The 53097-nt window shown below is 45.4% G+C and overlaps 1 protein-coding gene across 1 annotated transcript; it reads left to right on the forward strand.

Moving 5' to 3' along the window:
- The first annotated feature begins 14191 nt into the window (after window positions 1-14191).
- TMEM35A (transmembrane protein 35A) lies at window positions 14192-27885 on the forward strand. The gene is made up of 2 exons (XM_069986151.1): window positions 14192-14391; window positions 27070-27885. The coding sequence occupies exons 1-2, from the start codon at window positions 14272-14274 to the stop codon at window positions 27436-27438; spliced, it is 489 nt and encodes a 162-aa protein (XP_069842252.1). The 5' UTR covers window positions 14192-14271; the 3' UTR covers window positions 27439-27885.
- Window positions 27886-53097: the final 25212 nt, after the last annotated feature.

Raw genomic sequence — 53097 nt, forward strand, 5'->3', positions numbered from 1 at the left:
AGGCTCCCATAGTAACTGCACTGTTTGGTGTAATGTGCAGTAAAGCGAGTAGGAATGTGGGATGCCCCCTGTATGTAGGATTCCCTGCTGTGCCCCCTGTATGTAGGATTCCCTTCTGTGCCCCCATGAGCTAATAATGCCCCTAGAGGTGGCCCCCATGAACTAATAATGCCCCCAGAGGTGCCCCCATGAGCTAATAATGCCCCCAGAGGTGCCCCCATGAACTAATAATGCCCCCAGAGATGCCCCCATGAGTTAATAATGCCCCCAGAGGTGCCCCCATGAACTAATAATGCCCCCAGAGGTGCCCCCATGAACTAATAATGCCCCCAGAGGTGCCCCCATGAGCTAATAATGCCCCCAGAGGTGCCCCCATATATTAATAATGCCCCCAGAGGTGCCCCCATATACTAATAATGCCCCCAGTGGTACCCCATATACTAATAATGCCCCCAGAGGTGCCCCCATACACTAATAATGCCCCCAGAGGTGCCCCCATACACTAATAATGCCCCCAGAGGTGCCCCCAATGAGATAATAATGCCCCCAGAGGTGCCCCCATGAGCTAATAATGCCCCCAGAGGTGCCCCCATGAGCTAATAATGCCCCCAGAGGTGCCCCCATATACTAATAATGCCCCCAGAGGTGCCCCCATATACTAATAATGCCCCCAGAGGTGCCCCCATATACTAATAATGCCCCCAGAGGTGCCCCCATACACTAATAATGCCCCCAGAGGTGCCCCCATATACTAATAATGCCCCCAGAGGTGCCCCCATTTACTAATAATGCCCCCAGAGGTGCCCCCCATGAACTAATAATGCCCCCAGAGGTGCCCCCATATACTAATAATGCCCCCAGAGGTGCCCCCATATACTAATAATGCCCCCAGAGGTGCCCCCATATACTAATAATGCCCCCAGAGGTGCCCCCATATACTAATAATGCCCCCAGAGGTGCCCCCCATGAACTAATAATGCCCCCAGAGGTGCCCCCATATACTAATAATGCCCCCAGAGGTGCCCCCATACACCAATAATGCCCCCAGAGGTGCCCCCATACACCAATAATGCCCCCAGAGGTGCCCCCATACACCAATAATGCCCCCAGAGGTGCCCCCATACACCAATAATGCCCCCAGAGGTGCCCCCATACACTAATAATGCCCCCAGAGGTGCCCCCATACACCAATAATGCCCCCAGAGGTGCCCCCATACACTAATAATGCCCCCAGAGGTGCCCCCATGAGCTAATAATGCCCCCAGAGGTGCCCCCATATACTAATAATGCCCCCAGAGGTGCCCCCATACACTAATAATGCCCCCAGAGGTGCCCCCATACACTAATAATGCCCCCAAAGGTGCCCCCATGAGCTAATAATGCCCCGAGGTGCCCCCATATACTAATAATGCCCCCAGAGGTGCCCCCATGAGCTAATAATGCCCCCAGAGGTGCCCCCATATACTAATATTGCCCCCAGAGGTGCCCCCATATACTAATAATGCCCCCAGAGGTGCCCCCATACACTAATAATGCCCCCAGAGGTGCCCCCATATACTAATAACGCCCCCAGAGGTGCCCCCATATACTAATAATGCCCCCAGAGGTGCCCCCATACACTAATAATGCCCCCAGAGGTGCCCCATACACTAATAATGCCCCCAGAGGTGCCCCCATGAGCTAATAATGCCCCCAGAGGTGCCCCCATATACTAATAATGCCCCCAGAGGTGCCCCCATACACTAATAATGCCCCCAGAGGTGCCCCCATACACTAATAATGCCCCCAAAGGTGCCCCCATGAGCTAATAATGCCCCGAGGTGTCCCCATATACTAATAATGTCCCCAGAGGTGCCCCCATGAGCTAATAATGCCCCCAGAGGTGCCCCCATATACTAATATTGCCCCCAGAGGTGCCCCCCATGAACTAATAATGCCCCCAGAGGTGCCCCCATACACTAATATTGCCCCCAGAGGTGCCCCCATATACTAATAATGCCCCCAGAGGTGCCCCCATACACTAATAATGCCCCCAGAGGTGCCCCCATGAGCTAATAATGCCCCCAGAGGTGCCCCATTATACTAATATTGCCCCCAGAGGTGCCCCCATACACTAATAATGCCCCCAGAGGTGCCCCCATACACTAATAACGCCCCCAGAGGTGCCTCTAAAAAAAAAAAACATCCTACTCACCTAATCCGCGCTGTGCAGGCAGCAGCTCTTCCTCCTCCTCTTCGGGCTCCATCTTGCGAGCCGCAGGGACGGGACTTCCGGCAGACGTGATGACGTCACATCATCACGCCTGCCGGAGGGGCACATGATCACGGCCCGGCCTCCCATAGGCTGCTGGTATGAAGTGCCGGCAGCCTATGGGAGAGAATACAGGAGGAGGACGCTGACAGGTCCTTCTCCTGTATTCTGATCGCTTTAATGTTCCGCCCGCTGTGCGGGCGGAACATTAAAGCGATCAGTGCATCCCGAGAAGCTGCGTGGCCGCAGCTTCTCGGGATGCTCAAAAACAGGTGGCAAGGGGGGCCGTGCGGGCCCCCCTAGCGTAGCGGTCGGGGGGCGGCGGCCGGCGGGCCCGCCGGGCCCCCCCCCCCCCCGTGTCTATTAGGGTCCGGGCCCCATACGGCAGTACCAGTTGTACTGCCCTATCGGCGGCCCTGTATGTATGTATGTATGTGTGTGAGTGAGGGTGCATGTATGTGTGTGTGAGGATGCATGTATGTATGTATGTGTGTGTGTGTGTGTGAGTGAGGGTGCATGTATGTATGTAATTTTTTTTTTTTTTTTTGGGGGGGGGGGACTTGCCTTCTTTGCCTAGGGCACCAGAGCTCCTTGTCCCAGCTCTCCTGGCTGAAGGAGTATACGCTGCCCAGACAAAAAGACCTGGTGGGGTCTTGGTAGATTTATCACACAGTGTCCTTGTTTCCAGATAATAACAAATCACAGCTTAGCTTTCACATATTATTTGCTCTTTTATGTGTGATTATGTATGCTGCATACATGGTGTGTGTGTTATATGTATACTGTATCTTATATACATGGTGTATGTGTGATTATGTATGCTGTGTGTTATATACATGGTGTATGTGTGATATTTGTATACTGTATGTTATATACATGGTGTATGTGTAATATATGTATACTGTATACATGGTGTATGTATGATGTATGCTGTATGCTATATACATGGTGTATGTGTGATAATGTATGCTGTACACATGGTGTATGTGTGATAATGAATGCTGTATGTAATATACATGGTGTATGTGTGATAATGTATGCTGTATACATGGTGTATGTGTGATAATGAATGCTGTATGTAATATACATGGTGTATGTGTGATAATGTATGCTTTATACATGGTGTATGTGTGATAATGTATGCTGTATGTAATATACCTGGTGTATGCATAATAATGTATGCCAGGGCCAAACTGGGACTTGAAATCAGCCCTGGCGCTCAAACCCCAGCAGCCCACATCACATATCCTCCCCGATATACTGTATCATGGATTGCAGTGTATTACATGCTGTAGCAAATTCTGCCTTAATTGGCCAAGTTCCTCCCTTACGCCCTTAAATATGTGATCCACACCATTAACACATAAAAATAAAGATACAACATAATCTGCTGCGGATTTTATGTTTTATCTATGTATTTCAGCAGCATCAAATCTGCAATGAATTTGGTATGAATGTGCCCTTAAAGGGAATCTGTGAGGTCCATACCAGGTACAGAGCTGTAGACTTTTAAAATCCTTTTTTTTTTATTAGCAGCTGAAGTGTCACAGAGGCAGAGTCGAGACACAGCAGCACCTCCTGTTGTGACTGATTGACATACAGTGCAGCACTGCAGCTGTCATCATAACACTTCAGCTGGTAATTAAAAGGATACATTTAAAAGTTTACACTGCACTAAAGGTCCTGTCACTTATATCTCCCCACCTGCCACATATGTTGCACCTGTTTGCCAGGACCTATAACTCCATACCTGGTACTGACCTTATAGATTCCCTTTAAATGAAGAAAAACATGGTTTCCAGAAATAGCACCACTCTCCTTAAAGAGGATTTACCACCTGGTACATCCTCTTTAACCTAAACCCACTGATCGAACGGCGCCGGCATGGGGAAGCCAGTGCCGCGGTCCGTTTTTCGGACCGAGGCCCCGTTCCCGTGCACGGCGCCGGTCTATGCACCGGAACCGGCCGGTGCTCAAGCACTGGAGGCGGGCCGGGCCGCCCCGAGTGGAAGGGGATTCCCTCCCCTGCATGACGCGGCTCCATTCATTCTAAGGGAGCCGCGTCATACAGGGGAGGGAATTTCCTCCCCCTGGGGGTGGCCCGGCCCACCTCCAGTGCTTGAGCACTGGCCGGTTCCGGTGCATAAAACGGAGCCGTGCAAAACAAAAAACGGACCGCAGCACCGGCTTCCCCATGCCGGCGCCGTTCGATCAGTGGGTTTAGGTTAAAGAGGATGTACCTGGTGGTACATCCTCTTTAACCCCTTAAGGTCAAAGCCAATTTTCGTTTTTGCACTTTTGCTTTTTCCATTTTATGTTTAAAAGTCCATAGCGCTTGCATTTTTTCACCTAGAGACATATATGAGCGCTTATTTTTTGCGAAACCAATTGTACTTTGTAATGACAGGCATTATTTTTCCATAAAATATGCTGCGAAACCGGAAAAAAATCATTTGCGCTGTCAAATTGAAAAAAAAAAGAATTTGTTTTGATTTCGGGGAGTTCTGCATTTACGCCGTTCGCCCTATGGTAAAACTGACTTGTTATGCATGTCCCTCAAGTCGTTACGATTATAACAATATATAACATGTATAACTTTTATATTATCTGATGGCTTGTAAAAAATTCAAACCATTGTTAACAAATATACGTTCCTTAAAATCACTCTATTCCCAGGCTTATAGCGCTTTTATCCTTTGGTCAATGGGGCTGTGTGAGGTGTCATTTTTTGCGCCATGATGTGTTCTTTCTATCGGTAACTTGATTGCGCACATACGACTTTTTGGTCACTTTTTATTACATTTTTTCTGGATTTGATGCGACCTAAATTGCGCAATTTTGCACTTTGGAATTTTTTGGCGCTTACGCCATTTACCGTGCGAGATCAGGAATGTGATTAATAGTTCAGGCGATTACGTGCGCAGCGATAGCAAACATGTTTATTTGTTTATTTATTAATTTATATTTATAAAATGGGAAAGGGGGGTGATTTGGACTTTTATTAGGGGAGGGGATATTTTATTAATAAAAAACACTTTTTTACTTTTATTTTTACATAAACTAGAATCCCCCCTGGGGGACTTGTATATAGACAGCACTGATCTCTCATAGAGGTCATTGCTGTGTATATACACAGCAATGATCCATCATATCGGTGATAGATTGCTATGGCCTGCTGCAGGCCATAGCAATCTATTGCCGAGTCGGGATCAGCGTCATTCCGACGCTGAGGCCCGGGCCGGCCAGAAGAACGGAGATCCGTCCCACTAGATACCAGGGATGTGCAATACAAAGCACTTCAATGCAGCTGTCAGGTTTGACAGCTGCATTGAAGTGCTTAATTAGCCGGCGCGGCAACGGGACCCGCGCCGGCTAATAGAGGCACTGCCCGGCTGCAGATTGCAGCCGGGATCGGTGCCGTTCAGAGCAGGGTCCCGGCGGGACCCCGCTCTGAACACCCCCCGCGGCACCATGACGTACCAGGTACGTCATGGGTCGCTAAGGGGTTAATTTGTGTGCAGTATTGCAGCTCAATTCAATTGAAGTGAATGGAGCCAAGTTGTAATACCAAACACAACCTAAGGGCAGGTGCTGTTTTTTGTAGAGTTGTGTTGTCATGTTAGAATTGTACATGTATGAGCAATCCAAGATATCAAAGAGCTGCTAGATATCATTCTGGATATATCTTTCTATCTACCTGCCTATCTCATCTATCTATCCACCTGTGGCATAACTATCTATCTCCAATCTCTCTCTCTCTCTCTCTCTCTCTCATATCTATCTATCTGTCTATCTATCTATCTATCTATCTATCCATGCGGCTACAGCAGTGATCAGACGCATAAATAGGGCCCCAGCGCAAATTTTAGGATACACAAAAAACAAACACATATATAATGCTAACATAGGTAAGACAATTTCCTCTGCAAGTAACACTGTATAGTTCAAAATAACAGTCAAAGCTATCAAATACTATCCCTACATAGTATTAGACCTCACTCTGTGCCTGCATAAAGCATAGGGCCCCACTGTACCCCATACAGTATATACCGTGTTTCCCCGAAAGTAAGACCCTGTCTTACATTAATTTTACTCCCAAAAGTCCCACCCTGCCTTACTTTCGGGGGAGGCCTTACATTGGGAAATTCCTCTACTGTTTTTCCTCCTAGTCATTCCCCTTCCTTTTTTCTGTCATTCCTCCTCATTCCCCCTGTACTTCTCATGCTTCCTCTCGCTCCTCCATATTCCTCTCCTGTATACATCCCCATTCATTTCCCCCTTATTCCTCTTTGATCCTTTGGATTTCTCATGCTTCCTCCCACTCCTCCTTATTCCTTTCCTATCCTTCTTCTTATTCATTCCCCTCCATTTCCCCTGTTCCTTCTCATTCCACAGACACTCATACACACCTTACCTTTCTTCTGTCTCAACGCGATTCCTCTGCGGTACCGGGCTGACGAGGTGACGTTCGGCCAATCAGCTGCGAGCCGGCTGACTGGCCAATCGCAGCTCGAGCTGACTGGCCAATCGCAGCTCGAGCAGCAGGATGCGCCGCAGGCCATTTACTGAAGGCGGAATACGGGCGGCTCCTGGATGGAGCGAGGTACCGTAGCAGTTCCTGTACTTTCCCCAGGGACCCCACCCATATGCGGCCTTACATTCCCCCCTCCCAGCTACCCTGCTCTACAATCGGGGGGTGCCCTACATTGGCGGACCCCCCCGAAACCCTCACCCTGCCTTACTTTCGGGGGGGTCCTACTTTCGGGGAAACACGGTAGGAGTCTTTATATAGTATAGGTCCCTTGTATAGTATGTGCCCCTGTATAGTATGTGCCTCCAGTGTAACAGACCCACATAGTGAAGGGCCCCTGTGCTGCACTCCCTACATAATATTGGCCCCTCTGCTGTAGTCCCGTGCTGCAGTATAATATAGCCCCCCTGTGGCACACACAAAATAGGCCCCCCTTTGTACCATCCCTATATAACATAGGCAGCCCCCATGTGAAAAAAAAAAGGTATGCTTACCTCTTTCTCAGGTCTCTAGCTGCATCTACGTTCTTCTGCCTCTGGTCCCCAGTTGCATCTTCATCCTCCCGACTCCGGTCCCCAGCTGCGTCCTCTTCTGCCTGGCTTCGATCCCCAGCAGCTAGACTCTGCAGCGCGTCCGGCAGGTGACGTCAGCCGGCAGAAGTAGGGTGCAGCAGACATGCCTACGCGCAGCACGTCTGCTTTGCTAAGGAATATTTTAAAGCGGCAGAGCAGCCTTTCAATAGCAGATCGGCTTTAAAGTAGCAGAGAGGCGGCTGGAGCCCTTAGGTGTTCTTGGGTAGGGGGGGATTGTGGGTGGTGGTGAGGGGAACCGGACCATATGGCAGCCCAGCCCAACTCTGGCAGAGGCTGAATGAATAGCGCAGTGCCTTGCTGTGCTGTTTTTTCAACCACTGCAGAGGGCCGCTGCAAATGTAAAGAGGGACAGGCAGCCCACTGATCGGCAATCTGGACGGCCCAGCGGGCATTTGCCAATCCGGGCCTGATGTATGCTGTATGTAATATACATGGTGTATGCAGGGCCGTCTTTCCCATTGGGCAGGGTAGGCGGCTGCCGGGGGGCCCTATGACTCATGGGGGGCCCCAGTGGCAGTCGCCTACCCTGCAGAAAGGGAAAGACCAGGGGCGGGCTGGGCCGGGGGGCATGTGCCGCCCAGTCCGGTCTTCCTCACCACCGAGTGGTGCAGTAGTTGAGACTGAGAGAATAGCGCGGCCGCCCGCCGCGCTATTCCCTCAGTCTCTTCCGGGCCTCAGTGATCCCTCAGGAGCCGCAGACGTGCCGCGCGCAGGCACGTCTGCAGGCACCTACATCAGGTCCCCAGCGGTGACGTCACTTCCCTGACGCGCCGCTGAGGACCTGAGTGGAGAGAGGAGCAGTCGCGCTGCAGCAGCAGGGAGAAGTTCCTGCCAACTGAAGATCCGGCCCGAGGAGAGGTGAGTTGTATTTTTTTTTATTTTCTTTTAAAACCCCTTCACATGTGGCCACACGGGGGGGCTATTCTATAAGGGGGGATGCACAGGGGGGGCTGTTCTATAAGGGGGGGGATGCACAGGGGGGCTATTCTATAAGGGGGGATGCACAGGGGGGCTATTCTATAAGGGGAGGATGCACAGAAGGGGCTGTTTTATAAGGGGAGGATGCACAGGGGGCTGTTCTATAAGGGGAGGATGCACAGGGGGGACTATTCTATAAGAGGAGATATACAGGGGGCTATTCTACAAACGGGGGTGCATGGGGGCTATTCTATAAGGGGGGTATTCTATATGGGGGGATGCACAGGGGGGGGCTATTCTATAAGGGGAGGATGCACAGGGGGCTATTCTATATGGGGAGATGCACAGGGGGGCTATTCTATATGGGGGGATGCAAAGGGGGGCTATTCTATATTGGGGGGATGCACAGGGGTCTATTCTATATGGGGGGATGCACAGGGGGGCTATTCTATATGGGGAGATGCACAGGGGGGGCTATTCTATAAGGGGAGGATGCACAGGGGGGCTATTCTATATGGGGGAATGTATGGGGGGGCTATTCTATATGGGGGGATGCACAGGGGGGGCTATTCTATATGGGGGGATGCACAGGGGGGCTATTCTATATGGGGGGGGGATGCACAGGGGGGCTATTCTATATGGGGGAATGCACAGGGGGGCTATTCTATATGGGGAGATGCACAGGGGGGGGCTATTCTATATGGGGGAATGCACAGGGGGGCTATTCTATATGGGGAGATGCACAGGGGGGGCTATTCTATATGGGGGATGCATGGGGGCTATTCTATATGGGGGGGTGTAGGGGGGTATTCTATATGAGGGTACACAGGGGGGCTATTCTATATGGGGGATGCAGGGGGGTATTCTATTTCTTTTTCTCCACATGGGGCTGCACAGCAACACTGTGAGGGGGATGCGGGGACTTGATCTTGTGTTGGGGGGGCCCAGTCCGCAGCTGTGCCCAGGGGCCCATAGTTTTGTTAAGACGGCCCTGGGTGTATGTGTGATAATGTATGCTGGATACATGGTGCATGTGTGATAAATGTATACTGTATACATGGTGTATGTGTGATATATGTATACTGTATGCTATATGCTTGGTGTATGTACACACATGTGTAATGCTAAGTTTACATTTCCATCAAGGCTCTCTGTCGGAGAGTCCATTCACTACAGAAAGGAGCTGGACAATCTGTTGAAGAATGATACATTTCCACCACCTTATGTCCCTAATCCAAATCCACTCTTAAACCAAAGCAAATTTTCCCATAGGAAATCATTGAAATGCAGACAATTGGTTCCACAACCCAAAAGTAATGATTTAATATTCTGAATAACATGTAAACAAATAAACAAACAATGAAAAACAGCTGAATATGTGATATTATAAGTTACTGTACAGTATAGCAATCAGCATGTGGAGTATAATGTATAGTAACTGCATAACCCTGAAAAACAGCAGCAGTTTGTAAATACAGGATGAAACTGCAGATCCCTATGATGCAGTAGCATAGTACAACAGGCTAGAATAGAGAAGCAGGGCTGCTGTCAGAGGTCTGTGTGAGCAATGGGGAAGGGGTGTGTGTTCAGCATGGACCAATCAGGACTGACAGACTGCAGGGAGCATGAAGGAATGAGCAGGGCAGATGTGGGCACAGTATAGCAGCATTCTCTGTCCGGTGAGAGAGGGGTTACAGCTATGGAGTGATTACCCCCACAGTCCTGTCCCCTGATGCAAGCCCCAGCCTGAAGTGGATCTGCTATGATTTGGAAGGTGAGGGAGGCTTCCTGGTAGGTGGAGGGAGACTTCCTGGTAGGTGGAGGGAGACTTCCTGGGTCAGAGTACAGGGCTGTAGACCCCGCTATGCAGGCTTTGCCCCTCCCCCACTCGCGCCCCCACCCAGTACAGGGAGCTCTTAAACCAAAGCAATGCTCTTAAACCAAGTCACAATTTTGAAAAAATGTGAGCTCATAAACCAAAACGCTCTTAAACCAAGTTACTCTTAAACCAAGGTACCACTGTATACAGTAGTTTAACCCTTAGAGGACCGGGCCAATTTCAATTTTTGCGTTTCCGTTTTTGCGCCACTAATTGTACTTTGCAATGACAGGCTGAATTTTTTCATAAAGTACACTGCAAAAGCAGAAAAAAATTAAATGTGTGGTGAAAATGGGAAAAAAATCTATTTTTTTTTTATTTGGGGGTTTTTTGTTTTTATGCCGTTCGCTCTGGGGTAAAACTATCTTGTTATATATGTTCCTCGTGATGGCTTGTAAAAAATTCAAACCATTGTTAACAAATATATTGTCCTTAAAATTGCTCTATTCCCATGCTCGTAGCGCTTTTATCCTTTGGTCTATGGGGCTGTGTGAGGTGTCTTTTTTTGCACCATGATATGTACTTTCTATCGGTACCTTCATTGCGCATACGTGACTTTTTGATTGCTTTTTATTACAATTTTACTGGATTTGATTTTTTTGCGCTTACACCGTTTACGAGATCAGGAATGTGATAAATTAATATTTTGGGCGATTATGCACGCGGCGATACCAAACATGTTTATTTATTTATTTATTTTTATTTATAACATGGGAAAAGGGGGGTGACTCAAACTTTTATTAGGGGAGGGGGTTTTCACTAATAACAACACTTTTTTTTTTTTACACTTATACTAGAAGCCCCGATGGGGGACTTCTAGTATATGCACACTGATCTCTTATTGAGATCTATGCAGTATAGTTATACTGCATAGATCAATGAGATCGGCACTCGATTGCTTTCGGCTGCTGCAGCCGAAAACAGTCGAGGGCCGAGCCGGAATCAGCGCCATTATGGCACAGACCCAGGCCGGGTAAGGACACGGGGATCGATCCTCCGCAAGGGCAATCCCTCCACTAGACACCAGGGAAAAGGCTGCAAAAGGGAATTAGATGCAGCTGTTAACTTTGACAGCTGCATCTGAAAACTTAGCAGGCATGGCGATTGGACTGTGCCTGCTAATAGCCGCGCAAGGCTACAGCACCAGAGACCACGGCGGTCCAGAGTGGGGCAGCCGCGTAGCACCGCTCTGAAGTCCCCTAGGCAGCCCAGGACGTATGGGTAAGCCCAGGGTCGTCTAGGGATTGAGTAACTTGGTTTAAGAGCGTTTTGGTTTAAGAGCTCACAGTTTTTCAAAATTGTGACTTGGTTTAAGAGCTCCCGGTACTGGATGGGAGCCCAAGTGGAGGAGAGGCATGGTCTGCATAGCGTGGTCTACAGCACTATACTCTTAACCCAGGAAGTCTCCCTCACCTTCCAAATCATAGAAGATCAACTTCAGGCTGGGGCTCACATCAGGGGACAGGACTGTGGAGGTAATCTCTCCATAGCTGTAACACCTCTCTCCCTGGACAGAGAGTGCTGCATGTATGTACCCACATCTGCCCTGCTCCTTCCTTCATGCACCCTGCAGTCTCTGTCAGCCCTTGTGTTTCCCATCTTCTCCATTACTGTACAGTAACTTATAAAATTACATATTTTGCTGTTTCTTAATGTTTGTTTAATCTATTTTACATGTTATTCAGAATAATAAATAATTATTTTTGGGATGTGGAACCAATTGTCTGCATTTCTATGATTTATGGGATAATTTGCTTTGGATTTGGATTACAAGCACGGTCCCGGAACAAATTGCGCTCATAATCCAAGGCACCACTGTATATATATATATATATATATATATATATATTGGCCTTAAAAATCTTCCAGAATCTTTAGAGCTCCCTGAACTGAAGTGTGAACCCTGGCGTACACCAGCAAAAACGAACAGATTTTGCACAAAGTGGTTTACTCAAAAATGTGTTCTTTTTGCCAATGTACATCCTGCTCACCTGGTGGACTGGCAGGGCTGGCGCAGCGAGGTGGGGAGAGGCGCAATGTTCTACCACACCAATTTATTATGGTTTTTGCATATGTCCACCTTTAAAATATGGTCTTCCACCTTTGTGCATTCTGCTACCTGTCTGAGGCATTGCTACTGTGTGATGGCAGAATGGGGGATAGTATTTGTATTTTGCTTAGTGGTTTTTATTCAGTAACAGTATGGTGACCCTATCGTTCAGCTGTTTGGCGCCTGCACTACAGAGAGCACAGAACCAAAACCACTTGCATTTACTGCAGTAACCAATGTCACCGCTACACAGAGAGCAGAGCCAAATGGTTCTGGTTTCGTTCTCACTGTGCTGCGGGTGCTGAACAGCTGATGGATATGGTATCTAGGGTCAGCACCCCACCAATCAATAATTGATAGCCTATCCTATGGACTGCCTATCAATTGTTTTATCCTGAACAACCCCTTTAACTATGACTATGTTGTGGTACAATAGTTGAGCAATTGGGGCCCCACTTTAAAATTTTGATCAGGGCCACACTTAGGCTGCATTCACACGTTCCGGGAAGTTGTCCGTGCTCACGGATCCGTGGGCACGGACAATTTTACAGCCCATTGCTTTCTATTGGGCTATTCAGATGTTCCGTGATGTCACGGATCCGTGATCCGTTCCATTAAAAAATAGGACATGTCATTACTCGGAACGGATGCAAGGAAAGGATTCCCCATAGAAATCAATGAGATCCGTGTTTTTCACGGATGTACACGGATGTGACATCCGTGAAAAACACGGATGTGATGTAATCAATGTAATTTAAAATGCTTTAACACAGATCCATGAAAAAAACGGACACGGATACAAAACGGATGCAAAACGGATGAAAAATGGACTGTTTTGCATGGATCACGGAGGTTGCTGCCGGACCACAATCACGGACCGGGAAAAACACTTAAAGTGTGAATGCAGCCTAAGGCCCTGAGCAAAATTTTAAAGTGGGGCCCCAAGTGCTCAACTATTGTACCACAACATAGTCACTTAGTTAAAGGGGTTGTTCAGGATAAAACAATTGATAGGCAGTCTATAGGATAGGCTATCAATTATTGATTGGTGGGGTGCTGACCCCAGATACCATATCCATCAGCTGTTCAGCACCCGCAGCACAGTGAGAACGAAACCAGAACCATTTGGCTCTGCTCTCTGTGTAGCGGTGACATTGGTTACTGCAGTAGATGCAAGTGGTTTTGGTTCTGTGCTCTCTGTAGTGCAGGCGCCAAACAGCTGAACGATAGGGGCACCATACTGTTACTGAATAAAAACCACTAAGCAAAATACAAATACTATCCCCCATTCTGCCATCACACAGTAGCAATGCCTCAGACAGGTAGCAGAATGCACAAAGGTGGAAGACCATATTTTACAGGTGGACATATGCAAAAACCATAATAAATTGGTGTGGTAGAACATTGCGCCTCACTTCAGTTCAGGGAGCTCTAAAGATTCTGGAAGATTTTTAAGGCCAATATATATATATATATATATATATATATATATATATGTGTGTCACATCCGTGTACATCCGTGAAAAACACGGATCTCATTGATTTCTATGGGGCATCCCTTCCGAGTAATGACATGTCCTATTTTTTAACGGAACGGATCACGGATCCGTGAAATCACGGAACATCTGAATAGCCCAATAGAAAGCAATGGGCTGTAAAATTGGCCGTGCGCACGGACAACTTCCTGGAACGTGTGAATGCAGCCTTAGTCTAAAACCGGCCCTGCTTGTTCCCTATCCAGCGAATAGGAGACAAGTTCATTTTCCCTGGTCAACCTCTTTAACTATAAGCGCTGCTTCGAAAAATTTTGCCAGGACTGTCTCCTTAAAATCTACACAGTCCCCTCTCCCCCCTCATCTTTCCCATCTCTAGGGGCAATGACGTAAAGCACACTGCAGCTATAGCCAGACAGCAGGAGGGGAAAAGAAGGCTTTAGGACCCCGCGGATCCCAAGCTTTTAACACGGAGCGCAGGCGCAAGCTTCGCTGTGCTAAAGAGCCGTCTCTTATATCGGGGTGCTTTCACCGTGAGGGGATCGGCGGCTGTGAGATGGCGTCTCCGCGGACCGTCACTATTGTCGCCCTGTCTGTGGCTCTCGGCCTTTTCTTCGTTTTTATGGGAACAATAAAGCTGACGCCAAGACTGAGCAAGGACGCGTACAGCGAGATGGTAAGAAGGGAGGCGGGAGGTGTGAGGCGGCAGGGTACCAGCCGTATGGATGCAGCTGCCGGCGCCACGGCCCGGCCCGGCTATACGGGGTCCTGTCCTTGGGTTACATCAGGGTCGTGCCCGGCTATACGGGGTCCTGTCCTTGGGTTACATCAGGGTCGTGCCCGGCTATACGGGGTCCCCTCCTTGTGTTGCATACGGGGTCCCCTCCTTTGGTTACATCAGGGTCGTGCTATACGGGGTCCTCTCCTTGCACGGAAGCCCCTCAAGCTGCCGCAGAAGGTGCCATCGGTGTCCGGCTCATCTCCCGCTGTGACAGGGATGACGCTGCGGCTGCCCTGTCCCCGGGAGACACGACGCACATAGTGATGTAAGATAGAGGGCTCCATGATTATCAGCCTCCTCTATGGTGATGTAAGATGGCTGGAATAGATGTTACATGCAGGGTATAAGGGGCTACCTGTATGGTGAAATAGATGTTACATGCAGGGTATAAGGGGCTACCTGTATGGTGGAATAGATGTTACATGCAGGGTATAAGGGGCTACCTGTATGGTGGAATAGATGTTACATGCAGGGTATAAGGGGCTACCTGTATGGTGGAATACATGTTACATGCAGGGTATAAGGGGCTACCTGTATGGTGGAATAGATGTTACATGCAGGGTATAAGGGGCTACCTGTATGGTGGAATAGATGTTACATGCAGGTTATAAGGGGCTACCTGTATGGTGGAATAGATGTTACATGCAGGGTATAAGGGGCTACCTGTATGGTGGAATAGATGTTACATGCAGGGTATAAGGGGCTACCTGTATGGTGGAATACATGTTACATGCAGGGTATAAGGGGCTACCTGTATGGTGGAATACATGTTACATGCAGGGTATAAGGGGCTACCTGTATGGTGGAATACATGTTACATGCAGGGTATAAGGGGCTACCTGTATGGTGGAATAGATGTTACATGCAGGGTATAAGGGGCTACCTGTATGGTGGAATAGATGTTACATGCAGGGTATAAGGGGCTACCTGTATGGTGGAATAGATGTTACATGCAGGGTATAAGGGGCTACCTGTATGGTGGAATAGATGTTACATGCAGGGTATAAGGGGCTACCTGTATGGTGGAATAGATGTTACATGCAGGGTATAAGGGGCTACCTGTATGGTGGAATAGATGTTACATGCAGGGTATAAGGGGCTACCTGTATGGTGGAATAGATGTTACATGCAGGGTATAAGGGGCTACCTGTATGGTGGAATAGATGTTACATGCAGGGTATAAGGGGCTACCTGTATGGTGGAATAGATGTTACATGCAGGGTATAAGGGGCTACCTGTATGGTGGAATAGATGTTACATGCAGGGTATAAGGGGCTATCTATCTGCATAATGATAGAGGGCAGGAGGCAGGGCTGTTGTGCCATATGGATCAGGTCCCCGAGGATGGCCACACATCCCCCACTGTCATTGTCCTTCTGCACCACTCATTTAACCCTGGCAGATGGTGTTAACTCTTTACTTGCCAGGTCTGTTCCTTTTACATTTTGGCAGCCATAAGGTCGTTAAAGGGGTCATATGGACAATGGGGGAAAAAGAGTACTTACTTTACTTGCTGTCATCATGGGACCCTTGGCCCCAGTGTGCAGCATTTTTGGGATCAGCATAACTTATTGCCCACTGTGGCCATTGATTGGCTGAGCAGGCTGTTCCTTGTGCCGGCCCAGAAAGCACTGCAGACTGGGATCTGTGAGAACAGTGGCTGGAGAACCACAAAGGCAAGTATACGTTTTACCTTTTTACCACCTGCCTGAGTAGAATTATACGTAGAAGTTACTCATGGATACTAATTATAACTTTACTGAAAATAGTAGACCTAGACGCTCTGTACATGTAACAAACACAGGTTCATCCATAAGATAGCCACCCAACAGGACTCACAATATTTTAATCAGTATTTCTAGCCTGATCCAGGATTGGTGTCTGCTCTTTTCTGTGCATTGTACCCTGATTTTGTCTAAAAATACTGACCACAATACTATTGGTGAGCCACGCCATGCTATACACTGCTCCAGCTGACCTTGGTATCCTGAATGGTGATCTTAGACTTGAGTACAGCTTCTCAGTTATAAAAACCTGTTTTATAAAGGTCCTGACATACTAACATTAACACCAAGTGTGGACAAATTGCACTACTGTAATGGTATGTTCACACTGAGTTATACAGGCGGAATTCCACGGCGGAGCTGTCCACCATGGAATCCTGCCTGCCTCAGTGTGAACATACCCTGAGTAATGGGGAAATTGCAGACAACCATGTGCCATTGATGTGGGAGGTGTATGTCGGCTACAAAGGTGTATGAGGGTGGAGCAGCTCCGTGTCTGAAACAATAGTTCAGGGAGCCTTATAGCCCTATTTCACGTAACGATTATCGTTCATAGACTCGCTCCAACAACCGCTCGTTAACAAGCACTTAACGATTTTTTTAAGCAAACGATAACACATAATATGTGTGGGAACGTGAACGATATCTGTAGTGTAACGATTTTTTTGCGGTCGTTTTACATGGTCGTTTAAAACGTGGGGAAATGTAGGTAGACATTTCAAGAACGACTGAAAGATTTTTTTATTCAACGAAAAGATTAGCGAATTATTGTTGAAAGACCAACGATTTTTTTTCGACATGTTGAAAAAAAATAGTGAACGACTCAACGACGATTTAGCTGTTGTTGTTGCTCGTTTACAGCTATTCCACAGAACGAATATCGTTAACGAGCGGTCGTTTGAACGATTTTATGAACGATAATCGTTCGAAAAAGTTCCGTGGAATAGGGCCTTTACTGCATATGGCACAGGTGGGGGGGGGACAGGTGAGTGGTCACTGTACCTCTGGAAACATTGTTGCATCAACAGAAAAGATTGCATTTTCATAGCAATATCGGAATTTGCCCTCCATTGATTAGCAAAGGGTTGCCCTCTCCATTTTCTCACATTTTCAAACTTGGGATCATATGTTAAGCTGTTTAATAGCGGGGCTTGACATACAGTACGCTGAACAGAAAATGCTGAGTGGCAAGCTCAGCGCCTGCTTAGCGCCTCACCTGCTGTTCTCTCCATTGCTCTCTTCAAACAGCCAGCACAGTTGATCGCTCGCTACTTTTAGATGCTGCTGTCAAGAAAATGGGCAAACTTTGTAATTTTGTGGGGGTTTTTTTATACTATTTTTTTTTTTAATACTATTGAAGTGTAACTGTCATTTCAAACAATTTGCAGAAATCAAGAGTACAAACGATTTTTAGAAACTCTGTAATAGGATTTATTGGGCAAAAGAGCATCCTTCTGTACTCCAAAAGCTGTTTCCCAGCCTTCAAAACACACACACACACATCATACTCACCATCCCTCCGGTGACGATCGGCACTCGAATCCCCCGCCGCCCGCCACTTCGTCACCTCCGGCTCCGGTCTTCAGAACTCCCTTACTTCCGGGTCTGTGTAAAGTGAATGGGAGAGTAAAGGCTGAGCAAGCTGGGAGCCATGTGATGCGGTCCAGCCAATGAAAAGGCTGCTGGTGCGCAAGTGCACCAGCAGCCTTTTCATGTCCCCTTCACTTCAGCAGAAGACGCCGAAGAGGATGAAGACCTGGCCTGCCCCTGCTGTGATGACTTTGTCACAAAATGGCGCCCGGGAGAAGAGGACGTGGTCGACCGTAATCAGGTATGTATATTTTATTTAACTTCCGGGGGAGGGGGTCGGAAAGGGTGGGATCAGAGCCACATAGGTTATTTGGACACATTACAAATGTGTGTTAAATAAGGTTAAAAAAAAAACGCCGGAGTTGCCCTTAAACCATTCTCACCTTGACTACTGTAACTCCTTACTAATTGTCTTCCCTTCCCTAGATTCTCCCCTCTCCATTATATCCTAAATGCAGCATTAAGACAAATCTCCAGCCTTTACACTGATGCCTCCCCCTAGGCCTATCACTACACTAAGTTCAGATAAAGTACAAAATCCTCACTTTTAAGCCCCCGTACACATTATGTAGGGGTCGGACATGATGGAAAATCAGGACCATCCCTTTGTTCAAAGAGAGATAAGCCGTAGCGAGAGTGCTCTCTCTGTGGTTTACTCCACCCCATAGAGAACACAGGAACACTTAGCTGTGACAAACATTCCTGTTTATTGGGAGAACAGGCAGGTTTTGGTTTCACTTAAAATTATGGTCATACTTTAACCCTTTGAGGACCAGGCCCAAAATGACCCAGTGGACCGCGCAAATTTTGATCTTAGTGTTTCCGTTTTTCCCTCCTCCCCTTCTAAGAGCTCTAGCACTTTCAGTTTTTTATCTACAAGGCCATGTAATGGCTTATTTGTTACAGGAATAGTTGTACTGTGTAATGGCGTCTTTCATTTTACCATAACATGTATGATGGAATTCCAAATATATTATTTATGAAGATATAAATTGGTGAAATTGTAAATAAGAATGCAATATGGTAACGTTTGGGGGGTTCCTGTGTCTACGTAATGCACTATATGATAAAAGCGACATGATACAATTATTCTATAGGTCAGCCCGAACACAACCATATGCAGGTTTACACAGATTCTCTAATGTTATATATTTTTTTTAAATGAAATCCTTTTTTTTGGCAATTAATTATAAATAAAATGGGCCTATTGTGACGCTTATAACGGTTTTATTTTTTCACCTACGGGGCTGTATGGGGTGTCATTTTTTTCGCCATGATCTCTAGTTTTTATTAATACCATATTTGTGAAGATCGGACGTTTTGATCACTTTTTATTAATTTTTTTATATATATAATGTAACAAAATCGGTAATCCACGCACTTTTTTCCCTCTTTTCGTGTACGCCGTTTACCGTTCGCAATGACGCTTGTTATATTTTAATAGATCGGACAATTACGCACGCTACGGTATATTATATGTTTATTTGCTCATTTATTTTTATATGTTTTATTTATATAATGGGAAAGGGGGGTGATTTCAACTTTTATTGGGGGAGGGGTTTTGGGGTTGTGTGTTAGTGTTTTTAACTTTTTTTTTTTACACATTTGAAGTCCCTTTGGGGGACTTTTACATCCAGTACTTGGATTTTTACACTGATCATTGCTATGCCAGTTACGCCCTAGGTCGTCTGGGGACAGACTTCCATGGCGTAACTATACGCCCTGGGTCGTTTAAGGGTTAAGTGAATTTGTGACAAAATAGCACTAATAATGCTAATTAAACGCGCAGTAAATGCGTTACTGTTATGTGTTACTATAGCCTCACAGACCTGGCAATTTTTCTTAATGGAAGTTTTCCTATACTTGATTAATCACACTTTAACCTCTACACCATGTGCAAGACCAAACAGCTGTTTAAGGACACCAGGGACAAAATTGTGGACTTGCACAAGACTGGTATGGGCTACAGGACAATAGGCAAGCAGCTTGGAGAGAAGGCAACAATTGTTGGCGTAATTACACAGGAGGACCTGGTCAATGACCTGAAGAGAGCTGGCACCACAGTCTCAAAGGGACACACTACAGCTACATAGGTTAAAGGGGTAGTGCGGCGCTAAAAAATTATTCACAGAATAACACACATTACAAAGTTATACAACTTTGTAATGTATGTTATGTCTGTGAATCACCCCCTTCCCGTGTCCCACCGCCCCCACCCGTGTACCCGGAAGTGTTGGTGCATTATACATTACCTGATCCGTGTCGCGCATGTCCGCCATCTTGTGCCAAACGTAATCTTCGGCCGGCCGAATCGCTGCCGCCATCCCCCCTCTGCCGCGTCATAACCGTGCTCAGCCGCGATTGGCTGAGCACAGTTATGCTCAGCCAATCGCAGCTGAGCAGCTGATGAAGTGGCCTGTGATTGAAAAGAGGCATGGGAGAGTGACGTGTGTTCAGATGAGACCAAAATAGAACTTTTTGGTATCAGTTCAACGCGCCATGTTTGGAAGAAGTAGAAAGCTTAAAGGAGTTATCCAGCAAAAATTTTTTTCTTTCAAATCAACTGGTGTTAGAAAGTTATATAGATTTGTAATTTACTTCTATCTCAAGTTGTCCCATACTTATTAGCTGCTATATGTCGTGCAGGAAATGTTTTACTTTCAGTCTGACACAGTGCTCTCTGCTGACATATCTGTCCGAGACAGGAACTGTCCAGAGAAGGTGAGGCTTTCTATGGGGATCCTTATTGTTTTTAATGAAAATACGGATGCCAAAAGGTTACAATTCTTAGAGATCTGCCTAAAAATTTGGGATCACTAGGAAATGTTCTTTTTTTTTTTTTTAAGGATTGGTTCGCGTCCTTGTAATCTACTGATCATGTGAATAGCCCAATAGACATCAATGTGCACTAACTCAAGCATGTAAATACGGATCTGTAGATTACGGGACGTGTGAATAAGGCCTTAGTACACCCCCAAGAACTCAGTCCAAATCGTGAAACATCATACTTTTGGAGTGCTTTTCTGCAAAGGGCACAGGACGACTGTAACGATGGGTGTTGTGGATCCGTCGTTCCACCACTAGCGAGAAGTGAGCCACACCAGGGAATGGATTTTAAGGGGCCGCTGGATGGGCTTGCTGCGGCAGGCGACCCCCAGGTTGCTACCCCTGGCTTGGCTCGCTAGTGGCGGTGGCGAGGTGCAGCTGGAGACAAGTAAGCAGATGGTACATGCCGCAGCCGTGGTTGTTACAACGACTTCACGATATTTGAAGACAAAATCCTGTTGCAGTGTGTACAAACTTGGTTAAGAACTGCAGGAAACGTCTCACCTCTCCATTTGCAAACAAAGGTTTCTTACCAAATATAAATTTCTGTTTTTCTATTGTATCAAATAGGTATTTCATGCAATTAAATGCAAAATAATTGTTTAAAAATCAAACAATGTGATTTTCTTACATTTTTGTATGGATTCTGTCTCTGTTTCTGTCACAGTTGAAGTGCACCTACAGTATGATAAAATAACAGACTTCTCCATTCTTTGTAGGTGGGAAAAAATTGGCAGTGTATCAAATATATCAAATACTTACTTTCCCCACTGTATACTGTACAAGTGACTGCTATTCAGTCCCAGTGTGGCTTCTAGTCATGCTTGCCATGCCCTCCTCCAGCCCAGTCAGGCCTGACACCTCAAAGGGGAACTTCAGGTAGAGGTTAAAAAAAATGAAACTTCTGCAGAAGCATAAAGCGTTACTTACCTATCTATTCCATTTTTGAAACTACCAAAAATCCATTTTTTTTTTGTTCTGTTATGTGTTTTTGCACTTCCTGGTTCATCAGTTGTACACAGTACTACAGGTTCTAGAATACAATGCTTTCCCTCAGCTGTTCATCACAGTCCTCCACCCTGCCTATTCCCCCCCCCTACCCTCCAAAAAAAAAAATCTGTTGCAGAACATCTAGGCTGTGTTCACACATTGCAGTTTCATTGCATTACTGAATTATTTGCAGTACTTTATCATTTCATTGTTGTCGCTGTATTCTTTACCTGTAACACCACACAGTACGCTGTATTCTCTACCTGTAACACCACACAGCACATGGCATTCTCTACCTGTACCCCCACACAGCACACTGTATCCTCTATCTGAGACACCACACAGCATACTGTATTCTCTACCTGTACCCCCACACAGCACACTGTATTCTCTACCTGTAACACCACACAGCACACTGTATTCTCTACCTGTAACACCACACAGCACACCGTATTCTCTACCTGTAACACCACACAGCGCGCTGTATTCTCTACCTGTAACACCACACAGCACACTGTATTCTCTACCTGTAACAACACACAGCACACTGTATTCTCTACCTGTAATACCACACAGCATGCTGTATTCTCTACCTGTGACACCACCCAGTATGCTGTATTCTCTACCTGTAACACCACACAGCACGCTGTATTCTCTACCTGTAACACCACACAGCACACTGTATTCTCTACCTGTAACACCACACAGCACTTTGTATTCTCTACCTGTAACACCACACAGCGTGCTGTATTCTCTACCTGTAACACCACACAGCACGCTGTATTCTCTACCTGTAACAACACACAGCACACTGTATTCTCTACCTGTAACACCACACAGCACACTGTATTCTCTACCTGTAACACCACACAGCGCGCTGTATTCTCTACCTGTAACACCACACAGCACACTGTATTCTCTACCTGTAACACCACACAGCACACTGTATTCTCTACCTGTAACAACACACAGCACACTGTATTCTCTACCTGTAATACCACACAGCATGCTGTATTCTCTACCTGTGACACCACCCAGCATTCTGTATTCTCTACCTGTAACACCACACAGCACGCTGTATTCTCTACCTGTAACACCACACAGCACACTGTATTCTCTACCTGTAACACCACACAGCACTTTGTATTCTCTACCTGTAACACCACACAGCGCGCTGTATTCTCTACCTGTAACACCACACAGCACGCTGTATTCTCTACCTGTAACACCACACAGCACGCTGTATTCTCTACCTGTAACACCACACAGCACACTGTATTCTCTACCTGTAACACCACACAGCGCGCTGTACTCTCTACCTGTAACGCCACACAGCAAGCTGTATTCTCTAACTGTAACGCTAATATTGGAATAAAGTTAAGAACTTTTTGATTTATTTTTCCTTTTCATTTCCACGTACATATTATGATGAAACATCTGTTATCTTTGAAGTTGAGCCCCACAATAAGGCTCTGATCCTATCTGCCGTTTAGCATCATTTACTTGTGTAATGGTGCGTTTACACGAAACAATAATTGGGCCGATCGTACGATTAACGATGTCGGAGTAACAGTTTTTTCTATAACGATCAGCGTTAAGACGGTACGATATATCGTACGGAAAAATCGTTTTGCAATCGCGCGCCTGCAGCCGGTCGCCCCCCCCCCCCGCCGCTCCGGACGCCACGCCGCCACCGCTCCAATCGCCGTTGCCGCCACTCCGATCGTCCCCGCCGGCCAGCGGTCATACGTTACCTGCTCCGCGCAGCAGGTCTTCAGACATCCCCAGCTCCGCTCTTCAGTGCACTGATTGGCTGAAGAGGGGAGCCGGGAATTTCAAATGCCTCCTCTTCAACCGATCAGTGCTCCTCTTCTTCAGCACTGATTGGCTGAAGAGGAGCCGTTTGAAATTCCCGACTCCCCTCTTCAGCCAATCAGTGCTGCCTTGCATTGATTGGCTGAAGAGGGAAGCCGGGAATTTCAAACGGCTCCTCTTCAGCCAATCAGTGCTGCCTTGCACTGATTGGCTTAAGAGGGGAGCCGGGAATTTCAAACAAGGAGCACTGATTGGCTAAAGAGGAGGCGTTTGAAATTCCCGGCTCCCCTCTTCAGCCAATCAGTGCTGCCTTGCATTGATTGGCTGAAGAGGGAAGCCGGGAATTTCAAACGGCTCCTCTTCAGCCAATCAGTGCTGCCTTGCACTGATTGGCTGAAGAGGGGAGCCGGGAATTTCAAACAAGGAGCACTGATTGGCTAAAGAGGAGGCGTTTGAAATTCCCGGCTCCCCTCTTCAGCCAATCAGTGCACTGAAGAGCGGAGCCGGGGATGTCTGAAGACCTGAGGCGTGGAGCAGGTAACATATGACCGGTGGCGGGGTGGCGATCGGAGCGTCGGGGGTGGCGACCGGAGCAGCGGCGGGGGTGGCGGTCAGAGCGGTGGCGGCGGTGGTGGCGATCGAGCCGGCGCAGGGGGCTGCGTATGAGCGGGGGGCTGGGCTGCGAGCGGGGGGGGGGCTCGACTATCGCGCAACGACTGTTTACACGGAACGACCGGCGAATTTTTTACGAACGACGATTTGATGACATGTTGAAAGATCTAAACGAACGATTTCTCGTTCGTTGTTTGATCGTTCGCTGCGTTTACACGTACTATTATCGTTCGAATTCGATCGTTATCGCGCAAATTCGCACGATAATCGTTACGTGTAAACGCAGCATTACTGCATCATTTCTGTGAATACGCTGCAGTATTGCAATGACACTCCAACATGTGTGAGCACAGCCCTAATTTCCCTGCACACTTCTGCACAATCAGAGAAATCAGTGCAACACCTGCTTCTGGCTGGTTAGAGATGGTGAATCAGTCAGGGGATTGGGGGATCCAGCCAAGCCTCCTGGGACATCACGCCCTGCCCCCTGTATGCATCATCAGCCTGATCTCAGCAAACACACACAATGTGAGACAGAGGCATGGAATATTTGTCTCCTAAGGGGGGAAAGCAGAAGGAGCAGGAGACAATGTGGATTTGCCTTTTTTTTCACTTCCTGGATTTATATCAGCTACCAGTGTGGCAGAACCGTACAGATACAGTAATAGGCTGGGTTCACACTACGTATATTTCAGTCAGTATTGTGGTCCTCATATTGCAACCAAAACCAGGAGTGGATTAAAAACACAGAAAGGCTCTGTTCACATAATGTTGAAATTGAGTGGATGGCCGCCATTTAATGGCAAATATTTGCTGTTATTTTAAAACAACGGCTGTTATATTGAAATAATGGCCGTTATTTACTGTTATATGGCGGCCATCCACTCAATTTCAACATTGTGTGAACAGAGCCGTTCTGTGTTTTTAATCCACTCCTGGTTTTGGTTGCAATATGAGGACCACAATACTGACTGAAATATACGTAGTGTGAACGCAGCCATACATTGTATAGACATAGTAACATAGTAAATAAGGTTGAAAGAAGACAAGAGTCCATCAGGTTCAACCTAGGGAAATCTTACTGTGTTGATCCAGGGAAGGCAAAAACCCCTATGAGGCAGACGACAATTGCCCCATCACAGGGAGAAAACTCCCTCCCGACTCCAATGGCAACCAGAATAATCCCTGGATCAACGTATCACTGGAAATCTAATGCCCATAACTTGTGATATTATATTGTTCAAGAAAAGCATCCAGGCCTCCCTTGAACTTATTTAATGAATCGGCCATGACAACATCATGTGGCAGAGAGTTCCACAGTCTTACCACTCGTACAGTAAAGAACCCTCGTCGATGCTGATAAAATCTTCTTTACTCTAGACGTAGAGGATGCCCCCTTGTCATGGTTACAGACCTAGGAGCAAAAAGACCACTACAAAGATCTCTGTACTGTCCATTCATATATTTGTACATTGTGATTAGATCGCCCCTAAGACGTCTTTTTTCTAGCGTAAATAACCCCAAGCTTGATAACCTGTCCTGGTACTGTAACCCACCCATTCCCTTAATGACCTTTGTTGCCCTCCTCTGCACCCGCTCCAGTTCAGCTGTGTCCTTCTTATATACTGGTGCCCAAAACTGTACACAGTATTCCATGTGTGGTCTGACCAGTGATTTATAAAGAGGCAAAACTATGTTCTCATCTTTAGCATCTATACCTCTTTTGATGCATTCCATTATTTTATTAGCCTTGGCAGCTGCTGCCTGGCACTGATCACTAAAGTTGAGTTTACTGTCCACCAATACCCCCAGGTTCTTTTCGGAAGTAGTTTTACCCAGTGTTTTATTATTTAGCACATAACTGTACTTATTATTTCTATGGTCCAAGTGCATAACCTTACATTTATCCACATTAAACTTCATTTGCTATTTAACTGCCCAAGCCTCCAGCTTCTCCAAATCCCTCTGTAATATGATATTATCCTCCTCTGTACTGATTACTTTACCCAGTTTAGTATCATCTGCAAAAATGGAGATTCTACTCTGTAGCCCCTCAACAAGATCATTAATAAAAATATTAAAAAGAAGTGGACCCAACACTGACCCCTGTGGTACCCCACTAGTAACTAAAACCCAATCTGAATATGTTCCATCAATGACCACCCTCTGTTTTCTATCACACAACCAGTTACTTACCCATTTGCATACGTTTTCCCCGAGTCCCAGCATCCTCATTTTGTAGACCAACCTTTCATGCGGCACAGTATCAAATGCCTTTGAAAAGTCCAGATACACAACATCCACAGCCTCCCCCAGGTCCAGTCTATAACTTACCTCTTCATAGAAGCCGATCAGATTAGTCTGACAGGACCGATCCCTCATAAATCCATGCTGGTGCTGCGTCATAAGATTATTTTCATTAAGATACACCAGTATAGATTGGCCTTTTCCTCTTCCCCCTCCACCATTACACCCAGATTATTTTTGAGGGGACCAACATTTTTGGTTTTAAGTCTTTTGTTGTTTATATAGGTGAAGAACATTTTGGGATTCCTTTTACTTTCTGTGGCTATCCTTCTTTCTGTTGCTATTTTTGCTTCTTTTATTAGCTTTTTACATATTCTTCTGTCTATAGTTGCTCAATGCTTCCCCACTACCCTCTTGTTTAATTGTCTGAATGCTTTATATTTTATATGCATATATTTAACTTTTAATGTACTTTTAAAAGAAAACAAGTTTTTCTTATCCGGAGTTCCCCTTTAAGTGCAGGGAGAACTTTTGGTGTAAGCACTTATACGGTGTCCTATTTAAAGTTATTTTACCTACACTACCTAACTACAGTTACCTTCACCTACACTGTAGGAGAATAGCGTTACTATACCTTATGTGTAAAATATTAAAAATTAAAGTTTTAGCCATTCTATGTTTTTAAATCTACTTTCTGCTCTTCCTATAGAAACGGGCTTACAAAAGCTATCTGAAGGCACTCCCAGGGCTCAAGAAACTTGGTATTACATCTGTACTATTAAGGAAAACAATTGGATCCTTGGAACTTGCTTGTGGAATTGTCCTCACTTTGGTCCCTGGACGTCCTAGAGATGTTGCCAATTTTGTCCTCCTTCTTCTAGTTCTGATTGTTCTATTTTTTCACCAGCTTGTTGGAGATCCCTTGAAACGATATGCTCATGCACTTGTCTTTGGTATTCTCCTTACTTGTCGCCTTCTTGTTTCACGCCAGCCTGAAGAGGAATTTCATGACAAGAAGGCAACACATGGTGAAAATGGTGCTGTCCCTCGAGACCCTAAGAAAATGAAGGTGTCCTAATTATAAGATTGATTCACTTCCTAACAGTTTATAAGGATTCCTGAGTTGTTTTGTAATTTTCCATTTGACCTCACATTAATAATTTAAGGAAATTCTGTGTTCAGTACCTCAGGAAAGTCTCTGGAAAGATATGCTGGGGACATACTGCATTTTAAGCAACTTGGTATAAAAACTAGAGCGCTGGAACATACATGATATACCTTTTATGTCTTTTGCATTTCTATAAACATACAAGATTCTGCCTACAAACAGGCAAAGGCACATATACCAGTTATGGACAGTTGTGGAGTTTGCATTAGAACAGAAAGTGCTGATATAAGATCTCTCTACGTTATAGCTAATTCCAATTCAACTTGCTGATAAATCTATGTTCAGGTCAGTGTACCCTGCCATAGAACTCATCCCTATTATGGCACCACAGAGCACACTCAAAATAAAGAAAATATAATGTTAAACTCACTGCTGTGTGTTGTATATATTTGTGATGTTGATTATAGAATATATCGTATTTTCTGGCGTCTAAGACAACCCCTGACTTTTAAAAAGATTGTCAGGGGTTCGCCTTATACGCTGGAAGATGTTAACCACTGCCCGGGAGAGCTTCATGCATTTCCTGTACGTCACACTGCCTGCGCCAGGAACATCCCAGGAGAGGCACAGATGCTGGGAACGGGAACAGTTAACTGTTTTTTTTTTATAGTGGATGCCCCATACAGTGGGGATGTGGCCATTTTTGAGCTCCCCCACCATATGGGGCGACCATGCCTGGTGTATAAGACAACCCCCGACTTGTAAGAAGTATTTTCGGGGTTAAAAAATCGTCTTGTACGTTGGAAAATACGGTACATTTTGTACAATTTATATAGTATATAGAAAATATATATATATTACTGTCTAAATGGTTTTTTTTCCCCCTTTTTACACAAGTTCCAGTCCAAGTTAATACAGTAGCTATTAACACTACCTGCTTTTTGTGGGAGGAGTTGTTTTTTAACCATTTCTGTATTTACTAAAATTAAAACTTTAGTGATGCCCAGACCTGTACTTGAACAATGGGGGCACAGATTTTTAGGCACCAAAAATGGCTGTTTGAAGCGGTAGAGGGCTTCAAAATGGGGGTAACATGAGAATTTGCCCTACAAAAAATAAAGTAGGGAAAGTACTGGGCACTGGGATAGACAGGTCCTATAGGCTAGAGAAGTTTATTAATTATTATTTATTAATTATTTATTATTGTCCTTTTCAGGGCATTAGTAGCTGAAAACTGTATAAGAGCTGTAGTTTAGAGGTAAATCACCTCATCATTGTATCATTTTTAAGGCTGGGTTCACACACAGTATATTTCAGTCAGTATTTGTTTAGTATTTTGCAACCTCAACCAGTAGTGAATTGAAAACACAGAAAGGCTCTGTTCACACAATGTTGAAATTGAGTGGATGGCTGCTATATAACAGTAAAGAACTGCCATTATTTCAATACCACAGCCGTTGTTTTTAAATAACAGCAAATATTTGCTGTTAAATGGCGGCCGTCCACTCAATTTCAACATTGGATGGCCGTCATTTAATGGCAAATATTTGCTGCTATTTTAAAACAACGGCTGTGGTATTGAAATAATGGCAGTTATTTTCCGTTATATGGCGGCCATCCACTCAATTTCAGCATTGTGTGAACAAAGCCTTTCTGTGTTTTCAATCCACTCCTGGTTGAGGTTGCAAAATACTGACCAAATACTGACTAAAAATATGCACAAGCCAAAAAGACAGAAATGGCTGCACATCGCACCCATGGCTGACACGAAAGCTTGTTAAGCTACATTTAAATCCAACATCAGAAGTTAGTAACTAATTTGGCCAAACCATATTGCCTCATGTACCAACGTGCAGGTCTTCTGATACACATGAGTCCCTAACCAAAAAACATCACTGCCGGTCAGTGACCACAATCCCCGCAAAACGTGCGCAAGCAGAGAAGGGGGGCCAAGGAATGGCCCTGCAACCCCATTGTCACAGGACCAGACCCCAAAGGGCCCCCCGGACCCCGCAGGCACCACCGGCGGAAAAAGTGGTCTGGTCCTGTGACAATGGGGTTGCAGGGCCATTCCGTGGCCCCCTTCTCTGCTTGCGCACGTTTTATGTATTCTGTCCCTTTTTTCATTGTGGCTAGCACTCGTGCTGTGTAAGACCCATGTGATCCAAATTAGCAGGAAGCACCTGTGTACATAAGAGGAGGATCTCCTAGCATTCTCCCATTCTACCTGCAGAGGAATGGTGAGAGAAGTAGGAGCTTGTTCACACTTGTGTTGCTTGGCGTCCACTTTTTCCGCCGGCGGTGCCTGCGGGGTTCGGGGGGGGGCCCTTTAGGGTCTGGTCCTGTGACAATGGGGTTGCAGGGCCATTCCGTGGCCCCCCTTCTGTGCTTGCGCACGTTTTGCGGGGATTGTGGTCGCTGACCGACACAGTGATGTTTTTTGGTTAGGGACTCATGTGTATCAGAAGACCTGCACGTGGTACATGAGGCAATATGGTTTGGCCAAATTATATACTAACTTCTGATGTTGGTTTCAAATGTAGCTGAAAAAGCTTTCGTGTCAGCCATGGGTGCGATGTGCAGCCATTTCTGTCTTTTTGGCTTGTACTGACTGAAATATACTGTGTGTGAGCCTAGCCTCAGGGTGCGTGCACACTACGGAATTGCCGTGTATAACCCGCTGTTTATTTCGTTGCTCGTCCCCGCACGTGGCGGCGCGCATTTCCTCCCGTGTTATAGGCACTATCCTATGCACAGGCGGATTACGCATTCCGGCGAAAGAATTGACGATCGCGCTGTAACGTGACATTAACTCCTTAAACGCCGTGCGGCCGCAGCGTTTAATTGTAAGTGACAGGGGGAGTCCCCTGTCACTTACCAATTGGGACCCCCGCATTGTGACTGCGGGTGTCCCGATCATTAAAACGGACCGCCGGACGTCTCACCTGCCTCCATGTGGTCCGATCAGCGATCTGTTCTCTGAGCAGGCTCAATGAGCAGAGCGCCGATAACACTGATAAATGCTATGCCTATGGCATAGCATTGATCAGTGATGAAAATGAAAGCAATGTATGTACAAGTCCCCCAAAGGGACTTAAAATGTATAAAAAAAAAAAGTCACTAATACACTACCCTTTCCCATTATATAAATAAAACATATAAAAATAAATAAATAAACAAATCATATACCGTAGCGTGTGTAATTGTCCAATAACAAGCGTTGTTGTGAACGGTGTACACGCAAAGAGGGGAAAAAGTGTGCGGATTACCGATTTTATGTTACATTATATATATAAAAAAAATTTATAAAAAGTTATCAAAACATCCGATCTTCACAAATATGGTAATAATAAAAACTAGAGATCATGGCGGAAAAAATGACACCCCATACTGCCCCGTAGGTGAAAAATAAAACAGTTATAAGCGTCACAATAGGCCCCTTTTATTAAAGGGGTTATCCAGTGTGGGGGCACTTTTTGGGGGGACCGGGGGGAGGTGGCTGAAATAAAAGACGTCCACTCACCTCCCCAGTTCCAGTGGCGGGTCACTCATCGCGGCGCTCCGGTTCCCGGAGGCTTCCGGGTGTCTGACGCCGCCCGAGACGCTACGTCTCAGGGCCGCTCAGTCACTCAGTGAAGGAGGCGGGATCCGTTTGATGTCCGCTCGGATCCCGCCTCCTTCACTGAGTGGCTGAGCGGCCCTGAGACGTAGCGTCTCGGGCAGCGTCAGACACCAGGAAGCGGCCAGGGATCGGAGCACTGCGATGAGTGACCCCCCCAGAAAGTGCCCCCATGCTGGAGCACCCCTTTAATAATTGTCCAAAAAAAAGGATTTCATTAAAAAAATATAACATTAGAGAATCTGTGTAAACCTGCATATGGTTAAGTTCGGACTGACCTATAGAGTAATAGTATCACGTTGCTTTTACCATATAGTGCATTACGTAGACACAGGAACCCCCCAAAAGTTATCATATTGCATCGTTTTTTACCATTTAACCTATTTATATCTTCATAAATAATAATTTTGGGGTTGCATCATACATGTTATGGTAGAATGAAAGACACCATTACAAAGTACAACTATTCCTGTAAAAAACAAGCCCTTATATGGCCTTGTAGATAGAAAACTAAAAGTGCTAGATCTCTTACAAGGGGAGGAGGAAAAAAACAAAAGCGCAAAGATCAAAATTTGCACGGTCCACTGGGTCATTTTGGGCTTGGTCCTCAAAGGGTTAAATTTGTTTGTTTTTTTTAAATACAATGATGAGAAGTGATGTAATGATAAATAAAAATATGGACCTGATTGGGAATTCTTTTTACTTTTAAAAATTATACAATGATTAGAAAAAAGAAATAACTATAGTTCATTTCTATCAGGGGGATTTGAACTGAAGAAAACAAAGTGCTTCTGGTCTCTGGACAGGCAATTTACCTAGACCACAGCTCCAACACAGTCTATACAACAGGAGACCAGAGATTACGCATAACCCACTGCACTGACAAAGTACCAAAAGGCAACATGCTTACTAGGGGACTGCCAACTACAAAACTCTGTCAGCACCTTAGGTAGGGCCAAGGTGCTCACAGATTCTCTTTAAAATTACACGTTAGAAATCGGTTCACACATAGCACTTAAAGCATGTTTAATTAGTGCTATTCGGCCGCAAAATTGCAAATTTGCAAAATAGCACATGCTTTAAATGCTATATGTAAGGCTATGTTCACACACAGCATTAAACCCCTTGACGACCCAGGACATATCTGTTAGTCCTGGGGCAGGTAGAGGAGTTCAGAGGGGGGTCTCGCTGCTGGGGTTCTGCGCTGTCATGCTGCTGATTCTGGCTCGACACTCCATTGCTCTGGGCTCCAGCAGCCTATTGTAATGGATCACTGATTTCCTTGATCAATTCAGTATGTATATACTACATTGATCTCTATAAGAGATCAGTATAGTTAACATAGTGCCAAATTACAGTGTAAAAACAGTTTTTTTTATAAAAAAAAAAATCCCATCCCATAATAGTTTAAATCACCCACATTTTACAAATCAAAATAAATAAAAAAATTAAGATATTTGGTATCTTCGTGTGTGTAATGCCCCAAACTATTAAATTATGGAATTTCTCATTTCACACAGTATATGGCGTAAGTGACAAAAAATGCCAAGGCACGAAATTGCTTGTTTTTTGGTCACATCACATCAAATAATACAATTGTTGAACTGATTAGGCTATCATTTCTATAAACAGGGAACAGGTCATAAAGGAAAGACTGGGATCTATCCTTTCAAATCCATTCCTGGCGTTGGCTTAAAAAATCTTTCAGATAAATCTCTCTGTAAACACACCATTAAAATCCTTTTATACTAAACTATTATTTGCCTTACTTGACCAATTACCAGCCTTTCAGGTCCATAATCGTTTAGTGCAATAGTACATGTTAAAACCAGGGCTGTGGAGTCGGTAAGCCGCAGTTCCGACTCCAACTCTGACTACTGAATTTTATCAGGACCAACTCTGACTCCCGACTCCGACTCCTGGCTCCTTCGTAAATGGCCAGTCATTTACCAGGGGAGTTATTTATCACACTGGCTCAGCAGCTTCTCCCTAATGTCCTACATGATCCTGGGGCAACTTCTGAGGGAATAAAGGAATACTGTATATAAAGCAGCTTCTCCTGTGTGTGCAGTGGATGCAGCCAGTCTCCAGCCTCCATGTCCTGAACAACTCAGAACTAGACTAGATGGAGCAGGTGGTTTTTCCTGCTGAAAATCTTCGATGTTTCTAACTAATATTTACCATACACAAAGAAACACTGCTAACACTGCCAAATCCCTGTGATACAGAGGGGTCAGCCATAGTGATGTTGAGGGTCACTGTGGGGGCAAGCAATAGCACACACACACACACCCTGCTGCAGCCATAGCACACACACACACAACCTGCTGCAGCCATAGCACACACACACAGAGCCTGCTGCAGCCATAGCATACACACACAGCATGTTGCAGCCATAGCACACATACATACACACACACACACACACAGAGCCTGCTGCAGCCATAGCACACACACACACACACAGCCTGCTGCAGCCATAGCGCACACACACAGCATGCTGCAGCCATAGCATACACACAGCATGCTGCAGCCATAGCACACATACATACACACACACACACACACAGCCTGCTGCAGCCATAGCATACACACACAGCCTGCTGCAGCCATAGCACACATACATACACACACACACAGCCTGCTGCAGCCACAGCGCACACACACACAGCTGCTGCCATAGCACACACACAGCCTACTGCAGCCATAGCACACACAGCCTACTGCAGCCATAGCACACACACACAGCTGCATCCATAGAACACTGAAGAAAAACACACAATCTTCAGCACAGCACAGATCTCCCCCCACACAATGGACTCTTCCAGCTCAGAAACAAACTGCCAAATAGTGGCTGACAACTTTTCCCTGACCACCCTTATGTAATAGAGCCAGTGATCTATTAGAATGTTGCTCATAAAATATATTGATGAGCAAAACTTATAAAATTCTTATCAAAACTCAATTCTAAATTGTTTAAAGATTTTTTTAAAGCTGGAGTTGGAGTCGCTACATTTTTTCCCCGACTCCGACTCCAGCCAAAACTAGCTCCGACTCCACGACTCCGACTCCACAGCCCTGGTTAAAAACCCCCACAATCCTCCAACATGCATGATGTTGGCTGATTGTGCAATTTTGCAAGGAATTGTGTATTTCGGAATAAAATAAATATTTTTGCTGCAATTCCATCAGTGTGGCAAAAATATTGCTATTTTACAGTCAAATTGCAAATTCTTAGTAAAAGAACACTAACTGATGCTAATTAAACGCACATTAAATGCTATGTGTGCTATTTTACAGAGATAGCGCAATTTCGTTGCAAAATAGTGTTAATTAAAGGATAATTAGGCGATACGTGTGAACATAGCATAATACTTCAAGTGTTCAGGCGAACTATCAGTTCTGTGGCTAATAATACAGGTGTTGACAGGGCTCCATGGTGAGGCAAGAGCAAGTTGAGGCGTTGGTAAATGTTATGGCACATTGTGCCTCCAGTCACAGGGGTTTATCTTCCACCAGCTCCTTCACTACTGAAAGCACAGAACCCTCCACCTCACCCCCTTGCAAATCAGCCAAGTCATGGAGCAGTCACCTATGCTGTTTGACAACTTTATGATTTTAGGAGCCCCTGCCACAGTTGAAGACATTGGGGGGCATTTATGAAGACCGGCCTACTTAAATTAGGCCCTGTCCCCAATTGCCCTGCCGGATTCAGTAAGAGGCACACATCCATTAATAAACCTGGCCTGACCTCGGCCGGTGCAGATATTTTTACCTGCTTTTGATTTATGCCCCCCAGGCAAGGGGGTGGATACCGCTGGCATACGCCAGGGAGAAGGGGCGAATTTCATAAGTGTCCCCCAAAGAGTGCACTGATGCTCAACCACTTCTGTGGGGGGATAACAATGTGCTAGTGCACATAGGCAACGGTCCATGTATGACTAATTCACACATTTACTTGCTATAGTCAATAACTGACATATTTACTGGTCACAATTATCAGTGATTACTTCACACACTTTTCATAGTTGTCAGTGACTAATTCATGTACAGTGGTACCTTGGTTTAGGAGTAACTTGGATTAAGAGTGTTTTGCAAGAAGAGCTTTCAGTTTTTCAAAATTGTTTTTCAAAACTTGGTTTAAGAGCATTGCTTTGGTTTAAAATCTCCCGGTACTGGGTGGGAGGGTGAGTGGGGGAGATGCATGGTCTGCATAGCGTGGTCTACAGCAGTGCTTCTCAAACTTTTTCTACTGGAGCCTCACCCAACAGACCAAGGCAATGCTTGAGCCTCACCAGACTGACCAAGAGGGCGCCTGGGCCTCACTATCTGTGGTGAAAGTCCATTTAAAAGCTGAAAATAATGCTAGGGCTAGCTTTCCCTCATCTCCCAAGCTCTCAATACTAATAAAGCAAGTACAAAATAAGTTAATAATGTTGCTGAAATGGAGATTTTTGCAAACAGCAAAAAGACTGTGCAGATCAAAGTCACTTTTGTGAAAACTGGCTCCTCAGCTGGGCCTCACCAACAACTGGGGGCGCCTCACTGGTGAGGCCGGCCTCACAGTTTGAGAAGCACTGGTCTACAGCACTGTACTCTGACCCAGGAAATCTCCTTCACCTTCCAAATCATAGCAGATCCACTTAAGGCTGGGGCTTGCATCAGGGGACAGGACTATGGGGGGTAATCTCATCATAGCTGTAACCCCTATCTCCCTGGACAGAGAGTGCTTTTATAATGTGCTCACATCTGCCCTGCTCATTCCTTCATGCTTCCTACAGTCTTTGTCAGCCCTTGTGTTTCTCATCCTCTCCATTCCTGAAATAATCTGCCTGCACTTAAACTCAGCTTTACACCCTGCTGCTATAATATGCTTGTACTTACACTCAGCTATACACACTGCTGCTATAATGTGTCTGCACTTACATACAGCCATTCAAATTGCTGTATAGAAAAGTTTCTGTCACTGTCCTCCTGCACAGCTCTGGGATTCTCACTTCCTGAACACACATCCTGAACACACATCCCTCCCCCGTTGCTGTCATGTGAGCACACAGACTTCTGACAGCAGCCCAGCTTCTCTATACTAGACTGTTGTACTACAGTACTGCATTATGGGGATCTGCAGTTCCATCCTGTATGTACAAACTGCTGCTGTGTTACCAGGTTTATGCAGTTACTATACATTATACTCCACATGCTGATTGCTATACTGTACAGTAACTTATAATATGACATATTAAGCTGTTTCTCATTGTTTGTTTCATCTGTTGTACATGTTATTCAAAATACAAAATTATTATTTATGGGGTGTAGAACCAGTCGTCTGCATTTCAGTGATTTTTAATGGCAAAATTTGGTTTGGTTTAAGGGTGCGTTCACACGTAATGGATCCGCAGCGGATTCCTCGCTGTCAAATTGCAGCGAGATCCGCTGCGGATCCCTGCCCTGTGTACTTACGGGCAGAGAAACTTGCGGCGGGGCAGGGCACTGATTGGCCGAGCGGGACGTGCTGGGAGCCCCGAAGCAAGCCGTAGCGGGGACCAGGTGAAGTATATGCTCCAGCAGCCGAGGGGTTAACACGGCGGGCTGTGCATCCCTGTGCAAGTTTGTCTGCCCATAAGTGTACAGGCCAGGGATCCGCAGCGGGTCTCACTGCGAATTCGCAGTAAGAAATCCGATGCGGATCCGTTACGTGCGAACGCACCCTCACAGTGGATTTGGATTACAAGCGCAGTCCCAGAACGAACTATGCTCGTAATCCAAGGCACCACTGTATTTACTTGCCATAGTTTTCACCAGTTAACTGACGTATTTACTTGCCATAATTGTCATTAACTAACACACATATTTACTGGCCACAGTTGTCAGTGACTAATTTACACATTTACTTTCCATAGTTGTCAATGACTAATTTACATCCAGTATTTACTCACCATAGTTGCAACTGATTAATTTATGTATTTACTCGCCATAGTTGTCAGGGACTAACTTTCAAATTTACTTGCTATAGTTGTCAGGGATTGTCTTACGTGTTTAATTTCCATAGTTGTCAATAAATAATTCACATATTGACTTGCTATAGTTGTCAGTAACTAAGGCATTTACTTGCTAAAGTTGTGAGTAACTAATTCACGTATTTAATCACATTGTTGTCAATAACTAATAACTGATCATGTGTACTTTACTCATGCACTATGTCACCTTAGCATATTGGTACTTGTCGATGATTTGTTTACATTCATTGTCTAATTCAATGAGTATAGTATTATAACATTTGTCATCAGCCTTCTTATACTCCAGGATTGTTGGCCCCCTCATTCTCAGTTGTGATCTATCCTTTCTAGGGATGAGCAAAGTATGAACAAAGTGAAGTGCTTTGTTAGGACACTTCTCCCAGTTTCCCTGAACTGGATCCAGCTTTTCTAGCCTGACAAGCTACCGGATGATCCTAACGAAGCGCTTTGCTGCATTCCTACTGTAAATTTGCTCATCCCTAGTCCTATTTCGTAACATTTTGTTTACCTTAATTTTTATTTATTAATGACCTTGTAAAGGTACTACAGATTAGAATGTCCATTTTTGCATATAACACTAAACTGAAAAGTAATAACCAGGAGGAGGAAGAATCATATTACAGAGGGATTTGGAGAAGCTGGAGGCTTGGGCAGATAAATGTCAAATGAAGTTTAATGTGGATAAATGTAAGGTCATGCATTTGGGCCATAGAAATAGTAAGAACGATTATGTGCTAAATAATAAAACACTGGGTAAAACTGCTTCCGAAAAGGACCTGGGGGTATTGGGATGGAATCTTGTCTTTTTTCAACCTTATTAACTATGGCAGTTGCTGAGTGTTCATGCTCCGGCCAGTCAGGAGAGGTCCACACTTAACGTATAAAAAACTGTGTTCGTAAACACTCATTTTAGTTCACCATATTATACCTTTGGATATTAGCATATGTAAATTTAGGGTTACTTTTTCTTCTCTTTTGCATTCCTTGGACAGGCCCCACCTGTGTTGGGAGGATCCTGGGGGTATTGGGATGGAATCTTGTCTTTTTTCAACCTTATTAACTATGGCAGTTGCTGAGTGTTCATGCTCCGGCCAGTCAGGAGAGGTCCACACTTAACGTATAAAAAACTGTGTTCGTAAACACTCATTTTAGTTCACCATATTATACCTTTGGATATTAGCATATGTAAATTTAGGGTTACTTTTTCTTCTCTTTTGCATTCCTTGGACAGGCCCCACCTGTGTTGGGAGGATCCTGGACATCTGACCCTCTGGCTGGTAGCCTACCTCCAGAGCATCATTTTACATGACTGGAATACACATTTTAAATTGGTATTTTTATTCACAGTATATGCCATAAATGCTACCTCAAGATTCTCAGCTATGAGAACAAAGGTCTGACCCCTATGACCAAATACCCGCTGCTTACTGTATTATCCATATACGAAGGCCTTATTCACATGTTTTCTAAGTTTGTCCGTAATTGTGGATACGCAAACTTAGGGCCCGTTGATTTATATTTGCCTGTTTACACTGTAGTTTTACGGATTCATAATCTGTGCCACAAGGGCTGACAATCCCTAGTATGGGCTGTCAGGGGTAATTCACATGTTCCATGTGCAAACAATGTGCTACAGACCAAACTTCGTAACTCCCAGTATTATCATTCATAATGAAAAAGCCTAAAGGACAGAAATGGCTGCACATCGCACCCATTGTTGATATGAAAACTTGTTCAGCTACATTAAAAACCAACATCAGAAGTTAGTATATAATTTTATTAAACCATATTGCCTCATGTACCACGTGCAGGTCTCTGACACACATGAGTCCCTACCCTGAACAACACTGTTCGACTGCCAATCCCACAAAGCGTGCACAAGGGGTTTGGTCCTGTGACATTGGGGTTGCAGGGTCATTCCGTGGCCCCCCTTTCCTGCTTGCGCTCGCTTTGCGGGGTTGGCGGACGCTGACCAGCACAGTGTCGTTTAGTGTAGGCTCTCATGTATCAGAAGACCTGCACGTGGTACCTGAGGCAATATGATTTAATTAAATAATATACTAACTTCTGATGTTGGTTTTTAATGTAGCTGATAGGCTTTAGTATCAACCATGGGTGGGATGTGCAGCCTTTTCCGTCTTCCAGGCTTGTGTGTTTTATGTATTCTGTCCTTTTTTTCATTGTGGCTAGCATTCCTCCCTTGTAAGACCCATGTGATCCAAATTAGCAGGAAGCACCTGTGTACATATGGTAAGTACCCCCTCTTTTCCCAATTCTGTCTACTGATGGTTTAGTGAGTAGTTAGACCTTGTCCAAACTTGTATTACTTGGTGGCTGCTTTCTTCGCCGGCAGTGCCTGTGGGGTTCGGGGGGGGGGGGGGGGTGCTTGGGGCTTGGTCCTGTGAGATTGGGGTTGCAGGGCCATTCTAAGGCCTCCCTTCCCTGCTTGTGCTTGCTTTGCGGGGTTGGTGATCGTGTCTTTTAGCGTAGGGACTCGTGGTACATGAGGCAATATGGTTTGATCAAATTATATGCTAACTTCTGATGTAGCTGGTAGGCTTTCGTATCAACCATGGGTGCGATGTGCAGCCATTTCTATCTTCCAGGCTTGTGCATATCACCATTCATTATGAGGCTGGGTTCACACTACGTATATTTCAGTCAGTATTGTGGTCCTCATATTGCAACCAAAAGCAGGAGTGGATTGAAAACACAGAAAGGCTATGTTCACACAATGTTGAAATTGCGTGGATGGCAGCCATATAATGGCAAATATTTTTGGTTATTTTAAAACAACAGCTGTTGTATTGAAATAATGGCAGTTATTTACCGTTATATGGCTGTCATCCACTCAATTTCACCATTGTGTGAACAGAGCCTTTCTGTGTTTTCAATCCACTCCTGGTTGAGGTTGCAATATGAGGCACACAATACTGACTGAACTACAGACATGGCCAAAAGTTTTGAGAATGACAGAAATATTATATTTTCACATGATCTGCTGCCCTCTGGTTTTTGTATGTTTGTCAGATGTTTTTATCACATACAGAAATATAATTGCAATCATATTATGAGTAACAAAAGCTTATATTCACAGTTAGAATGAGTTAATGCAGCAAGTCAATATTTGCAGTGTTGACCCTTCTTCAGGACCTCTGCAATTCTCCCTGGCATGCTCTCAATAAACTTATGGACCAAATCCTGACTGATAGCAGTCTATTCTTGCACAATCAATGCTTGCATTTTGTCAGAATTTGTTGGCTTTTGTTTGTCTACCCATCTCTTGATGATTGACCACAAGTTCTCAATGGGAGTTTCCAGGCCATGGACCCAAAATCTATGTTTTGTTCCCTGAGCCATTTAGTTATCACCTTTGCTTTATGGCAAGTTGCTCCATCATGGTGAAAAAGGCATTGTTGATCGCCAAACTGCTCTTGGATGGTTGGGAGAAGTTGCTCTTAGAGGACATTCTGGTACCATTCTTTATTCATGGCTGTGTTTTTAGGCAAGACTGTGAGAGAGCTGATTCCCTTGGCTGAGAAGCAACCCCACACATGAATGGTTTCAGGATGCTTTACAGTTGACATGAGACAAGACTGGTGATAGCACTCACCTTGTCTTCTCCGAATAAGATGTTTTCCAGATGTCCCAAACAATCGGAAAGGGGATTCATCAGGGAAAATGACTTTGCCCCAGTCCTCAGCAGTCCACTCCCTGTACCTTTTGCAGAATATCAGTCTGTCCCTGATGTTTTTTTCTGGAGAGAAGTGGCTTCTTTGCTGCCCTCCTTGAGACCAGGCCTTTGCTGCCTCACAGTGCGTGCAGATGCACTCACACCTGCCTGCTGCCATTCCTGAGCAAGCTCTGCACTGCTGGTAGCCTAATCCCGCAGCTGAAATACTTTTAAGAGATGGTCCTGGCGCTTGCTGGTCTTTCTTGGGCGCCCTGGAGCCTTTTTGGCAACAATGGAACATCTCTCCTTGAAGTTTTTGATGATGCGATTGTTGACTGAGGTGCAATCTTTCTAGCTGCGATACTCTTCCCTGTTAGGCCATTTTTGTGCAGTGCAATGATGACTGCACGTGTTTCTTTAGAGATAACCATGGTTAACAGAAGAGAAACAATGATGCCAAGCACCAGCCTCCTTTTAAAGTGTCCAGTGGTGTCATTCTTACTTAATCATGACAGATTGATCTCCAGCCCTGTCCTCATCAACACCCACACCTGTGTTAATGGAGCAATTACTGAAATGATGTTATAGTGGTTTTACACGGAGCAATAATTCGCCTGATCGCACGATTTTGAATGAACAATGTTTTATTTATAACGATCAGCGTTTAGACGGAATGATACATCGTACGGAAAAATCGTTATGCGATCGTTTTGTGATCGCTTAAGCCTATCTCACACATAGGTGAAATCGTTGAAAGAATGTTTACATGGAACAAATTTTTTGCGAACAATCAACAACAATTTGAGAACATGTTGAAAGATCAAAATTAACGATTTCTCGCTCGTCGCTTGATTGTTCGCTGCGTTTACACGTATGAATTTGATCGTTATCGTGCAAATTCGAAAAATAAATCGTTCCATGTAAAACCACCATTAGCTGGTCCTTTTAACCCCTTAACGACATCGGGCGTAAACTTACGCCCTGGCGCCATGGTACTTAGCGCATCAGGGCGTAAATTTACGCCCGATGTTTCCCCGATCGCTGCGTGTTCACACACAGCGGTCGGGGAAGATGGCCTGCTATAAATCATAGCAGGCCATCATAGCTTCTCGGCACGGGGGGTGGTTAACACCCCCCGTGCTTACGATCGCTGCTATAGGCTGATCAATTCAGATCAGCCAATAGCGGCGATCGGAACCTTTCCGGGTCATCGGTGACCCGATGACCCGGAAAAAAATGGCGGTCGGTGCTGTCCGAGGACGGCACCGACCGCCATTACTGTAAAAAGTAATGTTGATCGCCGTGCCACCGGCCCGATCGCCGTGAACGGCCGGCCGGCCGTTCACGGCGATCGGGCCGGTGGCACGGCGATCAGAGTCCCACAAAATAGTAAATACCTGCCCTGGACCCCTCAACTAGGTAGCGGAGGGGTCCAGAGCAGGTATTTGTACATTACTCACCTGTCCCGGGCTCCTGATCGGCGTCTTCCGGGTTCGCGGCGTCCTCCGTCATTCCGTTCGGTCTTCGGGTCTTTCCGGCGGTCCTCGTCGTCTTCTTTCGGCTATTTTCGGCTCCAGCCTCGTCATTTTCCGGATTTTGCGCTCTGCTGCCCCCTAGCGGCTGATATGTGTAATACACTTATCAGCAGCTACAGGGATATTCAGAATATAAAAAAAAATTTTTTTTTTTTTCCCAAATTTTTTTTTTTCTATTTTCCGCACCCTATTGCCGCTGAGTGTTGATCAGCATCGCACGAAAGTGCGCTGCTAATCAGCAACTCCTCCTTTTTGGCGTAGGGTGTTTTTTTTCTATATTCTACTGCCACGGTCTGCTTATAAGTGCCGCACATTGCGGCATTTATCAGCAACTCCTTTGTTGGCGTAGGTTTTTTTTTTATACTTACTGTAAAAAAACACGTAAAAAACACTACATTACACCACACTACATTGAATAAAGTTTGACACTACACCACTACATACCCCATATACTAGTCCCCGTATAAAGATGGCGCCCAGGGTGTTTTCGGCGTCAGAGGGATACGTTATTATTGCCTCCGACACCAAAACAGCCAGTGAGGATGAATGGGGGGATCCTTCTTTCCTCCATTCATCCTCATCATCCAGTGACGTGTCTGGGGGTAGCGTAGCGTACGCTGCCCCCCAGACACGTCTTTTCCGCCAGTACCGTCCCAATAAGAGATGACGGCATGGTGTGAAATTCTACACACTCTGTGACAGTACCTCAGGGTACACTTACAGATTTCGGGTACGTGCAAACTGCGGAATGGCGAAGGATAACCCTTTGTGCATTCCGCAGCTGGCACCCACCGGCGGACTGATGCGGGCGCATGTCTCCACCCGTGTCATAGACTCCATTCTATGCACGGGGGGAATCCGTCGTCCATCCAAAGAATGAACACGTTGGACGGAGAGCGGAATCCGCCCGTGCATAGAATGGAGTCTATGACACGTGTGGAGACGTGCGCCTGCATCAGTCCGCCGGTGGGTGCCAGCTGTGGAATGCACGAAGGGTTATCTGTCGCGATTCCGCAGTGTGCACGTACCCTTAGAGTGTATGTAGGAAGGGACACCTGAATCCAGCCCCCAGATGCCCCCTTCCCCCCCATCCTTGGAGTTAGTGGGGAGATCGTCCGGGAACTGATCTTCCCACTGCTGGATAAAGGTTACCACCTGTACGGGGATAACTTTTATACCAGCACCCCCCTCTTCCAGTCCCTCGCTGCCCTGTAGCTTGCGGCACGATCCGAAAATATCAGAAGTAGTAATAGCGCCCTAATATTTAGCAGCCATGGAGCGGACCCAGCGCTTCTGGATATGAAGGACCCCGTATCGCACCAGGACAACATTTTCCAGGTGACGTCCCCCACACTGGAGAAAGGGAGACCCCAGAAGAAGTGCAGAGTGTGGCGTAACAGGTGGATCAGGAAGGACACCATTTTACAGTGTGACACCTGTCCTGATCCCCCCGGCCTCTGCATACTGGATCGCTCCAAGGTGCACCACACGTCACTGGGGTTCTACATTATCTAAATTCTGTCCCTTATTCCTATTTCAGGGGTCACGTTGATCCGGGGATTATTCTGATCGCCATTATGGAGTCGGGAAGGAATTTTTCCCAGTGATGAGGCTACTGTCGTCTGCCTCACGAGGGGTTTTTGCCTTCCTCTGGATCAACACAGGTTGAATTTGATGGACACCTGTAATTTCCAACCTTATAAACTAATAATTGGCCTAATACCCCCAAATAAATTAGAATTGTCCCTTTTCCCCAGCTAAATAGGTATGGCCGCCATTCCCATTAGAGGAAGCCATGATGCAATTACAAAGCCTCTGTGCGGCCAGGACAGTAGAAACCCCCCACAAGTGACCCCATTCTGGAAACTACACCCCATAAGGAATCTAAGAAGGGGGGCAGCGGGGATATGGCCCCCTGGTGACGGCCACATTTGGGACGTGAAAATGAAAAAAATTGTATTTTTTATTTTCTCGGCACATGTTCTACGTAAGTGCCCGTCACCAGTGGGGTCCATATGCTCACTGCACCCCTTGTTAGATTCCTTATGGGGTGTAGTTTCCAGAATAGGGTCACTTGTCGGGGGTTTCTACTGTCCTGGCAGCACAGGAGCTTTGTAATTGCGACATGGCCTCCATCCTCCATTCCAGCCTCTAAATGGCGCTCTGTCCCTTTGGTGACTTGCCCTGTGCCCATATGGCACATTATGCCCACATGTGGGGTATTTTCGTACTCAGGGGACACTACCCTACACGTTTTGTGTTCATTTTCTTTTTTAACCCCTTGTGGAAATGGAAAAAAATCAAGGCTAGACCAACATTTAGTGTAATTTTTGTAAAATTTTTACTCTAAATTATTAATCTTGTCATGTTTTTTCATTTTCACAAGGGGTTAAAAGATAAAAAAAAACATTTAATGTGTAGAGCAATTTCCCCTGAGTACGGAAATACCCCATATGTGGACATAAAGCGCCATGCGGGTGCAGGGTGAGCCTCCGAAGGGAAGAAGCGCCATTTGGTTTTTGAAGGCTGGATTTGGATGGAATGGATTTCGAGGGGCCATGTTGCATTCAAAAGGCCCCTGTGTTGCCAAGACAGTTGAAACCCCCCACAAGTGACCCCATTATGGAAACTGCACCCCTCAAGGAATGTAACAAGGGGTGTAGTGAGCATATGGACCCCACTGGTGACGGACACAAATGTGGAACAATGTGGCGTGAAAATGAAATATTACATTTTTTACACTATAATGTTGGTTTAGCCTTGAATATATCATTTTCACAAGGGGTTAAAAGAGGAGAAAAAAAACAAAATGTGTAGCGCAATTTCCCCCGAGTCCGTAAATACCCCACATGTGGACATAAAGCGCCATGTGGGCGCAGGGCAAGCCTCCGAAGGGAAGGAGCGCCATTTCGTTTTTGAAGGCTGGATTTGGATGGAATGGATTTTGAGGGGCCATGTTGCATTCAAAAGGCCTCTGTGTTGCCAAGACAGTTGAAACCCCCCACAAGTGACCCCATTATGGAAACTACACCCCTCAAGGAATGTAACAAGGAGTGTAGTGAGCATATGGACCCCACTGGTGACGGGCACAAATGTGGAACAATGTGGCGTGAAAATGAAATATTACATTTTTTACACTATAATGTTGGTTTAGCCTTGAATTTATCATTTTCACAAGGGGTTAAAAGAGAAAAAAACACACAATATATGTAGAGCAATTTCCCCCGAGTCCGTAAATACCCCACATGTAGACATAAAGCGTCATGTGGGCGCAGGGCAAGCCTCCGAAGGGAAGGAGCGCCATTTGGATTTTGGAGGTTGGATTTGGCTAGAATGGATGATGAACGCCATGTCGCATTTACAGAGCCCTCGTGCTGCCAGGACAGTGGAAACCCCCCACAAGTGACCCCATTCTGGAAACTGCACCCCTCAAGGAATCTAACAAGGGGTGCATTGAGGATATGAACCCCTTGATGACGGGCACATTTGTGCCATGAAAGTGAAAAAATGAAATTTTTCCCTTTCACGTCACATTGTTCCACATTTGTGCCCGTCACCAGTGGGGTCCATATGCTCACTGCACCCCTTGTTAGATTCCTTGAGGGGTGTAGTTTCCAGAATGGAATCACTTGTGGGGGGTTTCCAGTGTCTTGGCAGCACGAGGGCTCTGTAAATGCGACATGGCCCTTGAAATCCTTTTCAGTGAAATTCAGCTTCCAAAAGCCAATTGGCGCTCCTTCCCTTTGGAGGCTCGTCCTGCGCCCCCTTGGCACTTTATCGCCACATGTGGGGTATTTCTGTACTCGGGAGAAACTGCGCTACACATTTTTTGTCTTTTTTTGCCTCTTATCCCTTTAAGAAAATGAAAAATTGAAGGCTAGAACAACGTTTTAGTGTAAAAAATAAATTTTTCTTTTTTCACGCCATATTGTTCGGAAAATCTGTGAAGCACCTGTGGGGTCCAGATGCTCACCGCACCCCTTGTTACATTCCTTGAGGGGTGTAGTTTTCTAAATGGTGTCCCTTTAGGGGTGTTTTTTAGGTTTTGACACCCCAGAGCCTCAGCCAACCTGAAGTGGTACAGTCAAAAATGACCAAATATAACGGAGGCGTTGAAATTCACTAGGCGCTCCCTTATATCTGAGGCTTGTGGTTGCGTCAAATAGCGCAATAGGGTCACATATGGGGTATTTCTATAAACTGCAGAAACGGGGCAATAATTATTGGGGTGCATTTCTCTGGTAATAGGTTTATAATTATGAAAAATATTGGATTACAATAAAATCTCTGCACAGAAAATTAAAATTTTCAAATTCCTTACACACTTCGCTTTTATTTCTGTGACTCCCCTAAAGGGTTAAAACACTTTCTGGATGTGCTTTTGCAGAGTTTGGGGGGTGCAGTTTCTGAAATGGGGTGCTTTGTGGGGCTTTCTAACATACAGGCCCCTCAAATACACTTTAAACCTGAACAGGTCCCTAAAAATATCTGATTTTGAAATTTTACTGAAAATTTGGAAATTTGCTGCTAATGTTTTAAGCTTCCTATCGTCTAAAAAAAATGAAAGATAGTTTAATAAATGCCGCCAACATAAAGTAGACATGTTGCTAATGCTATTTAATATATAATTTATGTGGTATAACCACTTTCTGTATACGCAAAAAAGTTTCAAAGTTGGAAAAATGCATTTTTTCACATTTTTTCACATTATTTGGTTTTTTTTCATAAAGATTTGTTATGAGTATCGACTCCAATTTACCAGAAATGTAAAGTACAATATGTCACGAGAAAACAATCTCAGAATCAGCCGGATAGGTAAAAGCATCCCGAAGGTATTAATGACTAAAGTGACACTGGTCATATTCATAAAATTTGTCTCTGTCATTAAGGCCATTTCAGGCTCTGTCCTTAAGGGGTTAAGGCAGGGCTGCAATGATGTTGAAATGTGTTTTGGGGGATAAAGTTCATTTTCTAGGCAAATATTGACTTTGCAAGTAATTGCTGTTAAACTGATCACTCTTTATAAGTGTCCATTTACACAGAAAGATTATCTGACAGATTATCTGCCAAAGATTTGAAGCCAAAGCCAGGAATGGATTTGAAAAGAAGAAAAATCTCAGGCTTTCCTTTGTGACCTGATCTCTGTGTATAGTCTGTTTCTGGCTTTGGCTTCAAATGTTTGGCAGATAATCTGTCAGATAATCTTTCTGTGTAAATGGACCCTAACATTCTGGAGTATATGCAAATTGCCATTTTAAAAACTGAAGCAGTAGACTTTGTAAAAATTAATATTTGTATTATTCTCAAAACTAGAGATGAGCGAACTTGGCGGATTTCTGGTTCGTATGAACCAGAAATCTCGGCGTCTCATTCCCGCTGTCTGCTCGCTCCGTGCAGTGGGTGGATACAGCGTAAGGAACGCCTATAAAACTGGGATACAGCCAATGCCAATGGCTGTATCCCAGTTTTCCAGGTGTTCCTTACGCTGTATCCAATTGCTGCACGGTGCGAGCAGACAGCGGGAATGAGACGCCGAGATTTCTGGTTCATACGAACCAGAAATCCGCCAAGTTCGCTCATCTCTACTCAAAACTTTTGGCCATGACTGTATACTGTGTGTGTTAACCCAGCCTGGTGCTGTGAGTACCAAAACTGTTTAAATCTCTGATACTGTACTGACACAGCTGTGTCAGTACAGTAGTGTGAAGATTTAAAGGGGAACTATCAGCAGGTTACTCTAATCTAAGCTTTCCATACATTTAAAGCGACTCTGTACCCACAATCTGACCTCCCCAAACCGCTTGTACCTTCAGATAGCTGCTTTTAATCCAAAATCTGTCCTGGGGTCCGTTTGTCAGATAATGCAGTTATTGTCCTAAAAAACAACTTTTAAACCTGCAGCCCCGTGCCCAATGGGTGTGGCCTAGATTGCGTATGCATTAGGGTCCATTTACACAGAAAGATTATCTGACAGATTATCTGCCAAAGATTTGAAGCCAAAGCCAGGAATGGATTTAAAAAGAGGTGAAATCTCATGCTTTCCTTTATGACCTGTTCCCTGTTTATTGTCTGTTCCTGGCTTTGGCTTTAAATCTTTGGCAGATAATCTGTCAGATGATCTTTCTGTGTAAATGGACCCTTAGGCTGGCATAACCTCTCTCCTCCTCATCATTAGGAATGCTCCAGGCAGATTGTCTCCTATTATGCTGCGTTTACACGAAACGATAATTGGCCCGATCGTACGATTAACAATGTCGGGTTAACGATTTTTTTTTCATAACAATCAGCGTTTAGACGGCATGATATATCTTACGGAAAATTCGTTTTGCGATCGCTTAAGCCTATCTCGCACAAAGGAAAAATTGGTGAACGACTGTTTACACGGAACGATATGCGAATTTTTTGCAAACGATTTTAGAACATGTTGTAAGATCAAAATGAACGCTTTCTCGTTGTTCGTTTGATCGTTACATGTGAATGCAGAATTACCCTCCTGTGTCAGCCCGGCACATGGGCTGGATCGTTAAGCAGCTGTGCAATGTTCAGACAGGAGAAAATGTTTTAGTGGCATTCCTAATGATGGAGAGGGTGGGGAGGAGGGACGGAGGGGTGGTGTAAAGTTAGGGCACAGATAGTCCCGTTGGGCAAGTTCACCTGCCGAACGGACCCCAGGATAGATTTTGGATTAAAAGCAGCTACCTGAAAGTACAAGTGGTTTGGGGGGGGGGGGTTGTGGGAACAGAGTCACTTTAACATATCTGGGGGATTTTGTGCACAATAAGGGCCCTATTACACGGAGCAATAATTGACCGAATCAGGTTGATTTGGCTGGTTATCGCTTCGTGTAATAGAGACAAAGATGAGTTGATGAAATAATCATTGGCTGATCGTTTCTTTAGGCCCTGACCTAAAATCATCGAGCGCACATCGCTATGTGTAATAGCGATGTGCGGCTGACGGCTGAAGTTATTACATTAGCCGTCCACACTCCCGATCTTCTCCTGCCTTCTGCTCTCTGCCTGGCACCGCATGCTGCAGCTCTTCTGAGCTTACAGGCTGCTCAGCCAATCGCTGTGACTAGAGTGTAGTTGCCAGTGGTAGGTCCTACCCCTGGAGTCCAGAATCTAGCCCGTTCAGTACTGAGCATGCTAGACTGTAGTTGCAAGAGGTAGGTTCTACTCCTGGAGTCCGGAATCTAGCCCGTTCTGTACTGAGCAGGCTAGAATGTAGTTGCCAGAGGTAGATCCTACCCCTGGAGTCGGGAATTTAGCCTATTCTCTACTAAGCAGGTTAGAATGTAGTTACTAGAGGTAGGTCCTTCACCTGGAGTCCGAAATCTAGATGGTTCTCTACTGAGCAGGCTACAATGTAGTTGCCAGAGGTAGGTTGTAACCCTGGAATCCATAGTTGTCAGTGGTAGGTACTACCCCCTGGAGTCCGGAATCTAGCCTGTTCTGTACTGAGCAGGCTAGAATGTAGTTGCAAGAGGTAGCTTGTAACCCTGGAGTTCGTAGTCACCAGAAGTAGGGCCTACCCCTGGAGTACGAAATTTGATGACATTATCAATCCGATGACATCATCAATTACATCATTGATAAGATGACAAAATCGATAACATCAATGACATCATGGATCCAATGACATCATCAATGGCAACATCTATCCGATGACATCATCAATGATATTATTGATCTGATCAAATCATTGATGATATCATCAATCCGATAATACCATTAGTCTGATGACACCATTGATCCGATTACTTAATTGATGAAATCGATCCAATGACATCATCAATTAGATCATCAATCTGATGATGTAAACGACTTGATGACATCATCAATGACATTACTGATGACATCATCGACATCAACGATAACACAATAAAGGCGATGACAAAATCGATCCGATGACATCATCAATGACATTTTCGCTGCAAAGATATCATCGATGACATCATCGACCTGATGACATCAATGACAAAATCCATTACATCAAAGACATAATCGATCCAATAAAATCATCATTCCAACGACATCATAGATATGACATCAGCGATTTAATGACATCAGCGATCCGATGAAATCTTTAATGACATCATTAAAGGACAACTCCGGCCAAAAGTATTTTTTTTATACGTTATTACTTATGGAAAGTTAGACAAATTCCTAATGTACATTAATTATGGGAAATGCACAATTTAGTAGATCAGGGGTGTCAAACTCAAATACACAGTGGGCCAACATTAAAAAATTGGACAAAGTCGCGGGCCAACCATGATAATTATTAAAGCGCGAATGCCGCGGTGCTGGCACTGTCAGTGGTGTGAGTCTCCCAGCCCTGTGCACTATGGTAAATGACATGACATAATAAATTGCTATGACATGATTAAACCCCAACCCATATAATAGCCAATCCCCCAAAAATTGCCCCACATATTGACCAGCCCTTCCAATAGTGCCCAAATAGTAGGCAGCCCCCCAAGTGTCCCATACAGGCTTGGACTGGGCCACCAAGGAGCCATGGAAACCCCTGGTGGGCTAGGGTGGGCGCCAACCCCCAGTCAGGGGACACAGGGCTGGAGACTGCAGCAATATGGTCTCCGCTCCAGCCCAACCGGGCCCTGTGCTACCGGGGGGCCCACTTGGCAGCCGGGTTCCTTTTTAACTGGAAGCGATCGCAAAAATCGCTTCCAGTTAAATGTAATAGTGTTCTCATTGACGGCACGAGAAGCCATAGGCTTCCTGCCCTGTCAATCACTCTTGTGATCGTAAGCAGCCGTTTGCTTGCGATCACAGGTGTTGCCCTCGCACCCGTCTGATGAGCAGCTCTGCGGTGGAGTCCCGAGCAGTGCGCACCGCTAACCTCAGCGTGCGCCGCCGAGGCTGGGACTTCCGGTACAGAGAGCGCATACCAGAGGTCGCAGCCGCCGCGGCACACACTGAGGTCAGTGGCGCACGCTGCCCGGGACTCCACCGCAGAGCTGCTCATCGGTCAGGGAAGAGAGAAGAAGAGACCAGCGACGGGGAAGCGTGTGGTTAGGTGAGTTGTGTGTGTTTGTTTTTTTGTTTATATGGGCTATATGGGGGCTGGACTACATAAGGGGGCTTTATGGGGGACTGCACAACATAAGAGTGCTATCTGGGGGCTGGACTACATAAGGGGGCTATATGGGGGACTGCACAACATAAGGGGGCTATACGGGGGATGGACTACATAAGGGGCTATATGGGGGCTGGACTACATAAGGGGGCTATATGGGGGGGGGGCTGGACTACATAAGGGGCTATATGGAAGGGCTGGACAACATAAGGGGGCTATATGGTGGGGCTGGACAACATAAGGGGGCTATATAGGGGGACTGCGGGGGATATATGGGGGCTGGACTACATAAGGGGGCTATATGGGGGGGCTGGACTACACAAGGGGGCTATATGGAAGGGCTGGACAACATAAGGGGGCTATATGGGGGGGCTGAACATAAGAGGCTATATGGGGGATGGGCAACATAAGGGGACTATATGGGGGATGGGCAACAAAAGGGGGCTATATGGGGGGATGGACAACATAAGGGGGCTATATGGGGGGATGGACAACATAAGGGGGCTATATGGGGGGATGGACAACATAAGGGGGCTATATAGGGGAGCTGAACTACATAGGGGGCTATATGGGGGCTGGACAATATAAGGGGGCTGTATATATATATGGGGGTTGAACAACATAAGGGGGCTATATGGGGGGATGGATAACACAGGGTCTACTTATAAGGGGGACAACACAGGGGGGTTATCTATGAGGGGCACTACACCGAGGGGCATATGTAAGGGAGGCAGAGGGGGGCAATCTATAAGGAGGACAACACAGAGAAGGTATCTATAAGGGGCACTACACAGAGAGGGGCATCTATAAGAGGGAACACACAGAGGTGGGCATCTATAAGAGGGAATACACAGAGGGGGGCATCTATAGGAGGGAATACACAGAGGGAATACACAGAGGGGGGCAATCTATGGTATGTTTGGTATCGCCGCGTGCGTAATCGCCCGAACTATTAATTTATTTCATTCCTGATCTCGCACGGTAGACTGCGCAAGCGCAAAAAATCCCAGAGTGCAAAATTGCGCATTTTTGGTTGATCAAATCTAGAAAAATTGTAATAATAATAATAGTGATCAAAAAGTCGCACTAGCGCAATCAAGGTACCGATAGAAAGTAAACATCATGGCGCAAAAAATTACACCTGACAGCCCCATAGACCAAAGGATAAAAGCGCTATAAGCCTGGGAATAGAGCAATTTTAAGGAACATTTATTTGTTAACAATGGTTTGAATTTTTTACAAGCCATCAAATAAAAGAAAAGTTATACATGTTACATCGTTGTAATCGTAACTACTTGAGGAACATATATAACATGTCAGTTTTACCCACCCTGGAATGGTGTAAAAGCAAATACCCCCCCAATAAAAGAAATGTGTTTTTTTTTTCCAATTTCACCACACATTGAATTTTTTTCTGCTTTTGCAGTATACTTTATGAAAAGATTCAGCCTGCCATTGATATCATTGATGAGATCATCGATCCGATGACATAATTGGTCCAATAAAATTGTTGACATCATAGATCCGATGACATAATGGAGCCAATGACTCAGCAATCCGTCATCACCAATCTGATGACGTCATCGATACAATGACATAATCGAGCTAATTACATCATTGATAAAATTACATCAATGATATGATCGAACTGATGATGTCATCAATCTGATGACTTTACCAGTA

The sequence above is a fragment of the Dendropsophus ebraccatus genome, chromosome 10 (genome assembly GCF_027789765.1).
Source record: "Dendropsophus ebraccatus isolate aDenEbr1 chromosome 10, aDenEbr1.pat, whole genome shotgun sequence".
NCBI classification, from domain to species: Eukaryota; Metazoa; Chordata; class Amphibia; order Anura; family Hylidae; genus Dendropsophus; species Dendropsophus ebraccatus.

Bases quoted from the DNA above. Each gene is read 5' to 3' on its own strand.
- TMEM35A (XM_069986151.1), top strand. From the start codon at position 14,272: ATGGCGTCTCCGCGGACCGTCACTATTGTCGCCCTGTCTGTGGCTCTC. The intron at 14,392-27,069 runs GTAAGAAGGGAG...CTCTTCCTATAG, and splicing joins AGGACGCGTACAGCGAGATG to AAACGGGCTTACAAAAGCTA.